This window comes from Xyrauchen texanus, chromosome 30, assembly GCF_025860055.1.
Source record: "Xyrauchen texanus isolate HMW12.3.18 chromosome 30, RBS_HiC_50CHRs, whole genome shotgun sequence".
NCBI lineage: Eukaryota > Metazoa > Chordata > Actinopteri > Cypriniformes > Catostomidae > Xyrauchen > Xyrauchen texanus.
The window spans coordinates 34,969,883-35,041,971 of NC_068305.1; the positions used below are offsets into that span (position 1 = coordinate 34,969,883).

The following is a 72,089-nucleotide window of genomic DNA, read 5'->3' on the forward strand; positions in this document are numbered from 1 at the left end:
TTAAGCTCAAATAATACATGTGAAGAATTAATGTGTTTTTATAAAATGATAAGCTTCAAATTTCTGCCTTTAAACCCTCCAAAAACTGTCCACATACACAAACATTGTAAGTGTCTAACTGTAAGCTCAGTGTTTTATAAGATCTCTAATGGCTTAAAATGGGATGGGTTTCAATGAAGAAAGAAAAAAACAGAAAGAATTAACTATGTAATAGAACCGATAAAAGCCATGTCAAACATGTTGACGAGAAGGTGAGGAATTAATAATTTGAGAAAAACAGAACTTCAAAACAGAGAGAATAAAAAACGCTCATGAATCTGTCCATCTTCTGCTCTATTTCTTCCTGTTGCTCAGAGATCCACAAACTCATACTCTCCACTGAGATTCTCTCTCTCTCTCTCTCTCTCTCTCTCTCTCTCAAGCATAATTCTAATATAATGATTATAGTAGATATTTTATTTATTACTTTTTATTAACACACCATTTATTCTAACAAAACTCATCATGCCAAATGAATATTCATTCACTTGTACCGAAATAAGTCTTTCAAAATTTCATTTTTTATGTAACCTTCCAAAATATATATAATATACATATAATTAACTGTAACCTTTCTCGATATTATTGTCAGTGAGTGGGTAATCCAAGCTGATTCATTGAGGAAGTGAGATGCTTGACCTATTCAACTGATTTAAAAAAATAATCAATCGATTTATTTGCAAATTATGCAGCGTGCTATTTATTATTTAATTTTTTATATATTCACCTGCACATCTCTTACTCTTTCCCAGGAATTCCTAAATCGATGGAGATACTTTGAAAATGTAAGGCTTTTTATCACTAGGACAGAAATGTTTAATGCAAAAAATTTTAAATCCAGCCTCAGATTACAAGTTGAATAAATAACACGTTAAAATAAAATATAGCTTTATACATTCTGAATCTATGTACAGATTACTACTGTCCCATGTCTGCCAAGCATGGTGACTGGTCTAAACATCATCTGCATCATTATCTCCAGACTACGTCAAAGTTTGGCTATAGGTGATAAAACAGCACATTTTATTGGCAAAATTGACCTCCGCATTATGTGGAGTGACCTTCACATTGCTGGTGAGCTATATCAACCCAGTGATTAGTAATGGGTCTTGAGTGCATCCAATCACAACACTGCATTATTAATACTGAATCTCTCCACTGGCAAAATAGCTTTCACATCCTCCCACTAACAGGCCAACACACACACATACACAAATAATAATATATTCTCTCTATACTCACGCTATTTCTTTCTATTTTACTTAATATACAATTTCTTATACACACTTTTCATGTCCTTTTACATACAGAATATATATAAAGTTGAAGTGAAATAATGTTTAGAAGCTGTCATATCCTGCTTTGTGACGTGCTATACTACTAGGGTCCTGATCAACCTGTCTGGGTTTATTTTTTGATAACAACTGTCTGAATGAACATTATCCTGCTTATAACAAGGCTACTAACCAATTCAATAAATAAATTTACATAAAATATTGGTTTGCATTGAAATTATGTGGGAAAGAAATAAGAGTTCTGTTGGTGTTCATTTTGTGAAAATGAACTTCTGACTCGTCATTATCCAGCTTATTACAAGACTACTTGCCAAATAAATGAATAAATGGACGTGAAACATTGATTTGCATTTAAATTATGTAATTATGTGTAGTGGTTGACCGATATATTGCCGAGGCCGATAAATCATCCGATATTCGGAATTCTTTCATTTTCACATTTTCCTCCTTTGGCTGATTTGCTTGCATGTGAAGCGACTGAGATGTGTAAACGACCAGTCAGGTTCGTTTTGTTGTTACGTGCCATGGATGTGGAGCGTAGTTCTAGCGGGAAGACCAGCAGGTGTACATCATTACATCATTAGCTGGGTAACTAGCCAATCGCACGTAAGCCAATGCTTTATAAGTCCGCTCACAATCTATCACATTGCTGTTTCGGTGTGCTAACATTGCAACCTCCACTTCCCCACAACCACCACCACCACCAGTTGAGCCCTGTCCCGCAGGGGGTAGGCTCCTCGCCCCTGCCTCCTATCTCCGGCAGGACATGACGGTTCCGGGTACAACTCCCTCGGACTGCCAGACGGGGCCTACGCCAAAGAGAGAGACATCACCTCCCGTTTTACATCTATCAAATAATGGCATCTCAAACTTCACTCAAGCCTGCGTATCTTCCCGATAGAAATTGTGTTACTACTATAATAGACCGGTGTGCAACACAGTCTCATTTAAACGGTCCGCATATCAGAGTTTGTGCTCATAATGTTAAAGTGCTGTGGACGCTCATAAATCTTCCTCTGAAGCATGTATTCTAATCTCTCCTCCAACAGTTCCCTGTAACCTTTATAATGATAAAAGACAAATATGCAGATATCTCGTTTAAAATGATGTAATTCACGAACCTCGTTAAAATCCAGCATTTTCTTCCCGGCAAGCCAGTAATATAGTCTAGGGAATACGCAGGCATACGCCATATGCCCACCTATCTTTCTTAAGATTTTGCATATGTCCACCTATATAAAAAAGTGATGATACGTATGGCTGCCAGTTCAACTTGTAGTCTTTTGACCCAGACATTTTTCACAATGCCACAGCACCGTTGTGAGAATTGTTTTTTTATTATTATTATTTGAAAAAGTGTATACAATTCTCTCTAAACGCACACAGAGCTGCGGGAGGTGGGACGCAACTGATGGCACAGGCAAGACAGATTCAGAATGACCAATTCTGAATCAGAATATTCATTTCAGATGCAATTGGATATTTGTATTATAAGTATAATTATACAAATATATATAATATATATATATATATATATATATATATATATATATATATATATATATATATATATATATTTTTTTTTTTTTAAATATTAATTTATTTATTTTTAAATGAACTTAAGCAGTTCAACTTTGTGAAAATGCTGCATGTTATTGTACCCGTGCTAGTTTTTGATGCTCTTTGCAGATGCTGGACAACTTTGTCCAGTAATTATTTCAAATGTCTTTTTTGTGTGTGCCTTTTACTGCTGTCGGTGGTGCCTTTTTCTCATGATATTACATCATTTCAGTATCTATTTCAAAGAAGGAAAACTGTTTCAGTATTTCTGTAATTATCCATGGCTCTGCTCTCTGTGTCTCCCACAGCTTCGCCCTCAATCCCTGGATATCCACATCCTTTGGTTCAGCCCGCTCCGCTACTATCTCCACCACCTGAGTCATAATCCCTGATCCTTCTGTGGGCCTCCCAGGCCCCCTGACGCCGTATCTGCCATGCGGTTGCCTCCCAGGCCTCCTCCTAACTCGATCCCAGCTCTGAGGCCGCCCTGGGGTCTCCTCCCTGGCCACCTGATCGTATTCCTGGACCCTTCCTCACCTTCTGCATCATCCTAACCTCCTCATCCATCTTTGGGGCACCAGGAGTTGCCCTTTAAAGGGGGGGTATTGTTACAGTTATTCACTGTTCTGTTCCAAGGACTCATAATGCACTGCCCTCATCACTGCCATTTGTTCCTCATCTTCTTCACCTGTTCTCCATTCCCTCATCAACTCCTGTTTGTATAAATACCCTCTAGTTCCCTGTCAGTTCTTAGTTGTACTAGATGATTAGTGTTGATTCATTTGTTTGATTTTTGTCAGTATTTTCAACATCTTCATTAAAAGTCTGCTGATAGATCCACAGCTTCCCTTCTCATCTCTCCTGATAACCACGTGAAATATACATTAATCTACAGTAAATTTAAAACAAAAATCATAATGTTTTATTCTTTTGTGATTTAAAAAAAAAGCACATCGATATGTTAGGCTTCAACTATCCATTTACCATAGTATTGAAAGAACCATATTCACTTCTATAAATACCATGATACTTAAAAAAAAAATGGTATTTCAATCATAGTTTTTGCTGGTGGTGGTGGTGTAGTGGGCTAAAGAGTGGTGGTGGTGTAGTGGGCTAAAGCACAGAACTGGCAGAAAGTTGCTGGTTCGATCCCCACAGCCACCACTATTGTGTCCAACAATTTGAACAAATTTGGTTCTGCAAAACTTGATGTTATTGGAAGTGCAAGACACTTAACTCCAGGTTGCTCCGGGTGGATTGTCCCTGTAAAAAGTGCAATGTAAGTCACTTTGTATAAAAGCGTCTGCCAAATAGATGTAAATGTAACAAATCATATCTGTATTGCAGAAAGCAGGACAGGCTGTGGTTCACGATTATGGCTTACTGTATGCAGGTTGGTGGAGAAGATCAATTAGATGCTCTGTGAAGCAGAACCTGTGTCCTTTATCCCAGATTTACTGCCACCGAGTGCACCTTGAGAGAACATACCTGAAGGGAGATTTTTAGAAAACTGAACACAAGTCAGGCAGAAGCATTCTGGATGTGATTCAGGAGAATAAAAAAGTTGATATTAAATAATCGAGCCGTGATTTCCCGATGCCTTGGACATACTGTATAGGTGTATATACTGTAAAACGAACAATTAAATAGCTCCTACATTATGACCTGTAATATTGAGCAACATCCAATTTTCTTGGCCAAGTTAGAGGTAATAACAGTCTTTCATAATGTGTATATGTGCTTTAGATCAATATAATACTCCTTTCTAGAGTAATACAGTGGCCCCAAAAAGTAATTGGTCACTTAAGAGACATTTTAAATGTTTTAATTTTCTTGCACTAGTAAAATGTAATTAAACCAAGTGTCATATATTTTAAAGATCACATAAGCATGATTTAAGCAAAACATTTAATAAAAAGTGTACATAATTATCTATCTATTGCGTATCTATCATCTCAGTATGCAGACACTGTGGCACTAAATTAAATCTGTTATCTGGTAAAGTAAATTAAAGTTGGGAACCCCTTTTCTCATTGAAAATATAGACTTAAAACATCCGTTGAGCTACAAGAAGATGGCAACGGTGAGTCTTGGTTAACACGGATTGATAATTTTAACGAAATTGATTGTGTCGTAAACTTCAGTGATTGTGTAGGCTAAAGGGAAACGGCGATGGAACGCCAGGTATTTGGCGGAATCAAGGTCGCTTGGTAAAAATCGGTGATGTGTGAAGAATTTGTATGATATTGTGCTAACTTCAACAGACGTTGTTAAAAATCATAATTACTTGTTATGTCTTCGATTGTTAGCTTAAATCGTGTTTGGGCTGTAGTGCAATAACGTCCATCACCACTGAAGTAACTGAACGAGAGTGATGGAGAATGCTGGTTCCCGCGCTCGACTGTTAGAAAAAACTGTGGAAAAACTCTGCTCACTTCACGTAAGTATATACCGCATATTGTTGTTAAAATATAGTTTAAAAAAATTATATGTCACTTAATTATAATAACAACAATCTTTAATGCTTAAATCTTATCTTAAATGCTATTCATTTGGTCTTAATACTGTTCCTCGCAACTTTATTTGTTGTTTTTACAAAGGTTGTATCTCTATCTTGACGAAGTGTTGAGGCAGCATTGTGGGTTTGGAAACCTATTCAGTAGATTTTCGGTGCTTTTTGTTCTTGGTTTCTTTTGAATAATTTAAGATTTATATAGAAACTATACTGAACATTTTCTGAAATACAGGCACTTTAGTTCGCTTGCTAATGCTTGGTTGCGAATACATTGTTGTGAAGAACTGTTATACTGTGGTAACAAATTCCGCGCTTTTACCATGGTAAAGCGTAAACGGTCAACTAGCGTGTTACGACAGTAAGTCATTGTTTGCGGATAACTGTTAAAATGAATTGGAAGAGCCGTAAAGTGTAATCTTGCTGTCGCAAACTTGTCCGTGATTCTTTTATAAAAACATACATTTTATCGTAATAAACTCCACACATAGTTCACTCCAAAAGGATTGTTTGGTGTAAAACATGTTGGACAGGTGGTAAGTTAATTAAGTGATTTTAGTTTCCTAAACAAAAGCAGTTTATTCAGCATACTGAAGCATCTCCTCCATAGACTACAAGTAAAAATATATTGACTCCACGCTAGTGTTGGGTAGAATATATGTGTGACCGCCGCGTTTAACATCGCTTTGTTAATCTTGTAGGATCTCCTCAATAGAAGGGCTCTGGTGTGTGTTGGTTGCGGGTGATCATACCTGACGTAGAGCCTGTACCCACAATGCAATGTTCTTCGTTTCACTTCGCAAATTATTTTTTATTTATTATTCGTTTGGTTTGCAGTTTGGTGGTATCATTCTAATAATAAACTCTTTACTGTTTAGTTATGTTATATATACTCTTAATGACTGCCATATTCTTACTAACCGTTTTTGTGAAATGTGTTTCACTCACTCGAGTATCTGCTCGTATTTGTATTTTGATAGTACACTCATGTTTCTCTTCATACCGCATAAATCTTTCGCCTTTTACTAAAGATTTCCGTGGGGAGGAACACAATGAGTATTAATAAATTTTTTGATGTCCTGCTTAATTGCGGGGCTTCCTTCAAGTGTGAAAAGTTAGAGATGATTTAGCTGGTTTCCAGAGTATTGTTTTGTTTGTGTTGTTAATTATATATTATTCATTAATATTTTTTGACGACAGTTAATAATTATTATAAAATGTAAACGTTAAGTAGTCTTCTATTGCTTTGTTGTCTGCAAGAGAATGACTTTTGATAAAGTATCGTTTGGTCTTTAAGCGGATTCTTTTGATTGTTTGTAGCGAATCTGCAGCAGCTTTAATGTTCTAAAACTGAAAGAAAAAAGGAAATAAGTACAAGTTCTGTTATGATTCGTTTTTTCTTGTTACAAGTTAAGTTGTGTTATTATCGGTTCCCTATCGAGAGGTCTCTCCTATTGCGTAAGTAGCTTACGCTATGGGAAAACTCAGTTTCTCGAGAAATATTGAAGTCTTTATGTAAAACGCATTGCAGCTGCACAGCAGACAGTAATGAGCGAGGCAGCTCGGCCATTGGCTGTGCTGCGGCAACTGCTCGAACCAATGACGGGGCGACTCTGAACACGCGACCAATGGGCACGCGCCTCGCGTTCGCGCGCTCAGAGCCCGCCGAAATTAGCATAGCCAGGCTATATAATGGGCACCCCGTCATACGAGTTCCTTTAGATTTAATCTCCTTCAGCAAAGACCTTCTCTTCGCTGGATTCTCCGGATTGTTGGAGTCTTTCGCCCGCCGTTGACAAGCCTACAGCAGGACTGCTAAGAGGACGCCGGCGCCTTCAGCCGCCTTCGAAGCCTTCTGCTACGCCATCCGGCGCGCATCACTATATCCTTTTTACTAAGCTACTTTGCAAGTGTTCGCCTTTGCGACACTTTTTGTATTTAGTAAAAGAGCAAATTCGAGGCGTTGTTCCAAATGCCTTCGACCTGCGCCTCGTGCAGAGGCCTTCTTCCTGACAGGGACCGTCACATTATCTGCACTCGCTGCCTGGGACCTGACCATGCAGAAGCTGCTTTCACTCGAGGCGGATGCCTCCCCTGTGTTCGAGCCGCGCAAGAAAAAGTGCCGCTCACAGAGGCCGCCAGAGCACGCGGACTTCAGTGACGTCACGCCGGGCCAGTCCCCGCGTGCTTCACCACCACCCGAGAACTCCCCGCCGCCAGTCCAATTCACGCAGACGGACCAGCACCCCTCCAACAGAGCGGTGGGTCTCATCTTGTTCGGCGCGCCAGGGGACGACGGTGAAAAGGATGACACCCTTTCCAATTGCCGCTGCATCCGACGACTGGCCGGGCTCGGCCTTCGACCCCGCGCCGTCGACATTAGCGGACACGAGCACGGGTACCAGCACGGTAAGAGAGTTCGCTGAACTCTTCACTGCAGTGAGCAAAACGTGTAAAACATTACCCAGTCCTCTTACAGGCGGCTGGAAATGTCTGTACAGCAGTCAATGGGCCAGTCACAGAACTCGCTCACCAGCAATCAAACGCCGTTTTAATGGCAACACACAGAAATCACAAGAGTCATTTTCTGCCTGTGTCACTAAGGGGTCACGTGTCCACACTAAAGTGCGCACTCCCACATATCAATACTGTCCAAACAGTGCCGAATACTTTCCCAGCTCGAGCTGGACGCCCCATAAATGTAGATCGTGTGCCTATTGTCATGTATGCACCACTACACACAAGCACTGTTCCCACAGTTATAAACACTTCCCCAGTAAAAGCGGGAAATACTATAAATGTAGCGCGCGTGCCTGCTGTCCTGCACGCACCCCTACACACAAACACTGTATGCATGACCAAAAACACCCGCCGCTGAGCGGAGGCTTTATGTAAGTGGCGGCGTGCCTACTACAGTATATGCACCCCCACCCATAAGCTGCCCATACAGTTTCAAACAATTCTCTGGCTCATGTCGCGAGCATCACAGATGTGACGCGCGAGCCAAGAAACTCCCCGCTAAGAGCGGGAAGCTTTATGAAAGTGGTGCGCGTGCCTATTACAATGTATGCACCCCCACCTGTAAACACTGTCTATACAGTTTCAAACATTTCTCCGGCTGCGAGCATTACGGAGATAGCGTGCGTGCCTGTAAGCTCACACGCACCCCTGCACTCGGCACTCAACACGGCTGCTCAGCACGCACCTGCGCCTCTGGGAGCTGTAAACTCAGTGTTAGCACAAGGCAATTTGCCGGTGGGGCCCATACGTCACTGCGACACGCCCCCAGCCAACATTCAGCCCATATCTGTGCGAGCAAAAGCCTGGGAAAAAATCCCCGACATGCCAAAATGGGTTTTGAACATAATAAAACACGGTTACTCACTTCAATTTGCTCGCAGACCACCCCGCTTTTCAGCGGTGGTCGAGACGAAAGATGGGAAAGATGTGTCACATGTTCTACGCACCGAGGTGCTCAAACTGATAGAGAAGGGCGCTATAGAAACTGTTCCTCCCTCTATGAGGGAGGCGGGTTTTTACAGCCGCTATTTTCTCGTCCCGAAAAAGGACGGTGGCCTCCGCCCCATCCTAGATCTCAGACATCTGAACAAAGCTTTAATGATTCGCTCGTTCAGAATGTTAACATCCAAACATATCCTCGCGCAAGTTCGCCCCGTGGATTGGTTTCTATCAGTGGATTTGAAAGACGCTTACTTTCACATTCCGATAGCGCCTCATCACAGGCCTTTTCTAAGATTCGCTTTCGAGGGACAGTCATACCAGTACACAGTACTACCATTCGCCTATCATTGGCCCCCGTACATTCACGAAATGTATGGACGCGGCACTTTCCCCCCTGAGACAGCGGGGAGTGCGAATACTGAATTACCTCGATGATTGGCTAATCATAGCACAATCAGAGGGTCAGTTAACGACGCACAGATCTTGGATTATCAGTCATCTAGAATGCCTGGGGCTGAGAATCAATTTTGCAAAGAGCGTGCTATCCCCCAGCCAGAATATCTCTTTTCTGGGAATAGTGCTAGACTCAGTGCAGATGACAGCGAGCCTCTCATCAGAGCGCGTGCTCTCTATTCGACGCCTTGCAACATCATTCAGAACGGGCGCACACGCACCCGTCAAACGATTTCTAAGAATGCTCGGTCTCATGGCCTCGGCATCAGCGGTACTCCAGCTAGGATTGTTGCACATACGTCCTCTCCAGCGCTGGCTCAAGAGCCGTGTCCCCACTCACGCGTGGCGCTCGGGCCACTTTTTGATCAGAGCGAATCACGGCTGTATAAAAGCCCTGACGCCCTGGAAAGCCGTCAACTGGTATCAAACCGGCGTGAGTCTAGGCGTAAATACGCAGAGAAAAATGATCACGACAGATGCCTCCAAAATAGGATGGGGGGCCCTTTACGAGGGAAGGCCTGTATCCGGCTTTTGGTCAAACACGGAAAAGTGCCTACATATAAACTGTCTGGAAATGAAAGCGGTCGCCTTGGCTCTCAGAGCCCTGCTTCGGTATCTGAAAAACGAACACGTCCTGGTCCAAACGGACAACATGACGGTAGTTTCGTATATAAATCGCCAGGGTGGACTCAGGTTGAGCTCCCTGCACTCTATGGCCAGGGAGCTCATCTTATGGTCACAACACCACCTGCGCTCGCTGAGAGCAGCGCATGTGCCAGGCGCCCTGAACCAGGGAGCAGACATGCTGTCCAGAGACAAGGTTCTCTCAGGAGAGTGGTCTCTCCACCCCCTGACGGTTCAGTGGTTATGGCAAAACTTTGGCGAGGCAGAGGTCGACCTCTTCGCCTCCAGGGAAAACGCGCAATGCCCCCTTTTCTTCTCAAAGAGCACGGACGCGCTCGCCCAAGTCTGGCCAAGCCGCCCATTGTATGCTTTTCCCCCGATCACAATGCTACCTCAGGTCATCAGTCGGATCAGGGAAGTGAGATGTGCAGTGCTCCTGGTAGCCCCACTCTGGAACAACCAAACGTGGTTTCCAGAACTGATGCAGATGATGCAATCTGCCCCATGGCCGATTCCATTGAGGCTAGACCTCCTCAGGCAGGCCAACGGGATGATTCTTCATCCCCGCCCCGATCTGTGGGCCCTCCATGCATGGCCCCTCAACGGGTTCCCGAGAACCTCCCCAGTGGAGTTTTGAGAACCATCACTGAGGCGCGAGCACCCTCTACGAGGCGCTTATATGCCCAAAAGTGGAAAGTGTTCAGTGACTGGTGTGATACTAAGAGCTTGAACCCCAAATCGTGCGAGATACCAAGTGTACTCGCCTTTTTGCAAGAGCAGCTGGAGGCGGGCCGCACACCCTCCATGCTCAAAGTCTATGTGGCTGCCATAGCGGCGTCACACAATCCTGATAAAGGATGTTCATTAGGGAAAAACTACCTAATCATTCGTTTCCTAAGAGGCACTAGGAGGATGAACCCTCCTCGCCCCCTCTCGGTGCCGATCTGGGACCTGGCCACGGTCCTGGACGCACTCAAGAGTGCCCCGTTCGAACCTCTCCGAACCGTGCACCTTAAACAGCTCTCGCTCAAACTGCGCTCTTGCTGGCGCTCGCCTCAGTCAAGAGAGTGGGTGACCTGCACGCGCTGTCATCAAGTGCTGCTTGCCTGGAATTTGGACCTAACGACTGCAGAGTTGTCCTTAGGCCAAAGCACGGGTATATTCCTAAAGTGCTCTCCACACCCTTCAGAGCACAGGTGATATCTCTGGCAGCGCTATCGTCCCCAGCAGACGAAAGCGACGCTAATTTACTCTGCCCGGTCAGGGCGCTCAGAGTATATTTGGAACGTTCTGCCCTGTTCAGACAGACGGAACAATTATTTGTATGCTTTGGCGGCCGCACTAAAGGTCTCGCAGTCTCAAAGCAAAGAATATCGTGCTGGATAGTGGATGCTATAGCGCTAGCTTATGAAGCCAAGGGCCTTCAATGCCCCTTAGGCGTCAGAGCTCACTCTACGAGGAGCATGGCCTCGTCGTGGGCTTGGTCGAGTGGGATACCCATTGAAGATATTTGTGCGGCAGAGGGCTGGGCCTCGCCTTCGACATTTATCAGGTTTTATAACCTACAGGTCCCCTCATTGCATTCCAACATTCTATCAGCTTGACTGTAGAATGGACTGGAGTATGTATATGCTGAGCATTATCTCCTCCCTTATAAGGTCCGTCTCTGACCGACTTAGAGGATTTTTTATGCATATCAGTACATAGAAAAAATGCATTCCAACATTCTATCAGCCTGACTGTAGAACGGACTGGAGTATGTATACGCTGAGCATTATCTCCTCCCTTACAAGGTCCGTCTCTGACTGACTTAAAGGATTTTTTATGCATATCAGTACATAGAAAACTCAGTACATAAGATATGTGCTTGTGTTTGTACTATGAGCGCCCCACCATGGACCACCTTGGAAGGGCGCTCTATACTATCCCGTTATGTAGCTCGCCGTTGGCCGGCTCGTGGAATAATCACTTTGCTTTAAGGCTCAGGCATCTGCCTCTGGCTTTATAGAGCGAAGTCAGCACGCACGGCGTTTTACATGGTGTTCCCATAGCGTAAGCTACTTACGCAATAGGAGAGACCTCTCGATAGGGAACGACTCGGTTACTAACGTAAGCTCGGTTCCCTGAGAGAAGGGAACGAGTATTGCGTAAGCTGCCATGCTTGTGCTTGATCAGTTGGCTTCAGTCGATTGAACCTAAAGGAACTCGTATGACGGGGTGCCCATTATATAGCCTGGCTATGCTAATTTCGGCGGGCTCTGAGCGCGCGAACGCGAGGCGCGTGCCCATTGGTCGCGCGTTCAGAGTCGCCCCGTCATTGGTTCGAGCAGTTGCCGCAGCGCGGCCAATGGCCGAGCTACCTCGCTCATTACTGTCTGCTGTGCAGCTGCAATGCGTTTTACATAAAGACTTCAATATTTCTCGAGAAACTGAGTTTTCCCATAGCGTAAGCTACTTACGCAATACTCGTTCCCTCCTCTCAGGGAACCGAGGTTACGTTAGTAACCGAGTCGTTATTCGTTGTATTTATGTCTGTTGCTGTTTTTGTGAAATGTGTTTCTCTCACTTGAACTCAGTTTGTAAGACCATCATTCGTTTCTGTGTTTAAAGTCTTTCGGTTTTTACTAAAGATTTCTGTGGGGAGAAATACAATTAGTATAAGTGAAATTTGTGATGACCCGTTTAATTTTGAAGTACTTGTCAGGTATTGCAATTTGTACAGATAAGTGTAATTGTGTGGCATATGTGGTTGGATAAATGTTTTGTTTAAAATGATATTGGTTAATAGTCGTTCATACGTTCATTTAGTTTGTGTTTGCTTTAAGGTTTGTGTTTCAGTCTTGGTGAACAAAGAGACTGCATTTCACTAGCAGCAAAATACATCAACTCCTGCCACAAAAAGAGGGAAGAGTCGACCAAACAGTGATGCCCCATTTACACACACACACACACTACACACACAAACACACTACACACACATGCTCACTCACACTCACTCATATACACTGTTAATTATTATTATATATATTTATTTATTTTTTTCCACACTTGTTCAATACAGAATTTGTTCTACTCTGTCATTTTTCATGCTCCTATAAATGCTTTGGCAATACAATGTACAATTTGTCATGCCAATAAAGCTCATTTGAATTTGAACTTATATTTAAAAAATTAAAATACCATGTGCTACAAAAAATACATGATTCTGCTTCTCAAATGTGTGAAAACCTGTAATTTGACAAAACTGGTACTGGATCTGACCTTGCAGACAGATATTGCAGAATATCCTCAATTTCCTTAAAGCTTTTTCCGTCTCATAAGATCTCAGATTTGCCCACTCTGACCATTGACCTTTTAGATGATAATGTTAAAAAAGGTTATTACTCCCGTCGGGGAATCGAACCCCGGTCCGCGCGGGAGCCGAAAATAGTTAAGCTTAACTTCCCTTAACTTTTCCCATTCATTCCCTATGGTAGTGTCTTACACTACGGATGTAATATATTTGTGGCCACACGTTGACATGAGTGTCGCTGTTCCGCATTTTCGTATTGTAAGGGAGACAGACAGGCGCAGATAACGTTAATCACAACGTCTCAATTGCATATCAACCGCTAGAATCAAGGTAAATAATGTTTGATTTAGTATTTTATTTGATAGTTTTCGTTGTTTTTAACACTCTCAATGACTATATTTTATGACAATTTAAACGGAAGGTTAGGTATTCAAGATTTGATTGAAGTTATTTTTGTTGACGTGAATACACTTAAACTAACGAACGTGAACTGCGGAAAAATTACAAACTTCGTTTACACAACATAGTCTATCATACGAGTATTTAGATTATTATAGTAGGGCCTAAATACAATGAAACCTGAATGATGATGTGAAGTACAATAACGTTATATATTTACCAGCTTACCAGTTATTAGCTTACCTTTGTCATTTCCATACTTGTGAATGGAAGCTAAGTTACTGTTAAACATCGCTAAGGACATTAGCTCATATTGATAACGTTACTGTTTTGTTTGTCTGCAATGACCGCAATTATATCACTATTCTGTTACTGTACAACTTTGTATGTTTACTAATTAATTGCTCTATACTGCACCTTGCAATGTAGGTAATACAAATATATTATCACATTCTAGATAAAACATAATTCTCAGAAAATAAGATCTACATGTGAACTACCATTACATCTCTTATCAGTATTAATAATAGTATTACTATGTAGTATGTGTTATTAATAATGACATATTACATGTTACTTCCATTAATATTTGTTTTATCTATCAACACTAACTAAATTAGTCTTTAAATCTACATGTGCTTTAAATCTACAGGATGAAGAAGATGGCGTTCTTTCCCGAAAGGAGGACAGTTCAGAAGAGGCCCATCAGGGCATTTAAGACAGGACCCCTCCGCTGAGGCAATGACGATAAAAAACAACCCCTCCCTGCAAGACAAATATGCACCTCAACGGGAGGAGTTTGTCTGCAGCTGAACCACGTAAAAGGGGAAGGAGCTGCTGTTCCTATCTGGATCCCCATCAGAGGAACCTCTCAGCAGGAGGGCTTCCACTTTCACCAGGCTCGGTTGGTGAGGGGCAACAACGTCTCTACCGAGCTGTTCAAGGCCCAGGGGATGACCGGAGTGGTTCACTGGAACTTTCAGAGGCTGGTGGACCTGAAGCTGCCTGACGTGGTCCTACCGGGAGTGTTTGACCCTGTTTTAATTGCAGAGCTCAACATGGCATCTACGAAGGTGACTGGGCAGGCCAAATATCCAGCGCTTCACGTGTCAGCCAGAGACATGGGCGAGAGGTTTGGGCTCCTTCTGAAGGGAACGTCTCTCAGGTAAGATGCACTGAATTTACTTTTTTACGTTTGAATTCACATGCACTTTCAGATTTGTGCCATTGATATTTAACCTTATTGGGCCTGCTTTTTAGGAGATGGACGTAGCACGTGTCCTGGTATCTCTCAGTGCTGAGACCTGTGCCTTCCCACCATCAGAGGAGCTGGTGGAGCCCTCACAGTGGTTTGCCACTCCAAAAAAAAAATACACATCTTCTGAGAGACAAACAGGTAAATCATGTTGGCACATGTATTGTTGTCGGCTGGACCCATTCATATTCCATAACAATTTATTTTACCCTCTCACACACAAGCATACATGGACGAACGCACACGCACACACACACATACCGGGGGCAGTGGTGGCTCAGCGGTTAAGGCTCTGGGTTACTGATCAGAAGGTTGTGGGTTCAAGCCCCAACACCACCAAGACACCACTGTTGGGCCCTTGAGCAAGGCCCTTGAACCTATCTGCTCCAGGGGCTCGTGATCATGGCTGACCCTGCACTCTGACCCCAGCTTAGCTGGGATATGTGAAAAATAAATAATTTCACCATGTATATGCAGAAATGTATGTATAATGTGTGACAATTGGTCAAATTAAAATTAAATTAATTAAATTAAAAAACACACACACGTGGAGGTACTATTCATATAGACACATACTAACATACTCGCATACCTACGTGACTTACTATTAACATTGTTTTATAGCTCTTCTACAGATCTGCTGAGCACTTCCTCACTGCCCCTGACAGCCTCTCCCCGTGCTGCACGCACAGGACCCATTAAGACTGGTGGACGTATCTTCGTACTGGACCGGTGGGCGCAACTCATGAGAGATGCCATTGATGGACTTCTAGCAAAGCACCATGGGAAGAAAGACATGCTGAAGCAGGTGGATGCTGACTATGCTGCCCTTGTGCACAGATCTTGCAAAGACCCCAATAGTCTCCTTCATCCAACCACAAGGCAGCATATCTCTCGGTATGTGAAACACCTTGCCAAGCTAATGAACACCAGCTCCTCCTTGAACACCAGCCCAGAGAAGCTGTTGGAGACTCAGCAGCTTTGGCAGCGTCTGACAGAAGGCAGTGAGACAGTCAGTGTACCAGTCACAGCCTTGAAACCTGCTCCTGTAAATCCACCAGTGGTGAGTACTTCCCAGGATGCTCCTCTGACCCAGGCTACACTTGTGATGATGGTGAAGGAGATTGTGGAGAGGCAGCTAACAGCTCAGCAATTGCACCAACAACAACAGCTAAAGAAAACCAGGAATTGTCTCAGTTGTGGGCAGCCAAAATCTCGTTACCTTGGTGACGGTTCCTCAGTCCATTTTTTTTATCAGTCAGCAGAGGTGAAGTACTTTTACTGCTCCAAAAAAGTCTTCATGACCTATGCAGCTGAAGGACTCACCAATCCCAGAATGTGCTTTTGAGGATTTTTTCGGGAGCTCGACGCCTCAAAACAGAGAGGGGCAGAATAAAAGAGGGTAACAGAAGAGAGGAAAAAGAGGAAATCTGTAGAGCTTCATCCTGCTGGTCGCCTGTGCAGGTCCTGTCATCTGCCTCTCAAACAAGGCCCCAACAACCCTCACATCCACGCCTATTTCCCTGGAGTCCCAGGAAAGTACATTTACTGTCCCACCAAGGTTTTGTACATGTACCAGTCCCAGGGCATGATGGGAGAGATGACTTGGACTGAATTCCAGAAGTCTGCATTTTATGAGACTGAAAAGCAGAGATGGATGGTGGAGAAACGGGCGTAGAACTGAGACTCACTGACTCATTCAGTCACTCACTCACTCACAAAGACAAAACTGATGTTTTCAATTACTCTCACACTCATACTGTCAGTTGGCTGTCAAATGTTCTGTTGTCTATTTATATTATATATTCAAGTATATATTTGATAGTACTTTAATGTTTTTTTTACTTGACTGAGGTTTTATTTGGAATAAGTTATATATATATATATATATATATATATATATATATATATATATAGTGTGTGTGTGTGTGTGTTTATAATAGATTAATTAATCTCTACCTGGGTTTTAATGTTAAATGTTTATAATGTTGGTTGAGAATTTTCATAGTCTGTGTAGGTTTTATAATGTTTTAATAATTTGTTCTTTTTAACATTTTATAAGTTCTATTTAATTCTGTGATTAATGTTTGTAAAATATTGTACAGCATTTTGGTTACAACATTTGTTGTTTTTAAGTGTGCTTTATAAATAAACTTGACTTGACTTGACTACTGCAGGATGTCAATGAGCCACCTAGACAGCCTTTTTTTATCAGTCAGCAGAGGTGAAGTACTTTTACTGCTCCAAAAAAGTCTTCATGACCTATGCAGCTGAAGGACTCACCAATCCCAGAATGTGCTTTTGAGGATTTTAATAGTGTGTGTAGGTTTTATAATGTTTTAATAATTTGTTCTTTTTAACATTTTATAAGTTCTATTTAATTCTGTGATTAATGTTTGTAAAAAACTGTACAGCATTTTGGTTACAACATTTGTTGTTTTTAAGTGTGCTTTATAAATAAACTTGACTTGACTTGACTCTACTGCAGGATGTCAATGAGCCACCTATGGCGCTTTTCCATTACCAGTACCAGCTCGCCTCGGCTTGCCTCGCCTCGGCTTGCCTCGACTCGGCTCGCTTTTCGCTCCGTTTTCCATTGCAGACAGTACCGCCACAAATAATACCCGGTCGTCATAGCGACACCGCAGGAAACTGCCGTGACGTAATCTTATACGCGACACACATCCGCTACCCACACACACAGGACAATGGAGGAAATCGAGTGTATGCTGTTTTTGATCCTCGGGATGTGGCTGTTTCTCACAGCAAGAAGACAAACGTTGTTTCACGAGAGGCTGAGGGCAGCAAAACGAAACACTGCTGAAAAAAACAGGAGAGTTTGGGAATTACTACAGAGTTCAGACTACGAGACGAATCCGGTTGTTCACAGCCGACGCAAGAGGTTAAGTTATGCTAACATAGCTAACGTTTGCATATGTGTAAATACTATACTATATGCAAAGTATTTAATCAACTTTATAGCTACCAGTATTACGTACTAAAATGTGCATGGTTTATGTGTTTCAGATCTGTTTAGCTTTGCAAAGTCGCCGCGGCAGACCGTCTGTTTGGGCTTTCAACCGAGCTACCGATTCACTGACACTGGACGGCTGACAGTAGAACAGCAGATCTACAACAAGAAAATATGTCGAGCACGGGTAGTGGTTGAAAACGCTTTTGGTAGACTGAAGGGAAGGTGGCGTTGCCTCATGAAAAGAAATGACTGTGATGTTACAATTGTGAAATCTATGATTCTTACTTGCTGTGCTTTGCATAACCTTTGTGAGAGTCACGGAGAGGACTATGACAATGACTGGGATGCACCTGCAGCAGCAGAGCCTGTGGTGGCAGTGGCACAGGGTGTTGAGGAGGAGGGCAGAGATGTACGAGAGGGTCTGATGCGTTATTTTAATTGCTAAATAAATACATTATCATTAAATATGTTGTCTCTGCTGTTTTTCATTAAAGGTTATCACAGTATACAATCTGAAAATACTTGTTCAAACCCTTGTAAAAAAGCAAACCATCAAAAAAAGACACTGTTTGTAATAAGTTTCAAAAAGGTTTTATTTAAACACGCATACAAATAGAAAAAAATATAATATTAATATAAATTCACACATCCAACTATATACATATGTTACATGTAGTGCAAACATTTAATTAAAATAAACAAAGGGGTTTCAGTCCAGGGGCGGTGGAACAGCATCCCGCCGGTTCAGTGCCTGGACAAGCTGGCTCAGGGTTCCCAGAAAGGCCTGGTTGAAGGACGACATTGCAGCAATCTCCTCTCTCCTTAAAGCCGCTTCGAGTTCTCGGGCATGTGCTGCATCATCGAGTGCCATCTGTAAATGGCGCTCCCGCTGTGCCATAATAATAGTTTTGTAGGCTATATCTGTGCAAACTATTTAAAAATGGCGGAGTTATTCTGGATACTCCGTCTGGCGCGCGCAATGATGACGCAGTGAATAGTGACGATTCTCTCTGACCAATCAGCAGTCGGCATTGTTTTTACGTCACATTTTAGTATCGCCTCAGCCCACTCAGAACCTCGCCGGAGGTGGTACGAAAAAAAGTACCCGAAAGCAGGTACAGGTACAACTTTTACACAGTGGAAAACCAAACAAAGTCGAGTCGAGTTGAGCCGAGGCGAACTGGTACTGTGTAGTGGAAAAGCGCCACTAGACAGCCACTTCTACCCTATGCCACAATGACTTTTCTGAATGTTACTCCATGTAACATAACTGGTTAATATTGACTTTGTTAATTGTATTTTTGAGACAATTTTTTCCTGTTATACGTCTTTTCATTACAGGACCATTTAACGACTGTTGTAATGTTGTCTTTTAAAATACAGAATTAGAAGTAAACAGATAAATCAGTAAACACAAAGGTTGGACAATTTATTGCAAAATGTATTAAGAATTATTATTTCTAAAATGCTTTATAAAAAAGTTATATAGGTGGCAAATCTCATCTACAGCTATACATGTGGATATACAAACCTAAAATAAAAATATGAAGTATCCAGTTTTGTGGAAGGTTAAAATACAATTGAATAATGGCTTGACGTGAATAATGAGGAAAATAATAAATATTGGTAAAAAAATAATAATTCAGCCGGGAATCGAACCGTGAATCTCAACTCTTGGCTGAAAAGGTTACTCGAGGTCACAAAAGCCTATACGCGACTGGCCTCCACGTGACAGGCGGAGATACTGTCCATTATACGAGGAAGTGCCTTCAGAAACAACATTTCACTAAAACGGTTAAACAGACATAAATACAACGAATAACCGACAATAACACAACTATGTTAAACTATAACGAGAAACAAATCGTAACAGAACAGCGTAGCCGTTACTTTACTTTTTCTTTCAGTTTGAACACATTAAAGCTGCAGATTCGCCACAATCAAAGACTCCGCAAAAAGACCAAATTATATACTTTAGCATTCGCTACTACACAGCAGTAAAACTTTCTGGAAGACTGATTCACGTTTACATGCTCAGTAATAATAATGGACATCAACAGTTATAGCCATTAATTATCCATCCATCCATCCATCGTCAACCGCTTATGGGTGATTATATAATTAGGGGTACATTTCAGATCAACAAAAAACTGAAAAAATCATTGTGATTTTCTGCAAAATAATCTAGTTGTTTCCATAATATACCCCCATATTGTTCTAAATTCATTAGTTGGCAAGCTTAAGCTCGAATTACTTTTTAAATATTTAAATGAAAATAAATATTCGATTCATTGTTTTGTCAACTGTGTTACAGACAAAAGTGATGTCATAGAAGACATAAATGAAGTACTACACATATGATAAAACATTTGTTTGAAAGTTCTTGAGTCTATTCACCAGGGGTTTTGAGGTTGTCTGTCTAACTGATTTAAAAAATATTAATTTTAAACTGAATAACGGATATTCTTTGGTATACTATCATCAAGGATGGATATTGTTTCAACATAATTCTCCATTACACTGAATTTAGAGTTATTAAATGCTTTAAATGCTTTATGTAATACTGTTCACTCTAGAGATGTCCTTTTTATCATTTTTATTAAATTTTAGCCTACATTTAAAGATTTATGACACAAAAATCACACGTAACACAATTGACAGATAAAGTAACACAGTTGACAGGAGTAACACGGTTGACAAGATGCATTAGGAGAAAAAGAGAAACCTTTCTTTAAAATAAAACCTTTTATTTTGACAAGTGTCAGCAACAAGTAATTAAATATAGCTGCAAGCAGCAATGCGATTCCTCCTCAAAATGGCAAATCATTTAAAATTGATCAGTAGAGGGTTGGGGTTAAACCCTTCCAATGGAGGAATCCAAAAACATGTATTTCTGTCTGAATCCTAAGCTAAACATTTTCAGTGTACAGGAAAATCCATCATACCGGACCTAATGGATCCTTGAGGCTTTTTGTTTCCAATGAGAAATTAGGTATGTACATTAAGTTTCCGACTAATTTGACAAATTGGGTGAAAATGCCATCAGTTTGAAAATTGGACATTTGAGCGTGGTCTGTAGCGCCCCTAAAGATGTATGTGGGCCATTCTTGATTTGTGGGTTCCTGTTGGCCTGTAGTATCAATGTACCAATTTAGAACATTTTTGAACAGAAAATGAGACTTTTGGAAGTGGCCTGTAGCTCCCTAAAGGGCAGAATGTGGGCAATTCTTGGTTTGTGGATTCCTGTTGGCTAGTAGTATCAATGTACAAAATGATAAATTTTTTAACCAGAAAATGGGAATTTTGGGCAATGCCTGTAGTGCTCCCTAAAGGGCTGAATGTGGGCCATTCTTGGTTTGTGGGTTTCTGCTGGCCTGTATTATCAATGTACCAAATTAGAACATTTTTGACCAGAAAATGGGAATTTTGGGCATGGTTTGTAGCGCCCCTAAGGGTGAATGTGGGCCATTCTTGGTTTGTGGGTTCCTGTTGGCATGTAGTATCAATGTACCAATTTAGAAGATTTTTGACCAGTGACTTTTTGAGCTATTGAGGCTAAAGGAGAATAATAATAATAATAATAAAACTGTCAATTACAATAAATTCCCTCCTATCAGAGGAATCTAATTAACTCTCTTGAAACAATGGAGAAAACAACTTTAAAAAATTCTGTTAATACTTAATTAGTCTCAATCACAAAACAGACTATAAGTATGAATCTCCCTGTACAATTTTGACTCCCTTCTCTGGACTTTCTTCCTTCCAGCAATTCTCTGTCTGATATGATACACAAAGCATTACTTCATTGATCATGTGTTTTCATTTATGCTCACTGGACAGAATTAGGATGACCAGCAATTACTCTAGTCTTTTCACCATAATTTCATAATCAAATCTATTGTTAAAACTATTTTCTGCATGTTGTTCACAAAATCTCTACCTTGACATCAGAGGCTGTGGATCAACTTCAGGACTCAGAATAACCTGGTTATCTATCACTTGCTTTCTCTCTCTGGACTGGTGTTGGGCTTTTCTCCAATATGCTTGTTTCCTTCTCTTCTCCCTCTCACTTAAATCTTTCACTGTCTTCACCTTTCCTAGCTTTTTGTCCTCATGCCACGCACGTCCTTCTGTGTTTCTGTAAATACGCAGCCCTTCTCTCAGGATCAGCATCACGCTGAGCCCTGTACTGGCGCTGCTTCTCAGCTGTGTAATAACAATAGTTTTTATCAACAATACTCAATATAGGCATAAACTATGACAAGAAACCCAGCTAACATTGTCAACCGTGTTAATCCCTGTCAACTGTGTTACACTTGATGGGTAACACAGTTGACAAGTAACACAGCTGACATTTCTTCCATTTTAGGATCTTGTGCTAACTGTAGACCTTGAACATGTCCCCACATTACCTTGATCAACTCGTGTTTTTATACATTTTCTCTACATTTTTGTAAATATAATATCTAAAGTAAGTACACAAGACCATGTTGATAACACGGTTGATGAGCAATTCATCTACTCTATGTGTAGACTATAATAATGATTACAAATTGAAGAGGAGGAGTAGAAACTTAGCACACTGTATTTAAAATTCCCGCCACTGAAGGATGTGACATCACATGATGTTGGACATGTGACTTTGGAACAAACCACTGCTGATTTATAGGGGGTTGGTCAATGGGTAACACAGTTGACAAAGATTTCTTGGACACACACAAAGTTAATAATTTAATAGATATAAATGAGTGAATTAGTTTTTAATATACATTTGCCTTGTTTTAATGATTATTTTTAACAAATAATGATGAAAATAATATATAAAAATATATATTGCAGTGTTAATTTGAAAGGCAAAACTTGACTTTTAGCAAATTGGACAGCACAAAAATGGCAATTTCCAGTACAACATATGCATTTTCTCCTAATTAACTTATGGAACTGGTTTACTTTTCTGCATGAAATAAAGAGAAATGTGCCCAAATATAAAAGTGATCATTGCTTGAAGTGAATATTCAGGGAAAATGATAAATACAACCCAAGGACTTGAAATGTACCCCTAATTATATAATCACCCTTATCCTGTGTACAGGGTCACGGGGGGCTGGAGCCTATCCCAGCTAACATTGGGCGAAAGGCGGGGGACACCCTGGACAGGTCGCCAGTCCATCGCAGGGCCATTAATTATATTGTTACAATAATATGCTATTGTAAAATCAATAAATATACTATCTGCATTAATAAATAATTATTCCAAATCTGATTTGTACATCTGTAAGAAGCCCCACATTTAAGTAGGGCATAAAAAAAATGTAATACTCATATATTGTTTGTAGCGAATCTGCAGCAGCTTTAATGTTCTAAAACTGTAGGCCTCCATGTTCTGTTTTGATTTGGGTTTTTTTTCTCGTTACAATTTAAGTTTCTAAGTGTTATTATCGTTTATTCGTTGTATTTATGTCTGTTGCCGTTTTTGTGAAATGTGTTTCTATCACTTGAACTCAGTTTGCAAGACCATCGTTAGTTTTTACTAAAGATGTCTGTGGGGATAAATAAAATTAGTATAAGTAAAATGTGTGATGATGACCTGTTTAATCTTCGGGCTTCTGTCGAAGAAAAATGTAATATTTTATTGAAGTACTCGTCAGGTATTGCAATTTGTACAGAGAAGTATAATTGTGTGGCAGATGTGGGTGGATTAAATTTTGTGTAAAATTATCGATTAATAGTCGTTCATATGTTCATTTAGTTTGTGTTTGCTTTAAGGTTTGTGTGGCAGTCGACCAAAACAATAATTCTCCCCGTCGGGGAACCGAACCGAACCCCGGTCTTCCGTACAGTATCTACGCCTGTCACCCTGAAGACCGGGGTTCGGTTCCCCGACGGGGAGAATTTGTTTAGAAATTATTATCTAAAAGGTCAACGTCAGAGTGTGTAAATCTTCCTCTTTACTCTTGTTTTGAGGAAACAGCTAATGGATTAATGCATATACTGCCTTGAAAGTTTACTACAAATACTCATTTTGATCCTCCCTCAGAAATATTTAGGAAAAAAGCGAGTGATTTCCAGTTCAAAGACAGTTGTTGGTCTTATAAACTGAGTTCAAGTGTGAGAAGCACAATCAAAGAATCCGCAAAAAGACCAAACTATATACTTTAGCATTCACTAGTACACAGTAAAACTTTCGGGAAGACTGCTTCACGTTTATATACTCAGCCATAATAACGGACATCAATAATAATAGACATTAATTATATTATTACAAAAATGGGCAATCATAAAAACTATTTATAGTAATACAATTAGCATTTCTTAATTATTATATCTGATCTTTACATGTGAAAGAAGCCCCACAGTTAAGTGGGGCATCAAAAAATTATTTAATACTCATTGTGTTCCTCCCCACGGAAATCTTTAGTAAAAGGCGAAAGATTTATGCGATATGAAGAGAACCATGAGTGTACTGACGAAAATGAAATACGAGCAGATACTCGAATGAGTGAAACACATTTCACAAGAACGGTTAGTGACATTATGGCAGTCATACAGAGTATATATAACATAAACAACAGTAATGCGTTTATAATTAGAATGATACCACCAAACTGCAAACTAAACGACTAATAAATGATAAATAAAATAAAAATAAATACTTTGCGAATTAAAACGAGCAACATTGCATTGTGGGTACAGGCTCAACGTCCGGTTTGATCACCCGCTTCCAACACACACCAGAGCCCTTCTATCGAGGCGAGCATACAAGATTAACAAAGCGAGGCTAAAAGCTGCGGTCACATATATATTATGTGGGCGGTACACTGGCGAAGCTATCAGATATTTTTAATTGTAATATATGGAGGAGATGCTTCAGTATGCTGAATAAACTGTTTTTTTTAGGAAACAGTTATATATTTTTTATTATACAGATAAAAGTAAAACATTATTGAATCTGTCTACAAACCAGTAACGCTGCCCCATAATACACAAAAAGAAAAGAGATAAATAACTATGTAAAGTCCTTGGAGACCACCGATTTGGCCACTCTGACCATTTACCTTTTAGATAATAATGTAAAAATAGAAATATTTCTCCCCGTCGGGGAATCGAACCCCGGTCTTCCGCGTGACAGGCGGAGATACTGTCCACTATACTAACGAGGAACTGTTTACAATTGTTTACAGGAATTGTAGTAGGCCCTGTTATAATAAATGTATACAGTAAAAGTCCCCAATGTACCCGAAAATGGAAAATAAGTACATCCTCATCAATACAGTATTTCAGACTACAGGCCAGCACTCAAGCGGGACTCGACGCAACAGAGTGCGACTCGGACGGTAAATCACTCGTGTGTGCGGGAGAATACAATTATTCGCGGGACTTCAGCAAAATAGAAATATTCAAAAATAAAATATATACAAATAAATACATAGTAATTCATCAACTGCACAAGAGCCTTTTCTCCGCTGAACATCGACGGATCCTCTGTGAAGATCGTCAAGAGCACCAGATTCCTTGGTGTTCACCTGGTGGAGAACCTCACCTGGTCCCTCAACACCAGCTCTATTACCATTGCCTGGTTTGGGACTTGCACCGTTTCAGACCGCAAAGTCCTGCAGAGGATAGTGAGGACAGCTGAGAAGATCATCGGGGTCTCTCTTCCCTCCATAGACATTTACACAAAACACTGCATCTGCAACCAGCATTGTGGATGACCCCACACACAAACTCTTCACCCTCCTGTCATCTGGCAAGAGGTACCAAAGCATTCGGGCCCTCATGACCAGACTGTATAGTATATTTTTCAATATTCTAGTATGTTTCTTATATATCAAAATACTTATATGAGTTTCCTGGCCTTTGTGTGACCCAGGAGAGAGCATATGAGGTTACTAAAAGTGTTGATGCTGCAGAGGCCACAAAGAGCACCCAACTGTAACAAAATAATGAGACTAAGGACCTTGAAGATAGACTAAAGCCAAGTTTCTACCAGTAAAAAGATATCAAAAGCCTCTGTGAGATAATGGTGGCAAATAGTATCCATTGGTTACAAAAATAACAAAGGGGCACAGAAATGAGGTAATGCCAGATAACAAACTGTATAGAAGAGGAGGTTTTGGACTAAGACAGTCAGAACGGACAGCTGGCCGGTCTCATGTTTGTTGGTGTTCAATAAACTACAACTTTGGCATCTGGAACTCAAGACTCCGAGAGTTTTCTTACAACTTAGAGAGATTCATCGCGATATTCCACGACATATCTTTGGCGCTCAACGTGGGGCTGGCATTGAGGTCAAGGGGTAGAGGTCGCTGGTGGGACGGCTTGCACGAATCGCACAGAAACACCGGCGCCAGAAACTGAGGTAAGCATCTTTGCTTAAGGTGTTTTTGTGTGATCTGTGGTAGCGAGTCCCGGTAAGTGGCTTCCCTAAGACTTTTGCCAGTCCGGACATAGAATAATTTGAACTAATTGGCTAAAATAGAGGCGAGTTCCAGATTTCAAAAATAGGGGGTGGGATTGTTTAAAGAGAGTTTAAGAAAGTTTATTTGAAGAAGGTAGAAAAAGCCTGGGGTGAGTCGAGAAGCGACGCAGTGAAAATTCCCGGTTAGGTGCATTTATTCAAGGTTTTGCCAGAAGAGTGGCTGAAAATCCTGTACAGGTGAAAATCCTAACACGGGTGGAGAAGTGAAAATTCGCGCAAAATTCCTCCAGGTGTTAGATTAAGTTATTTATTGCAGTGTTTGACGGAACCCGGACTGTGCAGAAAACTGGGAATTGTTGAACTATGTGTGCATGTTTGAGATAATGAATAATGTGCATGACTAACTATGTTGTTGGTGCATGTGTGCTTACGGTACTAAATGCGCTGTTTTTGTGTTTATTCAAATGCATGATTACAGTGTTGATGATGTATTGTGTGCAGAGGCAGAATAATACAGAGAATCAGGTGCACTAAGCAGGAAATGCTAAATGAGAGCAAAAGTGGAAAACTAATTGAAACAGTGAATTGAATAAAACAATGTTGAAAAAGTATAAAGACGCAAAATGGCACCGGCTTCTCTGATATCTCCCTGCCTTGCTCTCACTCACTGGTCAGCTGAACGGACAGCTCTGTGAGTGAGGGGAAGGGGAGATTCAGAAGAGAAAAATAGAATAATTGGGAAAAAGATAAAGAAAAGGCAAAAAGTTTTCCATTACAGTGAACAAGACTAGAGAAAAATGCAGAGACAAGCTGAGTTTTGTAAAGTTGGAGATCAATGCAGATCTGAAGAGTGGGAGAGAGAATTGGAAAGAGCTGATAGAGTTAAAGGGAATCAGCGATCATTTTTGGAAAGAATCAGAGTACATAGATTACGCAGGGCAGAAGAGAAAATTAACTGCAAAAAAGAAGGAGTTAATGAGAACCTTAACTGAAGTGGTGAATTTAGGAGAAATAGAACAGGAGTGGCCATTTGTTAACTGGTTGGATGTTGCGGTTAGGAACATAGATCCTAAATTATTTGTGGATCACATAACTACACTCTGTAAAACAGGCCATAGAGATGAGATAGATATATACAAGGGACATTTGAAAGTGTCAGTCAAGGAGGCGAATATTCCTTACTTGAAATCTGAATTGGCACATTATTGGGAAACGTTGTTTTAAGAGGGCAGACTTGGATAGGGAAACATAGATATGCATGATATAAAGCAGAATACAAAACTTAAGTGTGTATTGCTAATATAGACATAGATAATGATGCATTACTTATGTGAAAGCAATGTATTGCTCATGTTGAAATAAATATGTAATCAAAAATGAAAGTAGCCTATAATGCATGATAAAGCAAATAATTAGAAAAATGAATGCATTAGTTTAAACACTTGTGACCATGCTGTATGTATAAGAAATAAGTAATGTATAATCATGTTATCCAGTTTAGACTTTGTACCCAAGATGTATGTATAAGTAGTATGTGAGGTATAACCATGTTTTCAGAAAAGTTTTGTAAATCACAAAATAAGATTATATTAACAAACATAAAGCATGAATAAACAAATAGTTGGTTTTGAGAAGAAATAAAGTGAAACCATATAAGCAATAAAAGAAGGAACATAAGCAAATAATAAAATAAAAGAATAAGAGAAAATATAAGTTAAGAAAATAAAGAGGATAACAAAAAGAGTAAAAAGAAAGAAATAAAAGATAATAAATAAATATAAGGGGAAGAGATAAGAAATAAAAATAAGTATAATAAATATATAAATAAGTATTAGTAGTAATAAATATTTAGTTTATTTAGTTGGATGTTATCCAGAAGTATAGTTGATAAGACTCGGATAAATGAGCACAGTTGTTGATTTTTTCATTCTCTCTCTCACAGTACGCTGGAGACTGAGTGCTGGGAAAGAGAGAAGGGAGGGGCTGCTAGAGTGAGAATAGGGAGCTGTAAAGGGAGGGCTTTGAGCACGCACAGAGAAACAGAACAATACTTTTTTTTCCTTGTCTCAGTTTTCCTCCTGAAGCAGAAATAATAATGTGGAAATAAGATGTTACTGAATTTGAGAGGAGACTAACTGAGAGGAGAAAAGACATCGAATTAAAAAGACTAATAATAGAAACACAGGGAATTAGTGATCATTTCTGGAGTTATGAACAAATTAAATACAGTCAAAAATGTTAAGGTGATTTTTAATAGGGAGAGTAAAGGAGAATTAGCACCAATGTAGAAATTGTCTTGAACAGAGACCCAAAATGGATGTGACCTCTGTGAGTGGAAGTACATGAGTTTTAATATAAAAAGAAGTAACAGATATAGCAATCAACCACTGTAAATAATAAGTGTTTTTTATGGAAATAAAGGAGAGGGATAAAAAGAGGAGAGCAAAAGGAGGGGCAGAAGTAATAGGTTTGTTTTAGTATAGTATTTTTTGAGAGCTCTGTGTTTATAAAGGCCTTGTGTTTGTAAAAAGTGTGAAATGTTCTGTGTTTGTGAGAGTGTCTGTGTCTGTGTTTTAAAGTATGGGAAGTATGACTGAAGTGTGATTGCGTATGGAAGTTTATGTTATATGAGCCCTATAAATATCCATCCAGATAGAGAGGTTGATCCTTTGCTGCATAACTAATGAGGAGTATGTATGCAATTTACATAAAAGAAAATCTATTTAGACTATTTTCATCAATATAAGAGGCAGAAGAGATCTGATGATTAAAAACAAAGAGGGCACTTAATAAATATTATGATTGTAGAATTAAAACCAATGATAAAAATTATATTTGTATGTCTGTGTAAATGTGTGTATGTATATGTATATGTATGTATGTATGTATAAGGATAAATATAATACAGTATAAACAAACAAATAGCTTTAAAACAAAAATGTGCATGAAATCAAAAAGTTAACTCTTAGTGGACTGGACAATGTTTATTCTTGGGCTGTTCTTTTCATGTCATGAATGAAGCCTGATGTAAGATTAACTAAACTGAAAGGCAGCAGCTGTTGAATGGACATGTGTCAGATCATAACTCCTTTTATATCAAAGTGATGAGTAAGAATATTTAGATTATAAAAAAGTGATCACTTTAAAGTGATTGAATTGCATTTGGGAAATCACATTATCTGGACAAACAATAAAGCTTTGAGTCGAGTGTATTGCGCTAAACTAAAGTCAAATAAGTAATTGTATTTTAAACCAAGGTTGTATTTAAGATAAGTGTTGTTATATTAAAGCAAATGGCAAAAGAGGACCAAAGATATGATAAAATAAGAAAATTATTATTTTGTATCTTATGCAGTTAAACCTTAAATGTGAAAACTTCACATTCATGTGTCCATTTTATGTTCTGTCTGGTCCAGTTTATGAGAGAATACTATATTAACATTATTAAATTAAACACAAGAAAGTTGTTTTTGAATTTTCTATGATTTTAAAAATGTCTGGAGAACAATTTAAATGTGAGTGCAGCGTTATCGGTGTAAACTTGATCAACCAACAAAAGATAGGCAGAGATTTTTTTATTTGTTAGGGACTGTCTGATGAAGGCATTGAGGATGACTTTGAGGGGAAACAGGCCTGTCTTGATGTCTTCATACAGACAGAAAGGGGCCCGACTTTAGAAAAAGATAGAAAGCAGATAGATAGCTATTTTATTTTTATTTTATTTATTTTTTGTTTGGTATACACAGAATAGGTCTTGGTTGATCGTGGATACACTGAGAAGCTGCATTTGAGACTAAAATTAAAGGAAAATAAATTTAAGAATGATTTGGATCATTTAAAAATTAGTCTTAAAATTAGGGGCAGGTGAAGCCCATAGAGAAAGGTTAAGATTAAATTGAACATAATAACTTCCTCATATATGAATGTTAATAAGTTCATATTCATGTGTCTATTCTGTGTTTCATTTGTTATTATTATGTGTGTTGTTTCACTAACTCATTCTGGAACTAGTTTCTCACCATTGCAGACGGCTGAGAAAGATGATTTTATAGAAGTTACTAATGCTGCAGGAGGAAATCCGGACACAAAGAAGACTGAAAATGATGTGACTGATCTGATATATCCTCCTGCGCTCATTACTGCTGGTAATCATTATTGATGTGCCATTTATAATGTGGATTAAAATTTCTCTGGAAAAGTTGATTTCAGTCTTATACGATCACTTTATGATTTTCCAGAATGCCATCAATGGGTTCAATGCCCGTGTCTAAATTGTTCTGAGGGTCTAAATTTAAATCCAGCAGCTAACCACTGATTTATTGATTTGAAGAGTAAATATTACAAACATGTGGCAAAGTTATAGAGTTACCTATTGGATTGGTTACTCCCCCAAATTTTCCAGAGAGTACCCTCATAATAAAGAAAAAAAAAAAAGGAGCTTAGTGTGTGCTATAAAGTGCTGATTGAGTGTCTATTTCTATTACTACTATTTTAGTTTGCCATAGTTAATACATGAAAGTGTAATTTTAGAGGTATAATAGTGATAACTGTTAAAAGATGATGAAACATTTGAATAAAAAAAAATAAATAAATAAATAATGTAAGAGTCATGAGAAATTAAAAGTACGTAGTGTATCTTACTGAGCAATTATTTCAAAACACAAGAAAAGAGATATGTTTTTAGATATGTTTGTCTTTAAGACTTTATTCTGTTTAATCTTTTACTTTTCTGTTAGTTTAAAAACTTGATTTATATTATTTTATTAGATAGAATGGAAGTTCCTTCACCTGAGAAAGTGTAAGAAATGGAGAAAGTAGTAATAATAAATTATTACTTAATAATAAAAAGGGATTATAATATATTAATAATAAGATAGGTGTTGTAAATGTAAAGCTCTGCATGAACAGAAGGCTAAACATAAGTTGTATTGATTATATAGAGAATGTCGAAAAAGACATTGTGTTCTGTTTTATTAAAGATTAGAAGGTTATTTGTATGTTGTTTGAATGGACAGAAGAAAGAAAGATGAGAGTAGTTTTTGATGAGAGTAGTTTTTGATGAGAGTAGTTTTTGTTTTTAAATGGTGTGAGATGAAAAAGTTTGAAAGCAGTTAATATAATCAGTTATTATAAATATCACTATTTTTACTGTTGAAGAATAAATTAAATGTATTATTGTGAAACAGTGTAATGCCCCACTCCTCACTCTCAGTCTAAAATTGATAAGTGTCTGCTTGAAACAGAAACACAAGAGCAGAATTTGAAGAAATATTCATAAGTGTTTTATTTCATTTTATTTTGGTTTGATTTTATTTTTATATGTAAAATGATGTGCCTTGACACTAATGTTAGATAGAGTGATATGAAGGAGTTCAAACAGCTCTCCTCATCAATGATTAAAGATTTTATATATTAAGAGGGCAATCTAAAGTTAAGGGTTTATACTAAAGAAAAGAGATTAAGTTGAAAATTCATCTGAAAGAATAAATGTAGGTTCAAAAACTATCTAGAGACTATTATTGAATTGATGTGATGTTTTTAATTAAGCTTCCTAGAAGCTTGAGAGGCTTTGTTCTGATGTTAGTCCCCACATAGTTTTGTGTAACATTTGCTAAAGTAGCAGAAATAAAACCTGAATGGAAATGAATGATCTTTAAATGAGTTCAATTTTAGCATATTTTACTTTTACTTTGGACAATTTTAATAGATTGATGAATTTTTAATAATGCTTTTTGAATTTAACCATGTTTTGAATTGTCTCCATATTTAAGCATTTGTAGATGTTCCATTGGCTGTGTCGGTTCTCTGGTGATACTCCCTGAAAAAGAAAATATCTGTTTACTGATAGCAAATTATTAAGGATTGAGGACTGAGCAGCATCAAGACCAGTGGCAAGAGGTGACGACCCAATGACGGGTAAGACTTGACAATGGCATAAAAGGTTAAGCAACCAAAGCAGGGGCGTCACCGCCCTGGAGACCTGACTAAGAAGGTTTGAAAGGGGTTTAAGGAAGTGGATGAATGCTCTTAGATCAGAAGCATCAAAAGGGAGGTCTAGAAGAGACCTGCTCAAAAATTTAAAAGTTCCACTGAACCCGACAGCATTTTAATAACCACTTTACTAAAATAACTTATCACAGTGTTAAATACCAAGCATTCTGTCACTGTGTTGTCAGGGGATCATACCCTGTGTAGATGATTATTTATAGATTGGTTTTGGGGGTAAAGTTTTGAGAACCGTTGCAGACAAAGGAGTGCTTGACATTTTATAGAAGTATTAAACAAACATGGGGAATGTTTGTATGATAATGAATTTAGACTGGAAGATGATTTATTACTTTTACTTATGCTTTAATTGAACTCATGTACATTTTTAAAGTAATGAAGAATGGAAAAGATACATGGTGGTGACTAAAGATTGCGATTGCTTGTCTTGTTTGTTTGTAACAATATAAATGGAATTAATTAAGAAATAGGGTGCAGGGTTGGCTACAATTGGTATAATAATTGAAACAACAATTTGTGAGAGGGGAATAATATAATATTGTGTGTTACCACTGATTAAATAATTATGTAAAAAAAACAGATGAAGTACTGATCAATGTAAATGGCCCAATGCAACAGAAAGACCAAACTGGGAGGAAATTGATTCCTCCAATGATATGTTATATATTTGATAATTCTTTTATTGATTTAATACTCTGAATTACTCTGATATAGTCTGAAACTATGAAAAACAGCTTAGCTTTCAGGGAAAATTAATTAATGTGATACAGACATTGAGAGTCCTTGGGAAACAGGAGGAAATGAAATGTATGTGATAAGTGAATGAGTAGGGAGTTTTAAGATAAGGAACACCTGTGGTAGTTTACCTCCTCTGTGGAGAATTATAGCCTTTTTGTGAATGACCATGAAAAATGTTGTGTATAGATATGGGATGATCTAATGTTTTTAATTGGAACAAAGTCAGGCTATGCCTGGCTCCTGCCTGGAGGAGGCAGAGGACCCATGTGTTATTTAGTGCTAGAAATGAGATGCAACAAATGTGTGTGTAGCAAATGACTCTAATAAGGGAAATCATTTAATATATTAATCAAATGAATGCAGAAAGTAATGATTGCTAGTTAATATAAAACATGTAACCATATGAGGTGATTACAGTGTTCTTTATGCATATAAAATGAAATAGTCATACTGTTGCCATCATTGAAGCAAGTTAGGACAGGATGACCCGCTGAAGGAGAGAAGGTGGAAAACAATTGCGGCCTACAATACCAATGAATAAGAAAGACATATTAATATGGATGTTATTACTGACATACTTGGGACAAGTGTTGCCCCCAATGACGGGGCCTACCAGAGAAACGTCCCAAGAAGGACCAGGATCCCCAGATGAACAATTCTATGAAAGCATACTGTAGAATGGGTTCCCTACAATCAGCCTTGGAGATCTTGGTTGGCCTTTCCAATGAAGCTAACCTGAAACTAAATAATCCAGAAAGTGAATTCAGAAAGTACAGAGCACTTGACGGACTGTATTGAAGAAACTATGAATATGGACTTCCCAACGATGAATACGAGGCAAGATTCAGACAAAGAAGAGCAGCAAGCACAAAACTAAGAACCCGAGGAAGAAGAAGATCAGCAGGAACCGGCTACAGAATCTGAGGAAAGAGAAGAGGAAGTAGAAGGACAAGCGAAAGTAGGGGAAGAGCATGTTGCGGCAGAAAAAGGGATTGAAGTGCCGCAGTAGAGCAGGAAAGCATAGAAATTGAGACGGAAGTACATGTCACAGAGGAACAGGACCAGGAAGGTGAAGAAGGAGAAAGACAAGAAGAAAGTGATCGTCCTGCTGAAACAGATACAGAAACAACTGAAGGACATGAAGCAGGCCAACAAGCGCAGTCATTCAATGAAGCGTTGTGGGACATGGAGAAAAGAATGGAAGCTCAAGGAGGTACTAGTGTGGATAATGATCTTACTAACATATTTGGGACAGGTATTGCCTCCCATACAGGGCCTACCGGAGAGGAAATCCAGGAAGGTCCAGACTCCCCAGGTGAGGGACCATCACAACGACCATGGTATGATGAATTTCCTACAATTGACATCTCAGACCTTCAATATTATTCCCCTAATGAGCAGAGACTAGATAACATAGCACGAGAAATCAGAAAGAAGCTAACGCCTGGATCACTAAACAAAGGTGAACCCGAAAAGCAAAGAATCTGGATAAACAATTTGGCTAAGCAGAACAAACCGAAGAATCCGCCTCAAAAGACACCTGTCAAAATAATCACCCAAAGACTGAAAAAGCCAATAAAGGCTAAGCAAATGGTAGCCGTATCAATGATGACAACGCAAACAAGTGTAGCAACCAGACAATATACCATTGGGCCAGGATTGGATGAACTTGATGAGATTTACTGAGAAGCAATCAAGAAAATAACAATGTAAGGGAATTTTATTTTTGAACACTTTTCTCATGTTTTTGATAGTAAGGGAGACAGCAAGACTATTGTACTTTCATTTTACTTAACAAAATAGGTAGCATCTCAAGAAAGGAGTTAGAGGGTGTTTTGTTTGTTATTTTTGACATATTCCCCTATTATCAATGTAACCAATTTCTTATTACTTATTGGTGAAGTATATCTTTAGTACACTGTATCTAACCAAATAGAAGTAGCATTTTGATGATTATGGTTCCATATAATGTATATGTGAATTTATTGCCAAGAGAAGACATATAAGAGCTATATTTGAAGACAGGAGCTGACGAACACCTCAGTGCTTGGCTGCAAGAGCAAATAGACTCAACTGGTGGTTTAAAAACCTGCTGTCTGCTCCAACACACCACCAGATAGCGCTCCAGGCTACCAGAATTGTCTGTGAGTTCCTCTGGCAACGAAGGATAAATATTACTATGTTACTTTTAATAGTGTTTTGTTAAAGCATATGTATATATATATATATATATATATATATATATGTATATATATATATATATATATATTCTACTCAATGGATAATCAATTGTACTCTACATCACATAAGGCTTCACATTTGCATGCACATGCTTATTACAAATGAGTTGATTTTTGTCACCCACCCCCAGGCACAGCGCTAGCTAGAGGACTGGGATCTTTTACTCCTTCCTAGTTAAGTGTGGATGGAGAAGTTTGGTCCCAAGTTCTGCAGAGTGCAGCCCCATAAAAATGGCATTGGATAGTGGACTGAGTGGCCTACTTTGGCTACATGATGAAATGGGACAGGCTAGCTTGTGTGACTGCACTCTGGTTTGAGGAAATAGAGTGTGAGACTTTTTTAAGTCTCAGAGGTGGGAATATATAGTATATTTTTCAATATTCTAGTATGTTTCTTATATATCAAAATACTTATATGAGTTTCCTGGCCTTTGTGTGACCCAGGAGAGAGCATATGAGGTTACTAAAAGTGTTGATGCTGCAGAGGCCACAAAGAGCACCCAACTGTAACAAAATAATGAGACTAAGGACCTTGAAGATAGACTAAAGCCAAGTTTCTACCAGTAAAAAGATATCAAAAGCCTCTGTGAGATAATGGTGGCAAATAGTATCCATTGGTTACAAAAATAACAAAGGGGCACAGAAATGAGGTAATGCCAGATAACAAACTGTATAGAAGAGGAGGTTTTGGACTAAGACAGTCAGAACGGACAGCTGGCCGGTCTCATGTTTGTTGGTGTTCAATAAACTACAACTTTGGCATCTGGAACTCAAGACTCCGAGAGTTTTCTTACAACTTAGAGAGATTCATCGCGATATTCCACGACAACTGTGTAACAGCTTCTTCCCCCAAGCCATCAGACTCCTCAATACTCAGAGACTGGACTGACACACACACGTGTCCTGAGTTGCACTTTAATTATTGTCACGTTATACCTGGCTGCTACCTCAATAACACCATCTCATAGTATGTTATGTTTACATTTGGCATTTTTAGAAACTGTCATTTTTTTGCACTACTGTGTACTGGTCGGCGGCGCATTGTCTCTCACGGTGTCTATTGTCCGGTTCATTTTTAGTAAAATTGTAGGCCTACTGTCCCAGTACTTTTTGCACGTTTTCACGTGCACTTTATATAGGCATGTTATTTAGTCTGTCTAGTCTCATGTGGTTCTGTGTTTGCACTATGTTGTTTTATGTAGCACCATGGTCCTGGAGGGAATCTTGATTCACTGTGTACTGAACTAACTGTATATGGTTGAACGACAATAAAAACCACTTCATTCGCTACAAACAATCAAGAATCCGAAAAAGACCAAATGATACACTTTATCACAAGTCGTTCACTAATAAACTACACTGCAGAAAAAATGTCCAGACTTCTTCACGTTTCCATACTTTAACGATTGATGACATCAACATTCGCTATTTAAAGAGGACGAACATATTCTCATACTAGCCTATATTTAAATCACACACACTAAATAATTTTTATTTACATTTATAGAAAGCCCTACAATTAAGTGGGGCATCAAAAAATTATTAAATACTCATTGTGTTCCTCCCCACGGAAATCTTTAGTAAAAGGCGAAAGATTTATGCGATATGAAGAGAAACATGAGTGTACTGACGAAACATAAATACGAGCAGATAATCGAGTGAGTGAAACACATTTCATAAGAACGGTTTCTTAAATGATGGCAGTCATAAAGAGCATATACAACATAACTGACATTAATTAGTTTATTATTAGAATGATACCAACAAACTGCAAACCTAATGACTAATAAATAATAGGAAAAAAATACTTTGAAAAGTGAAACGAACAACATTGCATTGTGGGTACAGGCTCAACGTCCAGTTTGATCACCCGACTCCAACACACACAAGATGGATACACAGGCGAGGAGACCAGATATTTTTAATAGTTGTCTATGGAGGAGATGCTTGAGTATGCTGAATATACTGCTTTTTTTTTTTTTTTTTAGTAATGAGCTTACCCACTGTCCAACATGTTTTACACCACACAATCCATTTGAAGTGAACTGTGTATAGTTTACTACGCTAGAATGAATGTTTTATAAAAAAAAAAAAAAAAAAAGATTCTCGGACAATTCTGCGACAGCAAGATGTCAATTTACGGCTCTCCCCATACATTTGAATGGATATCCGCAAACAGTGACTTACTGTCGTAACACGCTAGTTGACCGTTTACTCTGTGCTATAAACGGAGTTTGACATCTAAGTACAAACGTTCTTCGCAACAATTTAGACACACAATCTCCAGCATTACCAAGCGAAATAAAGCACCTTAAATTCATACAGAATTAAAGTTTCTATATAAACTTAAATTATTCAAAAGAGCAAAACGACAAAAAGCACCGAGATTCTATGAATCTGTTCCCAAACCCATAATGATGCCTCACAACACAAAATAGGTAAAGATCGTCAAGGTAGAGACACAGCCTTCGTAAAAACAAACAAAAAAAGTTGTGAGGAACAGCTTTAATACCAACATTTAAGATATTCGTATTATTACGTGATTTTATCAAATATTAGTATTATTACGTGACTTTATCAAATAAACTATATTTTAACAACAAAACAATGCGGTATATTCGTATGTGAGGTGAGAAGAGTAAAAGCATTTTTCTAACAGTCGAGCGCAGGAACCAGCAGCCACATTCCCATCACTATCGTTCAGTTACTGAAGCGATCCCCAAGTGGTGATGGACAGTATTGTACTACAGACAAACACGATTCAAGCCAACAATCGAAGCCATAACATTATTATTATTTTTTAACAACGATTAATTAAGTTAGCAAAATTTCATACAAACTCTTCACATCACCTATTTTGACCTTGATTCCACCAAATACCTGCTGTTCCATCGCCGTTCCCCACACACAATCACTGAAGTTTACGACACTATCAATTTTGTGAAATCACCATTAAAATTCTCAATCCGTGTTAACCAAATTCCAGCTTCGCCATCTTCTTAAAGTTCAACAGATGTCACGCGTTTTACAAGTCTATCTTTTCAATGAGGAACAGGGTTCACAAATCTCACCTTCAACACATTAAAAAAATGGCAGAAGAGCTTCACCTACAGGTCCTTATTTTTGTGGTCTAATGAGGCCACAATTAGCGTCCACACCATTTGCTCCGTGATATGCATGTTTTCCAATACAATTGTAAAATATTTGTATAAATAAATAAACACATGAAAGCAGTCAGGGATTTAAAAATATATATAGTATATAAAGTAAAGAGAAATGAATAATAACAGGCATTTGACCTGGTCCTCTACAAGCCCATCAGCCCCTGCTGCACACAGTTGTATAAAACATTCACAGGCACAAGAGTCAGTATCTACCTTTTTGTCACACTTCAACTTTTATAACATCATATCAATTTGCATTTTTAAACTACACTTGTGCTAAAATATGCTTATTAATTGCAAAACTGTAAAGTAGTACTAAGTGAAATCTGAATTTGCGATGGATTTTTTGAACAAAGTGTGGAATGGTTTTAATAAACACTTTTAGAGGAAGTGTTCTGACCATATGAATACTTACCAGAAAAAAGCACTTGTTCTTGCACACCAATTGAACCCAAACATTCTCATACAGTACTTCTATATTTTCTCCATGCTTTCCATAAAGTTCCTGTAAGAGAAAATGTAATGTGACTGCTTTAAAAAAAAAAGAAAAACAAGAACAATTGCTTCAAACGCAGCAAGACAAATTTGGAAATGGTCTTTACGGGTCAGCATTTTTTATGCAACTTTTACCATTATATGTTTACTTCTTAATGACATCATGCATGCAAAATTAACGTTCAGGCATTCTGTGAGTAATAAATGCTTAAAAAGTGGCACAATTCATACACACAATAAAATTGGTAGAAATGTTGTTGCAAAAGGATAAGTATTGTTAGTTTTTCTCAATAGCTTTGGCACAATCGTCGAATAACTATTAAACTTCATCAAACTATATGACTAACTATATGAACATTAGGTCATTTGTTCACAACTATAGTCATTTATAATTGCTTTGGCACAAAATGCATTGAGTAAGCCTTGTAGATCAAAATAGTTTGCATTCATTTGCTATTGAATGATATTACTCTCAAATGCAATTATACATGTTTATTGTGTGAATCCCTACATGCTTAATAGAACAACCAACAATCACAATAACCTGTCGCATATATTAGATACATAATGTGGTGTTGTTGTAATAGTTGTCAGGTGGATAGACATGGGCTAGATGGAAAACAATTCAATTTTCAATTTCACAATTTAGGGCAATGTATGTACAGGTAAGAATTCATCATTGCACACTACACAGTGCTGTAATCACCTTGTCTTTCAGAATTGACAAGTATATGCAGAATATGTTACACAATGTGGGATATGTGTAACTGTATGATTTTCAATAACTACTGTAAATTTTAGAGAGTGATGGAAATGGAGGCAGATGAATCCGCACACATTTTTGTGTATGTTGATGATGCAGGATTCAACTTTACCAAAGTCAGGAGACGTGGCCACAGAGCCACTGTTGATGTGCCGGGCCAGCGTGGAGGGAACTTTACAATGTGTGCTGCTATATGTGGGAATGGTGTACTCAGCCACATTCCCATCATTGGGCCCTATAACACACAATGTCTCCTCAGTTTCCTGGAAACTCTTTACAGGGATATCATTCCTGAGAATGTGGGGGTCTGGCAAGAAATGACTTGCCAATGCATGTTATAATTTGGGACAACTTAAGTTTCCATCATTTGAAATACAGTCAGGGAATGGTTTATTGTCCACCCACATTTTTTGATGGAGCTTCTCCCACCATACTCCCCATTCCTAAATCCCATTGAGGAGTTATTTTCTGCATTGAGATGGAAGGTCTATGTTCACCGTCCTCATGACCAATTGTCCTTACTGGGTGCAATGGATGCTGGTTGTGAGGATATCACAGCAGATTGCTTTAGGGGGTGGCGGCGTCATTTTAAAAGATTTATCCCATGTTGCATTGCAAGGGAGGATACCGGGTGTGATGTAGATGAAATGCTGTGGCCAAAATGTCAAAATGTATTAAGAATTATTATTTCTAAAATGCTTTATAAAAAAGTTATATAGGTGGCAAATCTCATCTACAGCTATACATGTGGATATACAAACCTAAAATAAAAATATGAAGTATCCAGTTTTGTGGAAGGTTAAAATACAATTGAATAATGGCTTGACGTGAATAATGAGGAAAATAATAAATATTGGTAAAAAAATAATAATTCAGCCGGGAATCGAACCGTGAATCTCAACTCTTGACTGAAAAGGTTACTCGAGGTCACAAAAGCCTATACGCGACTGGCCTCCGCGTGACAGGCGGAGATACTGTCCATTATACGAGGAAGTGCCTTCAGAAACAACATTTCACTAAAACGGTTAAACAGACATAAATACAACGAATAACCGACAATAACACAACTATGTTAAACTGTAACGAGAAACAAATCGTAACAGAACATGTAGCGTAGCCGTTACTTTACTTTTTCTTTCAGTTTGAGCACATTAAAGCTGCAGATTCGCCACAATCAAAGACTCCGCAAAAAGACCAAATTATATACTTTAGCATTCGCTACTACACAGCAGTAAAACTTTCTGGAAGACTGATTCACGTTTACATGCTCAATAATAATAATGGACATCAACAGTTATAGCCATTAATTATCCATCCATCCATCCATCGTCAACCGCTTATCCTGTGTACAGGGTCACGGGGGCTGGAGCCTATCCCAGCTAACATTGGGCGAAAGGCGGGGACACCCTGGACAGGTCGCCAGTCCATCGCAGGGCCATTAATTATATTGTTACAATAATATGCTATTGTAAAATCAATAAATATACTATCTGCATTAATAAATAATTATTCCAAATCTGATTTGTACATCTGTAAGAAGCCCCACATTTAAGTAGGGCATAAAAAAAATGTAATACTCATATATTGTTTGTAGCGAATCTGCAGCAGCTTTAATGTTCTAAAACTGAAAGAAAAAAGGAAACATAACAGTAGGCCTCCATGTTCTGTTTTGATTTGGTTTTTTTTCTCGTTACAATTTAAGTTTCTAAGTGTTATTATCGTTTATTCGTTGTATTTATGTCTGTTGCCGTTTTTGTGAAATGTGTTTCTATCACTTGAACTCAGTTTGCAAGACCATCATTAGTTTTTACTAAAGATGTCTGTGGGGATAAATAAAATTAGTATAAGTAAAATGTGTGATGATGACCTGTTTAATCTTCGGGCTTCTGTCGAAGAAAAATGTAATATTTTATTGAAGTACTCGTCAGGTATTGCAATTTGTACAGAGAAGTATAATTGTGTGGCAGATGTGGGTGGATTAAATTTTGTGTAAAATTATCGATTAATAGTCGTTCATATGTTCATTTAGTTTGTGTTTGCTTTAAGGTTTGTGTGGCAGTCGACCAAAACAATATTCTCCCTGTCGGGGAACCGAACCCCGGTCTTCCGTATGATACTAACGACAGTGTACAGTATCTACGCCTGTCACCCTGAAGACCGGGGTTCGATTCCCCGACGGGGAGAATTTGTTTAGAAATTATTATCTAAAAGGTCAACGTCAGAGTGTGTAAATCTTCCTCTTTACTCTTGTTTTGAGGAAACAGCTAATGGATTAATGCATATACTGCCTTGAAAGTTTACTACAAATACTCATTTTGATCCTCCCTCAGAAATATTTAGGAAAAAAGCGAGTGATTTCCAGTTCAAAGACAGTTGTTGGTCTTATAAACTGAGTTCAAGTGTGAGAAGCACAATCAAAGAATCCGCAAAAAGACCAAACTATATACTTTAGCATTCACTAGTACACAGTAAAACTTTCGGGAAGACTGCTTCACGTTTATATACTCAGCCATAATAATAGACATCAATAATAATAGACATTAATTATATTATTACAAAATTGTGCAATCATAAAAACTATTTATAATAATACAATTAACATTTCTTAATTATTATTCCATATCTGATCTTCACATGTGAAAGAAGCCCCACAATTAAGTGGGGCATCAAAAAATTATTTAATACTCATTGTGTTCCTCCCCACGGAAATCTTTAGTAAAAGGCGAAAGATTTATGCGATATGAAGAGAAACATGAGTGTACTGACGAAACAGAAATACGAGCAGATACTCGAGTGAGTGAAACACATTTCACAAGAACGGTTAGTGACATTATGGCAGTCATACAGAGTATATATAACATAAACAACAGTAATGCGTTTATAATTAGAATGATACCACCAAACTGCAAACTAAACGACTAATAAATGATAAATAAAATAAAAATAAATACTTTGCGAATTAAAACGAGCAACATTGCATTGTGGGTACAGGCTCAACGTCCGGTTTGATCACCCGCTTCCAACACACACCAGAGCCCTTCTATCGAGGCGAGCATACAAGATTAACAAAGCGAGGCTAAAAGCTGCGGTCACATATATATTATGTGGGCGGTACACTGGCGAAGCTATCAGATATTTTTAATTGTAATATATGGAGGAGATGCTTCAGTATGCTGAATAAACTGTTTTTTTTAGGAAACAGTTATATATTTTTTTTATTATACAGATAAAAGTAAAACATTATTGAATCTGTCTACAAACCAGTAACGCTGCCCCATAATACACAAAAAGAAAAGAGATAAATAACTATGTAAAGTCCTTGGAGACCACCGATTTGGCCACTCTGACCATTTACCTTTTAGATAATAATGTAAAAAAAGAAATATTTCTCCCCGTCGGGGAATCGAACCCCGGTCTTCCGCGTGACAGGCGGAGATACTGTCCACTATACTAACGAGGAACTGTCTACAAGTGTTTACCGGAATTGTAGTAGGCCCGGTTATAGTAAATGTATACAGTAAAAGTCCCCAATGTACCCGAAAATGGAAAATAAGTACATCCTCATCAATACAGTATTTCAGACTACAGGCCAGCACTCAAGCGGGACTCGACGCAACAGAGTGCGACTCGGACGGTAAATCACTCGTGTGTGCGGGAGAATACAATTATTCGCGGGACTTCAGCAAAATAGAAATATTCAAAAATAAAATATATACAAATAAATACATAGTAATTCATCAACTGCACAAGAGCCTTTTCTCCGCTGAACATCGACGGATCCTCTGTGAAGATCGTCAAGAGCACCAGATTCCTTGGTGTTCACCTGGCGGAGAACCTCACCTGGTCCCTCAACACCAGCTCTATTACCATTGCCTGGTTTGGGACTTGCACCGTTTCAGACCGCAAAGTCCTGCAGAGGATAGTGAGGACAGCTGAGAAGATCATCGGGGTCTCTCTTCCCTCCATAGACATTTACACAAAACACTGAATCTGCAACCAGCATTGTGGATGACCCCACACACAAACTCTTCACCCTCCTGTCATCTGGCAAGAGGTACCAAAGCATTCGGGCCCTCATGACCAGACTGTGTAACAGCTTCTTCCCCCAAGCCATCAGACTCCTCAATACTCAGAGACTGGACTGACACACACACGTGTCCTGAGTTGCACTTTAATTATTGTCACGTTATACCTGGCTGCTACCTCAATAACACCATCTCATAGTATGTTATGTTTACATTTGGCATTTTTAGAAACTGTCATTTTTTTGCACTACTGTGTACTGGTCGGCGGCGCATTGTCTCTCACGGTGTCTATTGTCCGGTTCATTTTTAGTAAAATTGTAGGCCTACTGTCCCGTACTTTTTGCACGTTTTCACGTGCACTTTATATAGGCATGTTATTTAGTCTGTCTAGTCTCATGTGGTTCTGTGTTTGCACTATGTTGTTTTATGTAGCACCATGGTCCTGGAGGGAATCTTGATTCACTGTGTACTGAACTAACTGTATATGGTTGAACGACAATAAAAACCACTTCATTCGCTACAAACAATCAAGAATCCGCAAAAAGACCAAATGATACACTTTATCACAAGTCGTTCACTAATAAACTACACTGCAGAAAAAATGTCCAGACTTCTTCACGTTTCCATACTTTAACGATTGATGACATCAACATTCGCTATTTAAAGAGGACGAACATATTCTCATACTAGCCTATATTTAAATCACACACACTAAATAATTTTTTTTTTTACATTTATAGGAAGCCCTACAATTAAGTGGGGCATCAAAAAATTATTAAATACTCATTGTGTTCCTCCCCACGGAAATCTTTAGTAAAAGGCGAAAGATTTATGCGATATGAAGAGAAACATGAGTGTACTGACGAAACACAAATACGAGCAGATACTCGAGTGAGTGAAACACATTTCATAAGAACGGTTTCTTAAATGATGGCAGTCATAAAGAGCATATACAACATAACTGACATTAATTAGTGTATTATTAGAATGATACCAACAAACTGCAAACCCAATGACTAATAAATAATAGGAAAACAATACTTTGAAAAGTGAAACGAACAACATTGCATTGTGGGTACAGGCTCAACGTCCGGTTTGATCACCCGACTCCAACACACACAAGATGGATACAAAGGCGAGGAGACCAGATATTTTTAATAGTTGTCTATGGAGGAGATGCTTGAGTATGCTGAATATACTGCTTTTTTTTTTTTTTTAGTAATGAGCTTACCCACTGTCCAACATGTTTTACACCACACAATCCATTTGAAGTGAACTGTGTATAGTTTACTACGCTAGAATGAATGTTTTATAAAAAAAAAAAAAAAAAAAGATTCTCGGACAATTCTGCGACAGCAAGATGTCAATTTACGGCTCTCCCCATACATTTGAATGGATATCCGCAAACAGTGACTTACTGTCGTAACACGCTAGTTGACCGTTTACTCTGTGCTATAAACGGAGTTTGACATCTAAGTACAAACGTTCTTCGCAACAATTTAGACACACAATCTCCAGCATTACCAAGCGAAATAAAGCACCTTAAATTCATACAGAATTAAAGTTTCTATATAAACTTAAATTATTCAAAAGAGCAAAACGACAAAAAGCACCGAGATTCTATGAATCTGTTCCCAAACCCATAATGATGCCTCACAACACAAAATAGGTAAAGATCGTCAAGGTAGAGACACAGCCTTCGTAAAAACAAACAAAAAAAGTTGTGAGGAACAGCTTTAATACCAACATTTAAGATATTCGTATTATTACGTGATTTTATCAAATATTAGTATTATTACGTGACTTTATCAAATAAACTATATTTTAACAACAAAACAATGCGGTATATTCGTATGTGAGGTGAGAAGAGTAAAAGCATTTTTCTAACAGTCGAGCGCAGGAACCAGCAGCCACATTCCCATCACTATCGTTCAGTTACTGAAGCGATCCCCAAGTGGTGATGGACAGTATTGTACTACAGACAAACACGATTCAAGCCAACAATCGAAGCCATAACATTATTATTATTTTTTAACAACGATTAATTAAGTTAGCAAAATTTCATACAAACTCTTCACATCACCTATTTTGACCTTGATTCCACCAAATACCTGCTGTTCCATCGCCGTTCCCCACACACAATCACTGAAGTTTACGACACTATCAATTTTGTGAAATCACCATTAAAATTCTCAATCCGTGTTAACCAAATTCCAGCTTCGCCATCTTCTTAAAGTTCAACAGATGTCACGCGTTTTACAAGTCTATCTTTTCAATGAGGAACAGGGTTCACAAATCTCACCTTCAACACATTAAAAAAATGGCAGAAGAGCTTCACCTACAGGTCCTTATTTTTGTGGTCTAATGAGGCCACAATTAGCGTCCACACCATTTGCTCCGTGATATGCATGTTTTCCAATACAATTGTAAAATATTTGTATAAATAAATAAACACATGAAAGCAGTCAGGGATTTAAAAATATATATATATAAAGTAAAGAGAAATGAATAATAACAGGCATTTGACCTGGTCCTCTACAAGCCCATCAGCCCCTGCTGCACACAGTTGTATAAAACATTCACAGGCACAAGAGTCAGTAGTCTACCTTTTTGTCACACTTCAACTTTTATAACATCATATCAATTTGCATTTTTAAACTACACTTGTGCTAAAATATGCTTATTAATTGCAAAACTGTAAAGTAGTACTAAGTGAAATCTGAATTTGCGATGGATTTTTTGAACAAAGTGTGGAATGGTTTTAATAAACACTTTTAGAGGAAGTGTTCTGACCATATGAATACTTACCAGAAAAAAGCACTTGTTCTTGCACACCAATTGAACCCAAACATTCTCATACAGTACTTCTATATTTTCTCCATGCTTTCCATAAAGTTCCTGTAAGAGAAAATGTAATGTGACTGCTTTAAAAAAAAAAAGAAAAACAAGAACAATTGCTTCAAACGCAGCAAGACAAATTTGGAAATGGTCTTTACGGGTCAGCATTTTTTTATGCAACTTTTACCATTATATGTTTACTTCTTAATGACATCATGCATGCAAAATTAACGTTCAGGCATTCTGTGAGTAATAAATGCTTAAAAAGTGGCACAATTCATACACACAATAAAATTGGTAGAAATGTTGTTGCAAAAGGATAAGTATTGTTAGTTTTTCTCAATAGCTTTGGCACAATCGTCGAATAACTATTAAACTTCATCAAACTATATGACTAACTATATGAACATTAGGTCATTTGTTCACAACTATAGTCATTTATAATTGCTTTGGCACAAAATGCATTGAGTAAGCCTTGTAGATCAAAATAGTTTGCATTCATTTGCTATTGAATGATATTACTCTCAAATGCAATTATACATGTTTATTGTGTGAATCCCTACATGCTTAATAGAACAACCAACAATCACAATAACCTGTCGCATATATTAGATACATAATGTGGTGTTGTTGTAATAGTTGTCAGGTGGATAGACATGGGCTAGATGGAAAACAATTCAATTTTCAATTTCACAATTTAGGGCAATGTATGTACAGGTAAGAATTCATCATTGCACACTACACAGTGCTGTAATCACCTTGTCTTTCAGAATTGACAAGTATATGCAGAATATGTTACACAATGTGGGATATGTGTAACTGTATGATTTTCAATAACTACTGTAAATTTTAGAGAGTGATGGAAATGGAGGCAGATGAATCTGCACACATTTTTGTGTATGTTGATGATGCAGGATTCAACTTTACCAAAGTCAGGAGACGTGGCCACAGAGCCACTGTTGATGTGCCGGGCCAGCGTGGAGGGAACTTTACAATGTGTGCTGCTATATGTGGGAATGGTGTACTCAGCCACATTCCCATCATTGGGCCCTATAACACACAATGTCTCCTCAGTTTCCTGGAAACTCTTTACAGGGATATCATTCCTGAGAATGTGGGGGTCTGGCAAGAAATGACTTGCCAATGCATGTTATAATTTGGGACAACTTAAGTTTCCATCATTTGAAATACAGTCAGGGAATGGTTTATTGTCCACCCACATTTTTTGATGGAGCTTCTCCCACCATACTCCCCATTCCTAAATCCCATTGAGGAGTTATTTTCTGCATTGAGATGGAAGGTCTATGTTCACCGTCCTCATGACCAATTGTCCTTACTGGGTGCAATGGATGCTGGTTGTGAGGATATCACAGCAGATTGCTTTAGGGGTGGCGGCATCATTTTAAAAGATTTATCCCATGTTGCATTGCAAGGGAGGATACCGGGTGTGATGTAGATGAAATGCTGTGGCCAAAATGTCAAAATGTATTAAGAATTATTATTTCTAAAATGCTTTATAAAAAAGTTATATAGGTGGCAAATCTCATCTACAGCTATACATGTGGATATACAAACCTAAAATAAAAATATGAAGTATCCAGTTTTGTGGAAGGTTAAAATACAATTGAATAATGGCTTGACGTGAATAATGAGGAAAATAATAAATATTGGGGAAAAATAATAATTCAGCCGGGAATCGAACCGTGAATCTCAACTCTTGGCTGAAAAGGTTACTCGAGGTCACAAAAGCCTATACGCGACTGGCCTCCGCGTGACAGGCGGAGATACTGTCCATTATACGAGGAAGTGCCTTCAGAAACAACATTTCACTAAAACGGTTAAACAGACATAAATACAACGAATAACCGACAATAACACAACTATGTTAAACTGTAACGAGAAACAAATCGTAACAGAACATGTAGCGTAGCCGTTACTTTACTTTTTCTTTCAGTTTGAGCACATTAAAGCTGCAGATTCGCCACAATCAAAGACTCCGCAAAAAGACCAAATTATATACTTTAGCATTCGCTACTACACAGCAGTAAAACTTTCTGGAAGACTGATTCACGTTTACATGCTCAGTAATAATAATGGACATCAACAGTTATAGCCATTAATTATCCATCCATCCATCCATCGTCAACCGCTTATCCTGTGTACAGGGTCACGGGGGCTGGAGCCTATCCCAGCTAACATTGGGCGAAAGTCGGGGACACCCTGGACAGGTCGCCAGTCCATCGCAGGGCCATTAATTATATTGTTACAATAATATGCTATTGTAAAATCAATAAATATACTATCTGCATTAATAAATAATTATTCCAAATCTGATTTGTACATCTGTAAGAAGCCCCACATTTAAGTAGGGCATAAAAAAATGTAATACTCATATATTGTTTGTAGCGAATCTGCAGCAGCTTTAATGTTCTAAAACTGAAAGAAAAAGGAAACATAACAGTAGGCCTCCATGTTCTGTTTTGATTTGGTTTTTTTTCTCGTTACAATTTAAGTTTCTAAGTGTTATTATCGTTTATTCGTTGTATTTATGTCTGTTGCCGTTTTTGTGAAATGTGTTTCTATCACTTGAACTCAGTTTGCAAGACCATCATTAGTTTTTACTAAAGATGTCTGTGGGGATAAATAAAATTAGTATAAGTAAAATGTGTGATGATGACCTGTTTAATCTTCGGGCTTCTGTCGAAGAAAAATGTAATATTTTATTGAAGTACTCGTCAGGTATTGCAATTTGTACAGAGAAGTATAATTGTGTGGCAGATGTGGGTGGATTAAATTTTGTGTAAAATTATCGATTAATAGTCGTTCATATGTTCATTTAGTTTGTGTTTGCTTTAAGGTTTGTGTGGCAGTCGACCAAAACAATAATTCTCCCGTCGGGGAACCGAACCCCGGTCTTCCGTATGATACTAACGACAGTGTACAGTATCTACGCCTGTCACCCTGAAGACCGGGGTTCGATTCCTCGACGGGGAGAATTTGTTTAGAAATTATTATCTAAAAGGTCAACGTCAGAGTGTGTAAATCTTCCTCTTTACTCTTGTTTTGAGGAAACAGCTAATGGCTTAATGCATATACTGCCTTGAAAGTTTACTACAAATACTCATTTTGATCCTCCCTCAGAAATATTTAGGAAAAAAGCGAGTGATTTCCAGTTCAAAGACAGTTGTTGGTCTTATAAACTGAGTTCAAGTGTGAGAAGCACAACCAAAGAATCCGCAAAAAGACCAAACTATATACTTTAGCATTCACTAGTACGCAGTAAAACTTTCGGGAAGACTGCTTCACGTTTATATACTCAGCCATAATAATAGACATCAATAATAATAGACATTAATTATATTATTACAAAATTGTGCAATCATAAAAACTATTTATAATAATACAATTAACATTTCTTAATTATTATTCCATATCTGATCTTCACATGTGAAAGAAGCCCCACAATTAAGTGGGGCATCAAAAATTATTTAATACTCATTGTGTTCCTCCCCACGGAAATCTTTAGTAAAAGGCGAAAGATTTATGCGATATGAAGAGAAACATGAGTGTACTGACGAAACAGAAATACAAGCAGATACTCGAGTGAGTGAAACACATTTCACAAGAACGGTTAGTGACATTATGGCAGTCATACAGAGTATATATAACATAAACAACAGTAATGCGTTTATAATTAGAATGATACCACCAAACTGCAAACTAAACGACTAATAAATGATAAATAAAATAAAAATAAATACTTTGCGAATTAAAACGAGCAACATTGCATTGTGGGTACAGGCTCAACGTCCGGTTTGATCACCCGCTTCCAACACACACCAGAGCCCTTCTATCGAGGCGAGCATACAAGATTAACAAAGCGAGGCTAAAAGCTGCGGTCACATATATATTATGTGGGCGGTACACTGGCGAAGCTATCAGATATTTTTAATTGTAATATATGGAGGAGATGCTTCAGTATGCTGAATAAACTGTTTTTTTAGGAAACAGTTATATATTTTTTTATTATACAGATAAAAGTAAAACATTATTGAATCTGTCTACAAACCAGTAACGCTGCCCCATAATACACAAAAAGAAAAGAGATAAATAACTATGTAAAGTCCTTGGAGACCACCGATTTGGCCACTCTGACCATTTACCTTTTAGATAATAATGTAAAAAAGAAATATTTCTCCCCGTCGGGGAATCGAACCCCGGTCTTCCGCGTGACAGGCGGAGATACTGTCCACTATACTAACGAGGAACTGTCTACAAGTGTTTACCGGAATTGTAGTAGGCCCGGTTATAGTAAATGTATACAGTAAAAGTCCCCAATGTACCCGAAAATGGAAAATAAGTACATCCTCATCAATACAGTATTTCAGACTACAGGCCAGCACTCAAGCGGGACTCGACGCAACAGAGTGCGACTCGGACGGTAAATCACTCGTGTGTGCGGGAGAATACAATTATTCGCGGGACTTCAGCAAAATAGAAATATTCAAAAATAAAATATATACAAATAAATACATAGTAATTCATCAACTGCACAAGAGCCTTTTCTCCGCTGAACATCGACGGATCCTCTGTGAAGATCGTCAAGAGCACCAGATTCCTTGGTGTTCACCTGGCGGAGAACCTCACCTGGTCCCTCAACACCAGCTCTATTACCATTGCCTGGTTTGGGACTTGCACCGTTTCAGACCGCAAAGTCCTGCAGAGGATAGTGAGGACAGCTGAGAAGATCATCGGGGTCTCTCTTCCCTCCATAGACATTTACACAAAACACTGAATCTGCAACCAGCATTGTGGATGACCCCACACACAAACTCTTCACCCTCCTGTCATCTGGCAAGAGGTACCAAAGCATTCGGGCCCTCATGACCAGACTGTGTAACAGCTTCTTCCCCCAAGCCATCAGACTCCTCAATACTCAGAGACTGGACTGACACACACACGTGTCCTGAGTTGCACTTTAATTATTGTCACGTTATACCTGGCTGCTACCTCAATAACACCATCTCATAGTATGTTATGTTTACATTTGGCATTTTTAGAAACTGTCATTTTTTTTGCACTACTGTGTACTGGTCGGCGGCGCATTGTCTCTCACGGTGTCTATTGTCCGGTTCATTTTTAGTAAAATTGTAGGCCTACTGTCCTGTACTTTTGCACGTTTTCACGTGCACTTTATATAGGCATGTTATTTAGTCTGTCTAGTCTCATGTGGTTCTGTGTTTGCACTATGTTGTTTTATGTAGCACCATGGTCCTGGAGGGAATCTTGATTCACTGTGTACTGAACTAACTGTATATGGTTGAACGACAATAAAAACCACTTCATTCGCTACAAACAATCAAGAATCCGCAAAAGACCAAATGATACACTTTATCACAAGTCGTTCACTAATAAACTACACTGCAGAAAAAATGTCCAGACTTCTTCACGTTTCCATACTTTAACGATTGATGACATCAACATTCGCTATTTAAAGAGGACGAACATATTCTCATACTAGCCTATATTTAAATCACACACACTAAATAATTTTTTTTTACATTTATAGGAAGCCCTACAATTAAGTGGGGCATCAAAAATTATTAAATACTCATTGTGTTCCTCCCCACGGAAATCTTTAGTAAAAGGCGAAAGATTTATGCGATATGAAGAGAAACATGAGTGTACTGACGAAACACAAATACGAGCAGATACTCGAGTGAGTGAAACACATTTCATAAGAACGGTTTCTTAAATGATGGCAGTCATAAAGAGCATATACAACATAACTGACATTAATTAGTGTATTATTAGAATGATACCAACAAACTGCAAACCCAATGACTAATAAATAATAGGAAAACAATACTTTGAAAAGTGAAACGAACAACATTGCATTGTGGGTACAGGCTCAACGTCCGGTTTGATCACCCGACTCCAACACACACAAGATGGATACAAAGGCGAGGAGACCAGATATTTTTAATAGTTGTCTATGGAGGAGATGCTTGAGTATGCTGAATATACTGCTTTTTTTTTTTTTTAGTAATGAGCTTACCCACTGTCCAACATGTTTTACACCACACAATCCATTTGAAGTGAACTGTGTATAGTTTACTACGCTAGAATGAATGTTTTATAAAAAAAAAAAAAAAAAAAGATTCTCGGACAATTCTGCGACAGCAAGATGTCAATTTACGGCTCTCCCCATACATTTGAATGGATATCCGCAAACAGTGACTTACTGTCGTAACACGCTAGTTGACCGTTTACTCTGTGCTATAAACGGAGTTTGACATCTAAGTACAAACGTTCTTCGCAACAATTTAGACACACAATCTCCAGCATTACCAAGCGAAATAAAGCACCTTAAATTCATACAGAATTAAAGTTTCTATATAAACTTAAATTATTCAAAAGAGCAAAACGACAAAAAGCACCGAGATTCTATGAATCTGTTCCCAAACCCATAATGATGCCTCACAACACAAAATAGGTAAAGATCGTCAAGGTAGAGACACAGCCTTCGTAAAAACAAACAAAAAAAGTTGTGAGGAACAGCTTTAATACCAACATTTAAGATATTCGTATTATTACGTGATTTTATCAAATATTAGTATTATTACGTGACTTTATCAAATAAACTATATTTTAACAACAAAACAATGCGGTATATTCGTATGTGAGGTGAGAAGAGTAAAAGCATTTTTCTAACAGTCGAGCGCAGGAACCAGCAGCCACATTCCCATCACTATCGTTCAGTTACTGAAGCGATCCCCAAGTGGTGATGGACAGTATTGTACTACAGACAAACACGATTCAAGCCAACAATCGAAGCCATAACATTATTATTATTTTTTAACAACGATTAATTAAGTTAGCAAAATTTCATACAAACTCTTCACATCACCTATTTTGACCTTGATTCCACCAAATACCTGCTGTTCCATCGCCGTTCCCCACACACAATCACTGAAGTTTACGACACTATCAATTTTGTGAAATCACCATTAAAATTCTCAATCCGTGTTAACCAAATTCCAGCTTCGCCATCTTCTTAAAGTTCAACAGATGTCACGCGTTTTACAAGTCTATCTTTTCAATGAGGAACAGGGTTCACAAATCTCACCTTCAACACATTAAAAAAATGGCAGAAGAGCTTCACCTACAGGTCCTTATTTTTGTGGTCTAATGAGGCCACAATTAGCGTCCACACCATTTGCTCCGTGATATGCATGTTTTCCAATACAATTGTAAAATATTTGTATAAATAAATAAACACATGAAAGCAGTCAGGGATTTAAAAATATATATATATAAAGTAAAGAGAAATGAATAATAACAGGCATTTGACCTGGTCCTCTACAAGCCCATCAGCCCCTGCTGCACACAGTTGTATAAAACATTCACAGGCACAAGAGTCAGTAGCCTACCTTTTTGTCACACTTCAACTTTTATAACATCATATCAATTTGCATTTTTAAACTACACTTGTGCTAAAATATGCTTATTAATTGCAAAATTGTAAAGTAGTACTAAGTGAAATCTGAATTTGCGATGGATTTTTTGAACAAAGTGTGGAATGGTTTTAATAAACACTTTTAGAGGAAGTGTTCTGACCATATGAATACTTACCAGAAAAAAGCACTTGTTCTTGCACACCAATTGAACCCAAACATTCTCATACAGTACTTCTATATTTTCTCCATGCTTTCCATAAAGTTCCTGTAAGAGAAAATGTAATGTGACTGCTTTAAAAAAAAAAAGAAAAACAAGAACAATTGCTTCAAACGCAGCAAGACAAATTTGGAAATGGTCTTTACGGGTCAGCATTTTTTATGCAACTTTTACCATTATATGTTTACTTCTTAATGACATCATGCATGCAAAATTAACGTTCAGGCATTCTGTGAGTAATAAATGCTTAAAAAGTGGCACAATTCATACACACAATAAAATTGGTAGAAATGTTGTTGCAAAAGGATAAGTATTGTTAGTTTTTCTCAATAGCTTTGGCACAATCGTCGAATAACTATTAAACTTCATCAAACTATATGACTAACTATATGAACATTAGGTCATTTGTTCACAACTATAGTCATTTATAATTGCTTTGGCACAAAATGCATTGAGTAAGCCTTGTAGATCAAAATAGTTTGCATTCATTTGCTATTGAATGATATTACTCTCAAATGCAATTATACATGTTTATTGTGTGAATCCCTACATGCTTAATAGAACAACCAACAATCACAATAACCTGTCGCATATATTAGATACATAATGTGGTGTTGTTGTAATAGTTGTCAGGTGGATAGACATGGGCTAGATGGAAAACAATTCAATTTTCAATTTCACAATTTAGGGCAATGTATGTACAGGTAAGAATTCATCATTGCACACTACACAGTGCTGTAATCACCTTGTCTTTCAGAATTGACAAGTATATGCAGAATATGTTACACAATGTGGGATATGTGTAACTGTATGATTTTCAATAACTACTGTAAATTTTAGAGAGTGATGGAAATGGAGGCAGATGAATCTGCACACATTTTTGTGTATGTTGATGATGCAGGATTCAACTTTACCAAAGTCAGGAGACGTGGCCACAGAGCCACTGTTGATGTGCCGGGCCAGCGTGGAGGGAACTTTACAATGTGTGCTGCTATATGTGGGAATGGTGTACTCAGCCACATTCCCATCATTGGGCCCTATAACACACAATGTCTCCTCAGTTTCCTGGAAACTCTTTACAGGGATATCATTCCTGAAAATGTGGGGGTCTGGTAAGAAATGACTTGCCAATGCATGTTATAATTTGGGACAACTTAAGTTTCCATCATTTGAAATACAGTCAGGGAATGGTTTATTGTCCACCCACATTTTTTGATGGAGCTTCTCCCACCATACTCCCCATTCCTAAATCCCATTGAGGAGTTATTTTCTGCATTGTGATGGAAGGTCTATGTTCACCGTCCTCATGACCAGTTGTCCTTACTGGGTGCAATGGATGCTGGTTGTGAGGATATCACAGCAGATTGCTTTAGGGGTGGCGGCGTCATTTTAAAAGATTTATCCCATGTTGCATTGCAAGGGAGGATACCGGGTGTGATGTAGATGAAATGCTGTGGCCAGACAGAGAGAGATTGGAAGACCCATGAGGCTGATGCCTACATATACAATGTTAGCAATTGGACAATATTACATAGTGGGTAACTATCACACTTTCAAAGTACACCGTCATTTGACAAGATGTCTTTGCATTTTGACTGTATGGGTCTAAGCAATGATAAACAAACCTTTTGTTTTGATGACAATGATTTCTTCATTGATGGATTTATTTACATTTGAAACATGAGTTAATTCTTTTGATTGAGTAAACACCTTTTGCAGGTCACATAGAGTGGTGTGCTTAATGTACCACGTATTGCGAGGATTCTACTAAGAGTTTTGACAATTGTAAGTTTGTTTCAGTAAATGTGCCAGATTGATTGAGAAAAACTGTAATATTGCTGCTGCATATGTAACTGTAATGAGTGAACTATTGCTAAGTTTTGACAGTAGAGGGTGTAATCTGTTTAAATTTGGGATTGTGTGAAGTAGCAGATTCACCCCACCCCAAAGCAGTCTGCAAAGACAAACTGAGCTCTGTTTCGACTGTCTGTCTGGTGATATACAAAGCGGGATATCTGGGATCATATTTAGCAGCCGCAGGTCCTGAAAACACATTATAATTTGAGTAGTATTACTGTAGTACGTGCAATTTAATTTGACATAGATAGGATGAACTATATAATTACTGGCTAACAATTAAAAAAATTGCATCCTCTTGGTTCTCTTACTCGGCAGTGTAGGACATTTTTGTGGAGACAAACTCAGCATCATCCACTCCAGTTCTTCATCCTCTTCCATCTCTATGAAATTACACAAATATATTAGTTGCCTGTAATAATCAATATAAAATACATTTTTTAAAGTAAAGTTTACTGACATGGTAGTTTAGAGGCAGAGCTTGAAGGAACAAGTTGCCTAGCAGAGAGAGTTGATGGTGAAGGGGCTTCTACAGTCAGATGGTACATTTTACTTCCAGGAAAACAGTTCTTCCCCATTATAAAGGCAGTATTCCCATCAGCCCTGATATTCCAAACCTTCCTCCAACTGTCTTTTGCTTGTGCTTCAAATACAACTGAACTGTCATCCTCTGACAAAACTGCTACTGGATCTGGCCTTTCTGACAGATATCAGTCAAATATCCTTAATTTCCTCAAAGCTTTTTGAATACTCAAGAATGGACAGGAGGCTATCCTTGCAAGGACAATCTGGGTTGAACTGCCCAGACTGTTCATCCATTTTAACCTTACTGGACAGGTACAAAGTGTAGCCAACATCATTCTCCAATAACCACCTAAAAGATTGACTACATTGTAAATCTCAGGAAATATTTTGTGAAATAAAATAATTTTGGGAATGACAATGATACCCAAAAAGTTATTCATTATGTTTTGTAAATTTAAATGTAGGGTTTTTGACCCTTTTACACATTAATTATTGACTGTAGGCTTGTGTTGTTTCAGCATTTATCTAATGTTACGCATACAAATGACATCAAATACCACATCAAATTGATCATCTACATTCATTAAAGATTTCATAATAGATGTAGATAAATGAACAAACATTTAAATTTACAAAAAATTCGACTATAGTCCAATAAAATGAAACATACAACTGTATGTTTTTGTTTCCCAAAATGTCATTTTTTATTAGATCAAAGTAAAAAATTATTGAATCTGTCTCCAAACCAATGCTGCCCCAAAATACACAAAAAGAAAAGAGATAAGGAATTATGTAAAGTCCTTGTAGACCTCCGATTTGCCCAATCTGACCAATGACCTTTCAGATAATAATGTAAAAAAACAAAAGCATATTTCTCCCCGTCGGGGAATCGAACCCCGGTCTTCCGCGTGACAGGCGGAGATACTGTCCACTATACTAACGAGGAACTGCCTACAAGGATTTACCGGAATTGTAGTACACTCTTTCCAGTTATTCTAAAGGTGCCCAATGTACCCGACAGAAAATGAGTACATTCTCGTTAATACAGTATTTCAGACTACAAGCCAGCACTCAAGTGAGACCCGACCCAACTGAGTGCGACTCGGAAGGTAAGACACTCGTGTGGGCGGGTTGCGGCAGAATACAATTATTCGCGGGACTTCCGCAAAATAGAAATATTAAAAAAATCAAATATATACAAATAAATACATAGTTATTCATCAATTTCACAAGAGCATTTTCAGTACAGTGAAAACGCTAATAGAGTCTCTACTGAAAAATACACTAGTAACATAACAACCGGTCTCTGAATGTGGACAAAACAAAAGAGATGGTTGTTGACTTTAGGAGAGCCCAGTGTGACCGCTGAACATCGACGGCTCCTCTGTGAAGATCGTCAAGAGCACCAGATTCCTTGGTGTTCACCTGGTGGAGAAACTCACTTGGTCCCTCAACACCAGCTCTATTACCAAGAAAGCACAGCAGTACCTCTACTTTCTTCGAAGGCTGAGGAAAGCACATCTCCCACACCCCATCTTCACTACGTACTATAGAGGGACTACTGAGAGCATCCTGAGCAGCTGCATCACTGCCTGGTTTGGGACTTCGTTTCGGACCGCAAAGCCCTGCAGAGGAGAGTGAGGACAGCTGAGAAGATCATCGGGGTCTCTCTTCCCCCCATCAAAAGACATTTACACAAAACACTGCATCTGCAAAGCAACCCCTCACACAAATTCTTCACCCTCCTGCCGTCTGGCAAGAGGTACCGAAGCATTCGGGCCCTCACGGCCAGACTTTGTAACAGCTTCTTCCCCCAAGCCATCAGACTCCTCAATACTCAAGAGACTGGACTGAGACTATGGGCTGAAATATGTGCCACCAGAAACTGAATTTGAACCATTTATATTTGAATTTGAATGGCTAAACTTGAATAATTGCATTAAAAAACTGAATTTGAATCACATCATTTGAAATTGTATTGTTTAATTAAAACTGAATTTATTCAAAAACTGAATCTGAATTGTATCATTTGAAATTGAATTTATTCGTTTGGAACTGAAGTCCAATAAAATTTGATCCTCACTGAAAATTAAACACTCTATATATCTTCACATTCACTTCTCACAATTCAGATTCAGTTCTCAAATTCAATTTCAAGTTACTGAGACAGACATCCGGGTAGTTGGAGGATGAAGGAAGAGCAATCGAGCGCAGATCGATAGATAGCGTTCATTGGCGCACAGGACTCCTCTTGGGCCAATCAGCAACAATGTTTCAACAATGTGTCAATCAGCACAGTACGTTACTCGCCATGAAACTATGGAATTACGATTGTGTCAATAATAATGAATGTAACTTTATAAAACTGAACGTAACTTTTTCAGAAACTATAAAAAATATTCCATTACAAAAGAAGAAAAACACAATTAAAATGAAAAAAAATGAACTCAGTCGCATCGAATTTAACAGGCTCTTCAAATATGCTTCATTTTTTGTTAATGTTTTTCAAAGATTCGCTTCGCAAATCGTGGATTCTGAATACATTGCCACAGATTAAGCTAACGCTCGCAGTTTTTCGCTTGCTGTTTTGAGACAAACCTCTCGTGGGGGTGGGCTTAACAGTGATCTACTCTGATTGGATAGTGAGCTTTTGATGGACAGGTGCTCTCTGACCCGGATGTACAGACGTCACTCAGTGGCGCGCATAGTGGAAAGCTCTCGCGGTGATTTGTAGTTATGCAATACGTCGTGCTTTGTTGTATTCCTTACTAACAATATGTAAATAATATTTGACCTATAATTATATAATTTAATATTATATGAGACCTTCGATCGCCTAATAATCGTCTTCGATCAGTCTGTAAAGATGAGCTCTCAGGAGAGACATTGAGCGGCATCATCTTCCTCCTCTTATTTATTTAAAAAAAATATATATATATATATATATATATATATATATATATATATATATATATATATATATATATATATTTTTTAATGCAAAGAACAGGAACATACAAAAGAGAAAGCATACGTACATCACATAATATCAACCAAAACAATAAAGAAGACAAAAATAAATAGAAAAAAATTATAATAATTTAAAAAAAAAGATAATAATAATAATGTATATAACAATAAAAGAAGAGGTAGGGCATTACATCACACAAAAATGTTCACATGAAGAGATCAAATGCAATGCAGATTCTAACAGTCCTTATGGCTTTCTTATTAGTAGATACTGAAATCAAATTTAGATAATTTTCTATTTCTTTTAAGAAGACAGAGAAGATAGGTTTACAGTTTAAAAATTTGCATTTGTGAATATAGAATTTGCTTAAGAAAATAATTAAATTAATAACAAAACAGACATTTTCGTTTGTGGGGTCTGAATCAAAATACCCAAATATAATGTTTCTCATATGTATTGAGAAGCCTGGCAAAATCTTACACTTGATAAAAACATCAATTTCATTCCAGAGCTTCTGAGTGTAATGACACGACCAAAATAAATGAACCACTGTTTCATCAGAATTCACACAAAAAGAGCATGTTAGCTCAATGTCAGATTTAAATCTTTGTATAAATTTCTTAACAGGATAAAACCTGTGTATCAACTTAAAGGAAATTTCTTTCACTTTATTTGTGAGAATGAATTTCTGCTGTAAAGACCAGATTTTTTCCAATTAAGGTAACCAAACAAATTATTCCAAAAGGAAATAACAGGTGGAACAGAAATCAAATCCTTAAGAAATAAAGATCTTATAGTTTTTAGCTTTCAGCTCTGAAAAACAGATTTGACCAACAGAAGTATCACAAGGTTTAGGAAAGGATGCAGTAGATACTGGTGTGAAGTAATTACGGTTTTTAAAAAGCATACATAAACCAGAGGGAATAGCACCCATTACTGTAGCAAATTCTTTTGGGGTTACTGGTATTTGGTATTCAGAAAGAAATTCTGAATATCTGAATAAAAGACCTTGCTTATTAAACAAATGCTCCACTCCTCCTCCTCTTGTCCTTTAAGGCAGCTTGAAGTAAGTTCGTGTTACTGAAGTAACCAATAACATCGATACAATTTTCTAATTTGACAGAAAACACTCTAAATTTCAACACAGTGGTGGAATATTGCATATATTTTATTATATTTATTCACAATGTTTTGATAAACACATATTTTTTAATAATTTTTTATTGTCATTCACAAGTTTGCAATGCACTGATGTCATGTCATGATGTTATGTAGTTTGATTGTTTGCTCTTTTGCACAGTTATTATATTCAAGGACGTGTCAATGTAGACAGTGCAGATATCAAACTGGTCTTCATTCTACAGCAAGGCAGAAATCTTGGTGCAGATGCTGCATCTGTACATAACAACCTTGAAATTCTTAACCAGTCGCTCGGGAATACCAGCACAAGGCAGGGTCAGCAGCAGTCCGTTCAGCAGTCGGGGCAGAGTCAAACAGTGGACCAAGATATGGCCAGGTTTCAGTTTTGCAGTCATGACAATGACAAAACAGCAACATTTTATTTAGCATGCATTTACAATACAACAATAAATTTGCAAAATAAAGCCAGAACTGTTGCACACTGTAACGTTACATGAATAAAAGTTTTATCGATGTTATTGGTTACTTCAGTAACACGAACTTACTTCAAGCTGCCTTGAAGGACAAGAGGAGGATGATGCCGCTCCGTGTCTCTCCTGAGAGCTCATCTTTACAGACTGATCGAAGACGATTATTAGACGATCGAAGGTCTCATATAATATTAAATTATATAATTATAGGTCAAATATTATTTACATATTGTTAGTAAGGAATACAACAAAGCACGACGTATTGCATAACTACAAATCACCGCGAGAGCTTTCTAATATGCGCGCCACTGAGTGACGTCTGTACATCCGGGTCAGAGAGCACCTGTCCATCAAAAGCTCACTATCCAATCAGAGTAGATCACTGTTAAGCCCACCCCCACGAGAGGTTTGTCTCAAAACAGCAAACGAAAAACTACGAAGCGTAAGCTTAATCTGTGGCAATGTATTCAGAATCCACGATTTGCGAAAACGAATCTTTGAAAAAAATTAACAAAAAATGAAGCATATTTGAAGAGCCTGTTAAATTCGTGCGACTGAGTTCATTTTTTTCATTTTAATTGTGTTTTTCTTCTTTTGTAATGGAATATTTTTCATAGTTTCTGAAAAAGTTACGTTCAGTTTTATAAAGTTACATTCATTATTATTGACACAATCGTAATTCCATAGTTTCATGGCGGGTAACGTACTGTGCTCCAAAACATTGGTGCTGATTGGCCCAAGAGGAGTCCTGTGCGCCAATGAACGCTATCTATCGATCTGCGCTCGATTGCTCTTCCTTCATCCTCCAACTACCCGGATGTCTGTCTCAGTAACTTGAAATTGAATTTGAGAACTGAATCTGAATTGTGAGAAGTGAATGTGAAGATATATAGAGAGTTTAATTTTCAGTGAGGATCAAATTTTATTGGACTTCAGTTCCAAACGAATAAATTCAATTTCAAATGATACAATTCAGATTCAGTTTTTGAATACATTCAATTTTAATTAAACAATACAATTTCAAATGATGTGATTCAAATTCAGTTTTTCAATGCAATTATTCAAGTTTAGCCATTCAAATATAAATGGTTCAAATTCAGTTTCTGGTGGCACATATTTCAGCCCATACGCCCTGCTGGAAAAACCAGCATAGACCAGCTACCAGCAAGACCAGCATATGTTGTGTTTTGGTGCTGGTATGCTGGTGACCAGCATGGGATGCTGGTATGCTGATGCTGGTATGCTGGTGACCAGCATGGGATGCTGGTATGCTGGTGACCAGCATGGGATGCTGGTGTGCTGGTATGCAAGCTGTATGCATTTATTAAATGCATCCCATGCTGGTCACACCAGCACCAACATTGGATGCTGGTTATAAACATTTGAAACTATGCAGGTCAACAGTAATAGATGTTAAGGATGGTAGCCTGTTCACCAGGATGGAATGCTGGACAGCTACATTGAATTTTGGTATGATGAAAATCATGAAAATACAAGCTTAAATTAATGTAACAAGTTCATTTAATAATAACAAGTAAACATTAACAATAATAACAATTATTTAACAAAAAACAACACTCAGGACGACAGAACAAATAAACAAAGAACATACACATCAACATGTACTAATCTATCTGAAAAGGTAGGCAACTGTTAGCAGGTTACTGTTGACAAGGACAAATGTGTAGTACAAAGCACAAAGCAGTCGACTCATTTTTGTCTCAAATGGAACCACATAGTCAAATTTTAAAGTTTTTTTTTTAGTCTGTTAATGTCCATTATTTTTTCTGTAATGAACCGTCCGGCCTTTATCCATCTGGCCTGCGACTCTGTCTCCTCCACATTCTTTTTGTCAAGCCACTCCTTGAAGCAGACTGAAAAGAAATGAACAGATAAATAGTGATGCTTGTGTCGCACCAGAACAAATAAAAATGTATTACTCCATAACCCAGTACTTGGCATCCCACAATGACCTTGTGGCTACTGCTACCTTTTAATGTCTGAAGTTTCTGGGGGGTTAAAGGCTGCCTGCTGGTTTTGGTTGTGGGGCATTCCTTCCCTGTGAGACTCCTTTCCGCCAGAGTCTTAGTGCCCCAGATTGCCACTGCCAACTCCTTCACAAATAAGGAATCCCGCGTGCTGTTTTGAATCCTTGACCAGGCCTCTCTGCGCACTCGAACATCTCCCCCCAAATGAATCTTACAAAATTAAAAACAAAAATAATCAAGGTACTAGATTGTACAAATGTATACAAAATGTATTTTAAGTGTACTGTAGTTGGGGGTTCTTATATTAATCCATGCACACAGATGACGACCCTTACGAAAAATAAGTTTATTCAAGTGTTCCATTAGTATACTTCTTTTAAACTAAAAATAAGAAAATATATTTTCAGTCTACATTTTATATACTTCTCAAAAAATATACTTTACTTAAGTATACTTTATAAAATGAACTTGAAGTATGCTTCTTTTTCGTAAGGGGAGATGCTGTACCTCATCTCCTTCTGAAGATACAGAGGGTTCCACCTCATTCAAACAGCCAGACTCTGCAACCATATACAAAATAATGTCAATGTATTCAATATGTATATTTACCCTCTTGCATCAGGGCCTATTGTTTGGTAAATATGGACCATGATAGATTTCAGATATCTGTGACTGTGAGTGATATATATATATATATATATATATATATATATATACACACACACACACACACACACACACACACACACACACACACACACACACATGTATATCCTTACTTTGTAAGGTCTCCTTTGGGCTTGGGGCTCCAGGGTCTTTGACAGTTAGAAAGAAAACAAACATATCACAAATATGACAGATGATGGAAAACATGACAGGGGGGTCTCCTCCTTACCACTGCACTTTGCTGTTGATGAGGATTTCAGTGCCTTCAGCAATTGTTGCTGCAATTGCATGTTTAGAGAACGTAGTTCTTTATTCTCTGCCTCAATTTCTGTTCTGAGTTTCTCCTGCTCCTCTAACCTATAATAGATGGACATGTATGTCATGATTAGCTGACATTATAAGAAAAAGAAAAAAAATCTATATATATCTATATCTTTCTATATATATCTGACAAGCAGATTAAATCAAACATTGGGCTAAAGATCAATTCTCTTGTCAGAACACATTAATTCAAAAACCACTTACTTGTTTTTAGTTTCCTGCAGTTGCAGAGACATATTGTTTATTTTTTTTATGTAGAGCTGTTGCTTCTTTTTAGCCTCCTCAAAAAGTTTTTCTGGTACAACCCCACCACCATCATCATCATCATCATCATCCTCTTCTGACAATGAGTCAGACAGGGTATGAGCTCTCATTATCTTGCTTGGAGTTGGGCAGAGTGGAGACTGTTTTCTTCTAATTTTTCTCTCTTTTAGCAAGGTTAAGAGATTATTTTGTTTGGCCTCTTCTGCAGCTTTTTTCTGATTTGTCTACATGGATAACATGGATAAAAGCATAATTAGGAAAAAGCACCTCAGTGTATTGCAAGACTCCCATCCAAACAAAACAAACAAGGCATTGTAAAAGCAATTACCCTATATGAGTACTGAATAGATTAATGATTGGAGCCTAATATTATCACTTGATAATGGTGATAATTTGATAACCTGTATGTGGGCAGAGACACAAAAATACATTGCAGTACATACATGATTTATGTAGTACATGCCCTGTAGTTACATTCAAGTGCCACAAGATGGCAATAGCTGTAATTACAGTTGGCAATAGCTGTAATTACAGTTAACAGGAAAAACGGGAGCAGATCAGCAGCAGCCAATAACATTAATTTAACCATTTTACACAACTATTAAGTTAGCTAACATCGGAAATAAAACAGCAATATCAACTTTACATGTGTTGCTTTGGCGTCCTCCGCCTCAGAGCGCGACCGTGGAGGCGTGGTCTCCTTCAGAAGTCTCACACGGACCCGCTTACCCTTGGCCAGTTCCTCCTCGATCTCTTCTCTGGACTCTGGAATGTTAATAACACTGAATGTAAGTACTTGAAAACACCTGCTATAACGTTATATTCTGTCATGCAATACTAACACCGGTAGCATTGCGTCCTCTGTCCTAAGCGCTTACTAGCTTTGCTAGCGCGTTAGCCAATACTCGCATCCCAGTTAATACACGTTAGTAAGTATATTAAAGTTAAAGTATTTCCAAGTTGGACATTTATATTATTGATGAACTATTGGAGATAAATTACGACTCACCCTTTAGGAACAATATTTGTCCCTTGAAAAACTTCTCTTGCCAGCGCACCCAGTAAGTTTTAGTGAGGTCACTAACGTTAAGGTCAAAGTCCTTAATGTAGGATATGGGGACGATTTCTTTACACCCGTCCTCTATATATTTCACATAGGCGAACATATTTAATTTTTTATTCTATTTTATAGTTTAAAGTAGATTTGTTGAGTGAAGTTGTCTGTAAAATGTCAAGTAACGGTTACCTCACGAGCGAATTTAACTCTAACGGCGGGAAGCGCGAGATGCACTGTTGCCTTGGTTACAGACTACCGTACAGTCTGTATAGTGTATCTTAGCTCCCACTATAGAATGATAAAGTTAAAGGGTTTATTAAACACGTCTGTATAACACAACACAGTTCCACAATGATTATAATGTTGAATCAACAACTCTCTAAAGCAGTTTCAACAATAGCAGTATAAAGCAGTCTTATAATCTTCATGGAGGAGGATTTATTACAGAACTGTTGAATTGAGGCTGCATCAGTTGTACAAAATAATCTGGCAGAGTCACACCTTTTAGTGCAGTAATCCAAGTCATCTAGTTGGCAAATTGCTGGTAAACTAATATAAATAGTTCAATTAATACAGACAGTCAAAGGATTAGAAAACATTTCCAACAATGTTACCTGAATAATATGATTTATTAATGGCTTATTTTATTTAAGGGCTGTATGAGGCATAGATTTTAGTAATGTAATTACTATGTAAATTCAACATCATATTCATGAATATGTCTGTTAATTATTATGTCCTTTTTAATTTTAGAATGTCAAAACGCAAGTACAAATTGTACTTAGAGCCTAAGAGCAGAGTTACATTTCCCTGTGCAAGACTGAAAAGAGGACATTTGGATGTAAGTCAGTTCATGAGAAATATGTTGTAATCCTGGGTATCAATATTATATAATTATATTGTATTCAAAGAATGTATGAATTCATTCTTACCTGAAGATGTTCCTTTAAAGGTGGCAGATGGTTCAGGAGATGCAGATGTTGAGGTGAGAGAGTCATTTTCTTTTAATTTTTTTTTTATTAAAAGTACATAATTTCCCATTAGGCTACTACATTGAGTACAGTTTTTTTTACTCTGTGTTTGTGCCATCTCTTCATGATCCTGTGCAGACCATGTCTCCATCTGGCGATATTCAGCTTGATCCAGATGACACGGCCAACATGGTGAGCTCTTTTACCAACCACACCTGCAGGCTTGTGGCATGTTGTTTTTTGAAATTGTTGTCTAAAAGTTACTCCTGGTTGTTCAGGTTTTGGCTTTCACCAGTGACCACATAGATCAAGGGGACAGAATCAATCCACACCTGAGCACTGCAGATGTTGAGGTGAGTGAGAGATGGATCTACTTTTTAAATTAGGGAATGACATAATTGGGCTTTACTACATTAAGTACTGTTCTTCTTGATCCTGTGCAGACAATGTCTCCATCTGGCGATCTTCGTCTTCAGCTGGATCCAGATGTCACGGCCAACATGGTGAGCTCTTCTACCAACCACACCTACAGGCTTGTGGCATGTTGTTGTTGTTGTTGTTGAAATTATTGTCTAAAAGTAGGGCTGGGTATCGTTTAAAGAAATTCGATACCGATACCTTGACTTCGATACCGGTTCCTGAACGATATTTTTCCCGATACCAATTTTATTAAAAAATCCGTTTTAACAACATTACCTCAAAAAATGAAAAGTGAACAGAGATTATGTGCTGAATTAGGTCGTTGTAGTCCAAGCTCAAGGATGCAGAAGTTACGAGAGGGTAAGTCAAAATGTTCGGTTGTTGGATGTAGTAACCCACACGCTTCATTACACCGTCTCCCAGCATCAGAACCTCTTCGAAGTGCCTGGTTGAGTTTTATTTTTTACGGAAATGTACCCACATCTGTAGGTAAAGTCATTTTTGTGTGCGCGAACGCGAAGCACTTCAAGGTTAACTACTTCAGCAACAACAGGGTTTTTCTTGCATTGAATTTGTTTTTTTTTTTGTCCCGCCAAAATCTTATTTGATCGGTGAGTAATGTAGATGAACTGCTGCGCGTGACAGGGCGTGTGTTTAACTGAAAGAACGAGCAGAGAGCGAGACTCGGTCACACGCGCGCGCACTCTCTCTCTTCGGAGCCAGGCGAAAGTGTAAACAAGACTTCACCGTCTCCAAACTGGACGCTGTCTTGCTCTCTCTCCCTCGCACATTTTAATCAAAATAAATCGATACGGTGGTAAAAGGTCAGAAGGCCAAAGTTTAATGTGGAGCATTCGGAGATATTGTTTTCTGAATTACCGTGTGAACTGTGCTAAATAAGTTGCCTTATCTTTTCTGAAAAGCGTTCCGGGTATTAAGCTGACATAAAACAACACTTTAATAAAACGGAAAAACTATCCAATGATGAAATGTTTTCTGTGTTGACTCAAATCTTGGATGTCCAAAAGTTTCTGTGCTGCTAGATAATCGGATCTCTGCTATCAAACTACAAAAGTGGCCGAATGGGGTGGAGTTGAACCGAGTGTCACCTCTGCAACCTGGAGAGGGGGCGGGGTATGAAGTGTCTCATTTGCATTTAAAGAGAACGCACTAAAACGAGTTGCTCTCAGACGCACATCAGAAAAGGGGTAGAAAAGGGGCCTGTGGAGCTATAATAATAAGGAATTCAGACCCAAGCATTGCAGTTCCACTTTATATAGACCACAAATGTACGATTTATATGTAAAAAGGAACGCTTTTAAAAGCATGATATGTCTCCTTTAAACTGGATTGTTATGGTGGACAAAATACATGTAGTGTCTACCAGAGAGCAGAGGCATGTGCATCCTCATGCACAAAGAAAACAGGTCCCACTCATAAAAATATTCCATATCACAATTATTTGTCAAAAACTCCACCAGGTACCCTTTTAAATCAAGCTTGAATTAGTCTGATCATATAGTTAGTTCATTAAACAGCTTAATCCTGCTTTTGTGAGCCTTCATTTTAAAACACCCATTTGCTGTTTGGTGCATGTTTTGTTGAATTCTTTTTCAAAATGTTTCTTTGTGCTTTCAGGTACTGCCTCTTGCTGCCAACTGTGGAGAAAATGAAAGTGAAGTTAGACCAGGTTCAAGCTGTGCAAATCTTGAGGTCAGGGCAGGGCACAACCCGTTCTGTGACAGCGGTCAGTAGGGCTGTACAATATGACCAAAATGTCATATCCTATTTCATACCCCGATAACAATACATATCCTGATAACAGGGCTCTACGGTAACTTTTTTTATTAGGAGCACTAGTGACTAATAAAACTAGTTACAGAAGTTTATGTGATGAAGTCAGGGTCGGCGTGACTGAGACTCGTGCTTTTATTACTCAAAACAATAATAAACAAAAGGTGCGCGCACACAGCGCTTGCACTGTAGCCGCGCTACAGCAATAACAACACCTTTTCACTTTCTCCGATCACTCTCTCCACCTCTGACGTACGAGTCCTAGTCCACCTCTCTCTCTCGTCTGCGGCTTATATCCTGTCTCTCCACGCCAATTACTGCAATAAAACACCGGTGTTCGTCATTTGCACTTGACCTACTTACGTACTGCTTGTCTCCTTTCTCTCTCTCCCGTTACAGACCGCGCTGAACCACGCCCCCTCGCCACAGTTTACCTTTACCTACCTTCCTCAATTAATAAAATATCATGAGTTACTGTTGGAATTTCTGTAACTCATGATATTTATTTGCATCAGGTTTATGGAATAAAGAATAAGTTAACGCTATAGTTTAACTGCTGTTATAAACCCCAATACCGATTTAAATGAAATGAGTTCAGATTGGCCAATAATATCGGACGGCCAAATAATCGTTTGGGCTCTACGTCAAATGCTATATACCGTCATATCGCACAGCCCTACTGGTCAGTCATACATTTCTTAGTTTACTGTCATTGTATGTAGACACATGCACTCAGGAATGTTTTCTCTTTAAATTTTTTGTAGATGTCTTCATCTGGTCACTTTCTGCTTACATCTGAGCTGCAACCAAGTGACATGGCCCAGCAGTTTAGTTGTGATTCATCATCTGAAGACAGTGTTTCTGAAGTTGATTCGGAAATTCCAGATATTCCAGAAGATGATCCATTCAGACAGATAGGTTTTGATACAGACATGGATTCAGTACTAATGTCAGCAGGTACAACGACAAAGGCTGAGGCACTGCTCATGGTGATGAGTCATGCAGCCAGACATAATATAACAGGGACACAACTTCATGACTTATTACAGCTCATAAATACTCTGTTTGGCAAAGAGGTGTTACCCAGATCAAAATATTTGTTCAATAAGGTCTTTAAAAACAACTCCGACATTGTGGAGTTCCACTTCTACTGCAAAACCTGTAAAGTATACATTGGCACAAAAGAAGACATACAAGACAAAAACATTGCACAGTGTGCAATCTGTAGTGCTTCAATTGAAATCAGTTCCTTGAACAGTGCAAGCTTTTTTATCAACATACCAATTGCACCTCAAATCCAGACGCTGCTTGAAAATCCTCAGATTCAAAACAGCATGAGCTACAGACACCAAAGGCCACATAATGAGCATGTTATCTCGGACATATATGATGGTGAAATGTATCGAAACTTGTCCAGACCTGGTGGAATTCTGTCAGATCCAAACAATTTGTCATATAATTTCAATTCTGATGGCTTGCCTGTGTACAAGTCTTCCAGATTTTCTATATGGCCCATACACCTGCATTTAAACGAGCTCCCTCCCAAAATGAGATTTCAGAATGTAGTGCTTGCAGGTCTTTGGTTTGGTACTCAAGAGCCAGTTATGTCTATTTTTCTCAGACCCTTTGTTGATCAGGCCAAAACACTGGCATCCAGAGGTATGTCTTGGAGAAAAAATGGAACGTGTGTGCACAGCAAAATTGTTGGGTTATGTTGTTGTGTAGACTCAAAGGCAAGACCAGCCATGCAAAACACCACACAGTTTAATGGGTACTTTGGTTGTGGCTTCTGTTTACATCCTGGTACTCTAGTAGAGAAACAGGTGAAGTACACTGTGACTGACACAGAATATCCTGACAGAGAAGCAAAGAAAATGCTGGCAGATATGGAGCAAGCAGTAGCACAAAACAGAAGTGTCAGAGGAGTGAAAGGTCCATCACCACTCATAAACATGCCCTATTTTGATATAGTGTGGGGCTTTGTTCCAGACTATATGCATGCTGTCTTACTGGGTGTCATTAGACAGCTCACAGAGCTTCTTTTGAACAACAGTGATCAACCCTATTACACTGGGAGTCCCAACACTATGAGGGTGCTAGAAAACAGGATCAAGGACATAAAGCCACCACACCTGATAACACGACTACCCAGACCCCTTGCAGAATGCAAGTACTGGAAAGCCTCAGAGTGGCGAGCATGGCTCCTGTTTTACAGCTTGCCAGTCCTGAATGGTGTACTTCAACCACGTTATGTGAAGCACCTAGGCCTTCTGGTATCAGCAGTATTTCTACTTCTGAATGAGAACATTACCTTCCAAGAAGTCAACAAAGCAGATAACATGCTTTTTGAGTTTGTGGCAAGGTTTCAGTTGCTGTATGGCGAGACATCTATGACATTTAATGTACACCTGCTAACTCACCTTGCAAAATCAGTGAAATTGTGGGGGCCACTCTGGGCACACTCAGCATTTGTGTTTGAAAATGCAAATGGTGGTCTGTTGAAACTAGTGCATGGAACAAAGTGTGTAGCTCTGCAGATTGTGAACAAATTCCTATTGCACAGAGCAATACCACTCTTTACCACAAGGTATGCAGTTAGTGAGCAAGTTAAGGAGTTCTGTTTGGAAATGACAAATGACCGAAGAGTAAAGAGTTTCACAAAATGTCAAGACACAACTGTTCTGGATAGTGGCAGAGTGACAGAGACTACTGATGCTGAAAAAGAGCCTTCATTTCTGCACAGAAACATCCACCAGACGAAATGGTAGTGCACAGGAGAATGGTGCATAAAGGACTAGTTTATACCAGCAAAAGCTATAGCCTAAGTAAGAGACGCAAAGACTTTTTTGCAAAGATGAGTGATGGTGTTTATGGAGAAATCCAGAATATTGTATCCTTTCCTTCAGAAGGGGGTACAGAAATTGCTCTCCTTTTCAAAAAGCTTTATACAAATACCTTCTTTCCTTTATCACAAGGTTATGGGTTTGTCTCACATATCCGACTTGTAAGTGGAAGCCTTTTTTCGCCAGTGTGTCTGATTTCAGTAGACCGGTTAGAGCAGAAATGCATGGTTTTAAAAACGGGTGATCAGACGTACATTTGCGACTTTCCAAATGCATATGAGAGAGACTAGTCTTAATCATAGATGGTCATTCTGTTAGTTGTTGGTGGTGATGATATAAGCCCTTTCTGTTTAATATGATTTCTTGCCTTGAGTGCGAAGACCTTTCCATGAGTGGAACTGGTTAAGGTGTCATTAGACGGCCTAAATGTGAACTTGGGTCATGTGATAACAGGAAGTGTTTTTTATATGTGAGTCTGATACTGCTTCGACATTTCTGTTCGACTATTTTATATTTGAGCAGTTTGACTATTTATATGTGAGTCTGATACTGCTTCGACATTTCTGTTTGAT

At 38.3% G+C, this 72,089-nt stretch overlaps 3 protein-coding genes and 11 non-coding genes across 16 annotated transcripts in view; 3 read left to right on the plus strand and 11 right to left on the minus strand.

Moving 5' to 3' along the window:
- Positions 1-6,387: 6,387 nt before the first annotated feature.
- On the plus strand, positions 6,388-6,503 carry LOC127624482 (U5 spliceosomal RNA). Its single transcript, XR_007968185.1, has one exon. It is a non-coding gene; the product is annotated as a U5 spliceosomal RNA (small nuclear RNA).
- A 7,690-nt stretch (positions 6,504-14,193) lies between these two features.
- On the plus strand, positions 14,194-16,737 carry LOC127623841 (uncharacterized). The gene is made up of 3 exons (XM_052098395.1): positions 14,194-14,801; positions 14,897-15,032; positions 15,516-16,737. Exon 3 carries the CDS (start codon positions 15,637-15,639, stop codon positions 16,237-16,239), a length of 603 nt encoding a protein of 200 aa, XP_051954355.1. The 5' UTR covers positions 14,194-14,801; positions 14,897-15,032; positions 15,516-15,636; the 3' UTR covers positions 16,240-16,737.
- Positions 16,738-24,211: 7,474 nt separating this feature from the next.
- On the minus strand, positions 24,212-24,327 carry LOC127624479 (U5 spliceosomal RNA). The gene has a single exon (XR_007968182.1). It is a non-coding gene; the product is annotated as a U5 spliceosomal RNA (small nuclear RNA).
- Positions 24,328-24,953: 626 nt separating this feature from the next.
- On the minus strand, positions 24,954-25,025 carry trnad-guc (transfer RNA aspartic acid (anticodon GUC)). The gene has a single exon. It is a non-coding gene; the product is annotated as a tRNA-Asp (tRNA).
- An 11,752-nt stretch (positions 25,026-36,777) lies between these two features.
- Positions 36,778-36,893, minus strand: LOC127624477 (U5 spliceosomal RNA). The gene has a single exon (XR_007968180.1). It is a non-coding gene; the product is annotated as a U5 spliceosomal RNA (small nuclear RNA).
- Positions 36,894-42,334: 5,441 nt separating this feature from the next.
- LOC127624470 (U5 spliceosomal RNA) lies at positions 42,335-42,450 on the minus strand. Its single transcript, XR_007968174.1, has one exon. It is a non-coding gene; the product is annotated as a U5 spliceosomal RNA (small nuclear RNA).
- Positions 42,451-43,078: 628 nt separating this feature from the next.
- trnad-guc (transfer RNA aspartic acid (anticodon GUC)) lies at positions 43,079-43,150 on the minus strand. The gene has a single exon. It is a non-coding gene; the product is annotated as a tRNA-Asp (tRNA).
- Positions 43,151-44,457: 1,307 nt separating this feature from the next.
- LOC127624478 (U5 spliceosomal RNA) lies at positions 44,458-44,573 on the minus strand. Its single transcript, XR_007968181.1, has one exon. It is a non-coding gene; the product is annotated as a U5 spliceosomal RNA (small nuclear RNA).
- A 5,436-nt stretch (positions 44,574-50,009) lies between these two features.
- On the minus strand, positions 50,010-50,123 carry LOC127624471 (U5 spliceosomal RNA). The gene has a single exon (XR_007968175.1). It is a non-coding gene; the product is annotated as a U5 spliceosomal RNA (small nuclear RNA).
- Positions 50,124-50,748: 625 nt separating this feature from the next.
- Positions 50,749-50,820, minus strand: trnad-guc (transfer RNA aspartic acid (anticodon GUC)). The gene has a single exon. It is a non-coding gene; the product is annotated as a tRNA-Asp (tRNA).
- A 1,305-nt stretch (positions 50,821-52,125) lies between these two features.
- LOC127624483 (U5 spliceosomal RNA) lies at positions 52,126-52,239 on the minus strand. The gene has a single exon (XR_007968186.1). It is a non-coding gene; the product is annotated as a U5 spliceosomal RNA (small nuclear RNA).
- Positions 52,240-57,486: 5,247 nt separating this feature from the next.
- On the minus strand, positions 57,487-57,558 carry trnad-guc (transfer RNA aspartic acid (anticodon GUC)). The gene has a single exon. It is a non-coding gene; the product is annotated as a tRNA-Asp (tRNA).
- A 5,155-nt stretch (positions 57,559-62,713) lies between these two features.
- LOC127623836 (BEN domain-containing protein 5-like) lies at positions 62,714-68,454 on the minus strand. Of its 2 annotated transcripts, none has more exons than XM_052098389.1 (8): positions 66,422-68,454; positions 65,079-65,197; positions 64,373-64,656; positions 64,077-64,204; positions 63,961-63,996; positions 63,689-63,741; positions 63,184-63,391; positions 62,714-63,067 (listed from the first exon to the last, which is right to left on the minus strand). In XM_052098389.1, the coding sequence occupies exons 1-8, from the start codon at positions 66,609-66,611 to the stop codon at positions 62,940-62,942; spliced, it is 1,146 nt and encodes a 381-aa protein (XP_051954349.1). In that variant the 5' UTR covers positions 66,612-68,454; the 3' UTR covers positions 62,714-62,939. The 2 variants fall into 2 exon arrangements, with proteins under 2 accessions (XP_051954349.1, XP_051954350.1); XM_052098390.1 differs by lacking the exon at positions 66,422-68,454 and adding an exon at positions 65,442-66,236.
- LOC127623823 (uncharacterized) overlaps positions 64,964-72,089 on the plus strand; it is a 7,974-nt gene continuing 848 nt past the window's right edge. Inside the window, exons 1-8 of one of the 2 annotated variants that reach the window (XM_052098367.1) lie at positions 64,964-65,220; positions 66,243-66,330; positions 66,442-66,474; positions 66,599-66,652; positions 66,739-66,813; positions 66,904-66,963; positions 68,519-68,593; positions 69,439-72,089. The exon at positions 69,439-72,089 is cut by the window's right edge and continues 848 nt beyond it. In XM_052098367.1, coding sequence (XP_051954327.1) covers positions 66,244-66,330; positions 66,442-66,474; positions 66,599-66,652; positions 66,739-66,813; positions 66,904-66,963; positions 68,519-68,593; positions 69,439-71,442 — 2,388 coding nt within the window. In that variant the 5' untranslated portion in view covers positions 64,964-65,220; position 66,243 and the 3' untranslated portion in view covers positions 71,443-72,089. The remainder of the gene's footprint in view (positions 65,221-66,242; positions 66,331-66,441; positions 66,475-66,598; positions 66,653-66,738; positions 66,814-66,903; positions 66,964-68,518; positions 68,594-69,438) is intronic. The other variant, XM_052098368.1, reaches the window with a different exon arrangement.

What these genes read in the sequence shown, in the direction of transcription:
- LOC127623836 (XM_052098389.1), bottom strand. Translation starts at nt 66,611, where the DNA reads ATGGAGACATGGTCTGCACAGGATCATGAAGAGATGGCACAAACACAG. An exon ending in CTGCAGGAAACTAAAAACAA is followed by an intron (nt 64,205 to 64,372) that starts GTAAGTGGTTTT and finishes CATCTATTATAG; the next exon opens with GTTAGAGGAGCAGGAGAAAC. An exon ending in ATCAACAGCAAAGTGCAGTG is followed by an intron (nt 63,997 to 64,076) that starts GTAAGGAGGAGA and finishes TAACTGTCAAAG; the next exon opens with ACCCTGGAGCCCCAAGCCCA.
- LOC127623841 (XM_052098395.1), top strand. Translation starts at nt 15,637, where the DNA reads ATGAGAGATGCCATTGATGGACTTCTAGCAAAGCACCATGGGAAGAAA.